Below are 72,089 nucleotides of genomic sequence, written 5' to 3'. Positions count from 1 at the left end.
CAAATTATGGTTATCAAATTACCGTACCGCAAAATACCGAAACCGAACTTAAAATACCGAACCATACTGAATTAATTTGGTATGGTAATGGTATAGTATTTTTAAATACCGTACCGCAAAATACCGAAATCGAACTTAAAAATACCGAACCATACCAAATTAATGGTATAGTATTTTTAAATACCGAAAACCAAAATTACCAAACCGAAGTGTCAAATACCGTACCATTCCCACCCCTAAGTGCAACCACCCATTCAAAAATAGTGATTATGAGTTCGGGTTCAACCAAAGTCGGAGTAGGATTTCACACTTCGGGGAAGGGTACTGACAGGGAGCGGTGGATTTGATCCGTGTGAATCATAAGAAACCGATGCAGCTATCCCCTGTCGAAATCATCCTCAGAGTCTATAAGGCCTCGAGCCCCACGAGCGTACAAATGAACTATGCCACCCCGTATCACTCGGGGAACATAGATGTGGATTAAGTGGTCAAGGGTAAAAGAAACCCTGGCTATGTTGGCCAAGATCTCAATGCAGTACACGAGCCTCCAAATTTGCGGAGCAATTTGCCCAAGACAAACACGGTATCGACGGCAAAAGTCCTCTATAACTTGAGGAACAGGAAGAGAAAACCCAATAACAAAAGGGTAAGTATAGACCAATGAATAACCAATAATGTGATGATTGATTCTTGCCCCCTAATTAACGGGGATAACATCGATATCCGTACCCAAGTTACAATAATTCCAAACTATAGGAACAGTGGCAGCATCAATGTAGGATTCAAATTTTTCAACAGACTCAAGGTGGTGAGAAGCCTTGCGGTCGTTCTCATATTTGAAACCAGCGAGGAGAATGTCAGCAGCAAGGAGCTCTAGTTCCTCCTCGGGCCTGGAAGCTCCTGCCGCAGATAATGGTGGAGAACGTGGCGGCGACGAAGAATGGGTCGTACTTTGCGTTGGCAATGAAATGGAAGTCATTGTTGAAAAGGGTTTTTGGAAGCAAGCAATTACAAAGGAGGGTTCTTAAAGTTTAGGACTTAGGGTTCTTTTTTAGAGTGCATGGCAAAATATGATATGTGGGCCTTATATAACGAAAAAGTGGTAAATTGAAATGTTTAAAGTTCTGACAAGCGGTGGTTTTCCAAGACTGATTAGGCGGCGTGGTTATAATGAAGCATCAGTATCGGGCAGAGTACAGGATTGATGGAATGTCTTCTCAAAGTTGGCAAGGTATGAACTGCTCAGCCTCATTTGGATCTATTTCCCAGAGTCAATACTTTCCTCCGAAAAATGGAGGGACTATCTGTATACGGTAAATACCGGGGTCTAAGTTCTCAACCCAACGGCTGAAGGTTCAGAGCAAAAACGAGGGGCAATAGGTCATTATGAGTTCGACTAGTCAAATAGGAACGTTCCGGACTCAGTCATTCGGACGCAGCAAGGTCTGAAGAGTTATGTTTCAAGTTGACAACAGTCCGAGAAATATGGCCCGTTGCGAATTTCTCTCCATACGGCGCGCCACACAGCTACTGAGCCCGAGATTCAAGGAATCATTACCCCTATGATTGATTTAGTTACTACGGAAAACACAAATACTTGTACTATAAATAGGGAGGTAAACGACATCTCATTTTTTTCTACTTTCTTCGGCATACTTATATGAAAAACCCCAATTCTTAATGTAGCGGGTCGATATTTTTTTCGATTCGTATTTGCACTTGCCTCATTTAAAAAGGAAAGTGTTCTGGGAAAGTACGGTTGTCAATCGTATAGGGAAAAAGAAAAAATATACCTCTACGTAATGGTACTCTAAATGGATAATATTTTAGAGTCGCCACCTAATTTTTAGGAAATTAGGAAAACCGATTCGAAAAGGGTTCATTTAAAATGGTTAAATTTTAAAAGAATCCTAATCTAACCAAAGTATGGGTAGGGGTTCTGGTGATCCCCTGGGGAAGGTGTTAGGCACCCTGGTATTAAGGATCCGTAAAATATGATTGACCTACGGGTTCTAATAGTATGCCTTTGTAGATATAAATTGCTTGTGATAAAAACAGTTTTTGTTTCATATTTCCGCAAATAGAAATTAGTCATTCATGCCAAAAACACTCGTTTTCAAGAAACAAAAATTGTAGAGTTTTGCCCGAAATTGGGCTTTTTCAGATTTCGGACTAGAACACCTAGGTTAAAATCCAAAGGCATTAACCCAAGTAGAACACTACGTAGCCCACCCGAGTTTAGAAAAAGGGTTTTTAGCAAGAAAAAAAATTATTTTTAAGTACAGAAAATAGTTTTTATAGGCATACTAATATACTCCATAGGTTTGCCATATTTTTAGAACTTTTATCCAATTCTTGGTTTTAATCTTTACAAAAAGTCTTAAAGTTAACTCATTAGCTTTTTTTTAATAGTCAAAACAGTTCACCCAAAATAATAATCCAAGTTTACAAAACATCTTTTTCAACTCAAGTTTCAAATCAATCATAGTAGTCCTAAGGTTTGCCTATAAGTTCAAAATCATATCAAAGGTATCCAAAATCCTCAAACTCATCCACAATCCTAAATTTGCCTAAACGGTTTTTTTTTTTTTTTTTTTTTTTTTTTTTTTTTTTGAAAATCAATTTTAGCAACTCTTAGGCGTGATAATCTCATTCAAGGTTCCAATTTATATACAAGCATACATATATATAATCAAGTAAATAATATAAAGAGTAGGGAATTGGGCCGACCAAGCCCAATAGAAAAATGCATAAATAAATACTTCCGCTCCAAATTATGCTCCAATGCCTTAGTCCTTCCATGACAAGAGTTGACTCGATCTAGAAATGTTAGTGGGCCTCGAAAGATCCACAAACAAATTGGGGAGGTGTACAAAACATTAGTAATAGGCCGAGGTCAATTATTTAATTTACAAAGCCAAAAAAATGAATTACAATACTTTTAAACCAAGCCCATAATTATCATACTTATAAATAAAAGGACAATTTATGCATAAGGCCCAATAGTTGCTATGAATTAGTAACAAACTCACAAGAACTAAGGTTTTTTTTTTTTTTTTTTTTTTATATATATCATAAGCTAACAAGAATGAATAAATCACACAAAACCTATCAACACAATGTCAAAATTCTTACTTAAGCTACTATTTTTCTTATTTTTATCAATTTTAATTAACCTAAAATCATTTAATATTGTCAAAAATAGTAATAAATCCACAAGTTACTCACTTAATCATGTAAACAAAGTTAGACTAGCACATAGTCCTTTTCAACTACACAAGCATCATAAATAACATATAATCATAACTTAAAATGAAATAAGGGATGGAATCTCTTTTTTTTTTTTTTTTAATCGATTTAACTAACTTAAAATCACTTAACATTGTCTAAATCAAACGTCTAATTTATTTTCATTTTTTCAAATAGTAATAAATCCATAGGATACTGACTTAATCATGTAAACAAAGTTAAGCTAGCATCTAATCTTTTTCAACTACACAAGCATCATAAACAATATATAATCATAACTCAAAATGAAATAAATGATGGAATTTTTCCTTATTTTTATCAATTTAACTAACCTAAAATCACTTAATATTGTCTAAATCAGACTTCTAAATTTTTTCATTTTTTCAAATGGTATCAAATTCACATAATATCCACTTAATCATCAAGCAAGACTAAGCTAGCAAAGAATTATTTTTAACTAACACAAGTATCATAATAAATACATAATCATAACTAGAAATGAAATAAAGGATATCAATTTAACTAACCCAAAATCACTTAACATTGTCTAAATCAAACTTCTAATTTATTTTTATTTTATTTCAATGGTATCAAATTCACATAATGTCCACTTACTCATCAAACATGACTAAGCTAGCAAAGAATTATTTTTAACTAACACACGTATCATAATAAATATATAATCATAACTCGAAACGAAATAAAGGATAGAATGAGAGTTACCTTTTGATGGGGCAACCTAAAGATCAAAATGAGGATTGGTTCAATCTACTTGAAGCAACAAACGCTTCACAAATCTTTAAAACCCTTTTTCTTTTGAATTTTTTTTCTATTTTTCTATATGTATATCTTACATTTTGTAACTTTTCTTGCTAAGCTTTGAATATATAAATCAAACTTTAGCTTTTAGGATGCCAAATTTGAACTCTTTTTTTTCTTTCTTTTTTTTTTTTTCATTTTTTCCAAAAATAGAAAAAGAAGATTCCCTTTTTTCCCTAAAAAATGTCATCTCCCAAAAAAAAAAAAAAAACTCTTTTCTTAATGTCCATCCCTTCTATTTGTAGGCAAGCCAATTTAGAATTTCATGGACAAAAATAGGCCATGTGGCCATAGATTTTCCCCCCAAAATCCTTATTCAAATTTTCAAAATCATCCAACTAATCAATTAGAATTCTATGGGCAAAAATAGGCCACTTGGCCGTACTTTCCCCCCCAAAATCCTTATCCAAATTTAAAAATCATCCAACTAAGCATTTAGAATTTTATGGAAAAAATAGGCCACTTGGCCGTACTTTCCCCCCCAAAAATCCTTAACCAAATTTTCAAGATCATCCAACTAAGCATTTAGAAATCTATAGACAAAAATAGGCCACTTGGCCATACTTTTCCCCCTAAAAATCCTTATCCAAATTTTCAAGATCATCCAACTAAGTATTTAGAAATCTACGGACAAAAATAGGCCACTTGGCCGTACCCTCACCCCACCCCCCCGCCTCCCCCCCCCCCCCCAAAAAAAGACCTTATCCAAATAGTACCAACAAAGGTACAAATGGATAAAATCTTCTTCTTATTTTTTATAAAAATGTAGCATAGTTTTTATATAGTTTTAGGTTAATTAGTCCAATATGCCCCTTGTAAAATAATATTTGACGAAATAAAAATTATAATACGTCGTTTTAAAATACGAGCTTCAAACGAGCCCAATATTGATATACTTCCGAGCAATATTTAAAAATGTGAAAAGATGCAGTCAAAATGAGCCGTAATTCATATGTCATTTTCAATTAACAATTTTTCTGAGTTAGACGGAGCGAGATATGTATCTTCTTTTCAAATCACATTTGTGGAAGTAAATAACTTGTAATTTCTTGTAATTATTAATTTTTATGAAAATAATTAAACGTCAATTTTCGCAATTTTCTCGGGATTTTTAAATTTTTAAGGGCATCCTTACTCCGTCTTGGACTCAAAAAATTTGAAATTTAAAATACGCGTTTTATGAGGTGAAAATTAGGTGTCAATAGCTGCCCCTTCGAAGTTCGCGAATGGCAAGGCCATCCTTGAGCTGCAAATTTGACAAACCTAATTTTCACTGAATAAAAGATATTACAGTCTTCTTTTGCACAAAATTTTGAAAGTATGGCTGGACCCCAGTTTCTGAGCTTCCTACATATCTCAAGCTACGTGAGAATTCAGGCCATTTGTAATTCTAACTCTATGAGGACTATGAAAAATAAGAGTTTTCTTTAAACTACTTCGAAGTGTCTCGATATAATTATAGGAATATGGCCGATCCTCAAAATTTTGAGTAGCCTACATATCCCTAATTTTGGGAATCAGGCCAACTGTAGTTCGACTCGATAGCCCGAAAAGGAATATCCTTTTATGAGGAAATCCCTTTGACTCTTTGCAGTTGGGAATCCGAACCGGAGGCGATTTTTTGAAAAAGATTTATTAGTGTTGATGCTTGAAGTGATCTTCCAATCCTTGGTATAGAAAGCTTGACTCTCGTACACAATTTTTGACCGGTTGCCTAAGAAAAGTTCCACGTTTGCTCCGCATGTCTTGAGTCTGGCTCTTTGCTCCTATCTCGGTAGCTTTTAGCCATCTCCAAGTGCCGAGTCCTGCATGTTAGTGTTTTAAAGAATTTTATTGTAATTGTAACATCATACCTATGCTGCATCCTTGCCATTTGCTTTAAAGTTAACTCCGTCAGTTTTCGTCGGTTGTCCGGCTCTCGGTTAACGTTCATCCGTCTTTTCTTCTTTTCCTGTAAGTGTGTGCTTTTGTGCATGTATATTTTTTGAAATAATTTTGAATAATAATCACGATGCTTTAGTTGGCTCTTTTCTCGTTATTTTCAGATATTCTCATTTTTCAATGATAACTTTCGTTGGGATCTGGGTTGGGCTATACAGCATTTTGCAAAACCTTCACACCCCAGTTCGGTTGTCATTTTCGTAAGTAGGATGCTACTAATGAAAATCATATTTTCAAGTGCGGGGTCATTTTTGTTTCTTATGACATTTGTCACCCCTTAAAATTTGGATTCATATCATTTTCACACACTGCGATGACTGTCGTAAATCTGGTGTTGACTGCATCGTTATCCTCATACGAAGTCTGCGGTATGCCAGTTTGGGACTATATCACTTATAGTCAAAAATACCCAAATGTAGGCGCACGTATCGAGTGCGGACATCATATTCCTTTCATGATGACTACTAATCTCTATGTCCAGAATTACAATATTTAGTCAGAATATCCAAGTTAGCTATTGTATACTCAAGTGCAGAGCCTTTTCTCATGACTACCACTAATCCCTAAGCCAGATTATGTTAACTTGAAATAAACTGCAGTAGTGACCGCAAATCTTGATGTAGGAATCACATTTGTATCTCAACGATTGTGGACATCAACCTTGGAATTACGATACCTACTTTTTGGCTATACCTGAACGGCGACTCAGCCCCTTCGGCTCGTAGTCGTATCGTCCATATCGTCGTTTTGAATTTTGAATCTTTTTGTTTAAAGTCATCGTGTTTGTTTTAGTTGGTTAGCGTTTCACCTTAGTGACTGACGTTTCATTTTATCGGGCAGCGTTTCACGTCAGCGACTAGCATCCCATTTAGTCGGTTATCATTTCACCTTAGTGACTGGCGTTCCCGTTTTACCGGTTAGCGTTTCACTCGGTGACTAGCATCCCATTAGTCTTTTTAAGCAATAAATCTCATTTTCAGTCAAACATGCAGTAGAATCCCACTTTAGGGTATAAATAAATTGAGATACTGGTAACCATGTGTTTGACATGGTTTATGCCTCCTTTTCTTTCTCTGAAGCCTTTCTTAATTTTGCCTAAGTCTTTTTGAAGGTCGTGCTACCAGTACTTAAAGCAAATGATTAGTAGCTACGTTGTTGCTTGCCAGCGACCGTAGTCAAAACAATTCCTAAGAAAGAACTTGAAGAAAGGGTTAATGGCACATGCAAACCACCGAGCCTCCTTTGCTCGTTGTAGAAGGGTTAATGGCACATGCAAACCACCGATCCTCCTTTGCTCGTTGTAGAGGCAACCACACTTTCCATGTCTTTTTGTGGCGATCTTTGACGCACTTTGTAGGATCTCTGCTTTTCCCGAAGTGTTTGGTATTCCTTTTCAACAAATTGCTCCTATTTGCGGTCAAGGGAAGTCGTTAATGACTCGATGGTGACTTTCTGCATAACTTGAAGCAAAAAGGTGTTAAACTAGTCAAAAGAAACGACAATGTATTCATAATGGAGAAGAAGAGAGTTGAAAGTGTAGTCGTTTAGCTTTTTTCATTCGAGAGGCTTTATTTTGATTTTTCTTGTCGTTGTTGCTGATTTGATTTCCACTTTGATCCGTCATTTTTGGGCATGTCCTCGATGCTTGACTGCGTTACCTACAAAACCCTTATACTAAAGTTAGTAAGGTATGACAGATAAAGTTGTATATAAAACCGTTTGATGTGGTGACTCTTGTCTGGTTGATGCCTTTGATAGTATCATGCCGCTTGGCAACGACGTTATTCCGAGTCTGAAAAATAGAAATTTTGAGGTTTTCTCAAAATTTCTGCCCCAGTGTAGAAGTGTATTCGCGAATTCTTAAACTTGCAGTACCGAAAGAATTTTTTGAGATCCTCTCAAAAATTTTACCCCATTTAAAGCTGCGTCGGCAACCTTTCGTGCCGAGTTTTGAGGAAATTTTGAGATCACCTAAAAATATCTCAAAATTTCTACCCCAGTTTCTATATAGGGATATCTACAATTTTCGTTTGGTTCGACCAAACTTGAAAAACACCTATGTAATCCCACTTTGGGAATTATGTCATAAACATAATCGGTGGTAATGTTTTTATGATGTGATCTCGAATTTTCGAGACCAGCGTATCGTCCTATGACAACCCACTTTAGAGATAGGCAATGTCTACTTAAGAGGTAAGTGTCACGTTTTTAGAGCGGAAGACCCTGTTTGTCTCATTTTTAGGATGGACGACCCTGTTTGTCACATTTTTAGGGCGGACGATCTTGTTTGTCACTTTTTTTTTGGGCGAACAATCATGCTTTGTCACTAAGATAAGTTTGCTTCTATTCTACCATTTTTGTGTAGTTATAACCCCTCAGTTTTGATTTATAGTTATAACCTTCTTGGTATCGCTTGAGAACGGCTTTCTCGGCATTCTTCGTGGCCTTCTTGACTTCTTTGTCTTCATCTCGACCCCCGAGGACTGTGGTTCTCTGGGTTAGATGGTTGTTTTGCCCTTTTAGGCTCTTTTATGCTGTCTTTACGACACTATGTTTGTCTTATAGCCCTTCTTGATGGCATCACCCTTGTGGCACTTCGTCCATCTATAACTTCTTTTGCTTGATTTTGTTTATAACCTTTTTGGCTCAATTGTGTCGCCCTTGCGGCGTTTTGTCCTTTTATAGCCCCTTTGGCTCAATTGACTCATTCCTTTTGACGTTGAAGATGATCACTACTTTGTCGCTTCTTAATCTTAATCACTTGTACTTAAAGAAGATGATTAGTAGCTACGTGGTGGCTTTACCGGCGACTTTGGTCAAAATAATCTAAAAAGAACTTTTAGAGAGATATACGAAACCGTTGAGCAATTGTTTGTTGTTTATAGGAGTAAGCCTTTCTCTCTGTTGGCTTTCACGATCTTTGACCGTATTTTGTAGCCTGATGTGGAGCTCCTATTTTTTGGGAAGATTCGGCATTCGTCTTAAGCAAGTTGTCCCATTTTGGGGTCGACGGGAGTCATTGATAACTTGAAGTTGACTCTGCAAAACTTCAAAGCAAAGTCATTAGAGTAGTCAAAAGTAGTCTTTAGAAGAATTGAGAGAAAAGTTAGAGATGCCGCCGTTCGGCTTGGGTCACTAAATAGGCTTTTGATATTTTCGGCCGTCTTAGAAAACTTGATGTTCGTTTTGCCTGCTTGTGATGATTATGCTTAGGCGGGTGACATCGTTGATTCTTTAGTCTCAATGTGCCGGTAGTGTTGATACATGACCTCTGCGAGATTCAACTCTAGTTGTCAGTAAATCATAGTATTGTTAGGATAAGGATAACGCAAAGGTTAGCGATGAAGTAGTCTTGGCTTATGTGAAAATCTAGCCAGCGTCCTATAATGTCTTGATTCTTGAGTTCAACTTCTCATAATGTCATCACCCTGCATACAAAGAAAGATTCTTAGTTTGGGAGACTGATTCGTCTTGGCCCCACTGTCATGATGCTCCTTCTGTTCTGGTTTGCAAACTCGTCCGATCCCGTGATGAGGCCTTGTGGAATTTTTGAGGACCTCCTTAAAAATTCTGCCCAGTGTAGAAGTCCGTTTTGATCTTGTTGTACTAAAAGAATTTTTTCGAGGATCTCAAAATTCTGCCCCAGTTTCCATGTGGGGTTATCTTTATATTTCTCTCGCTAAGGCATCTCTGAGGTTTCTTAGGTTTTATCGGGAATTTTGTTTGGAACGACCGAGCTCGAAAGAGCGCCTACGTATCCCATTTCGGGTATCAGGTTGAAACGTAGTTCGACATAAATATATTGGATTTTTATTGGTGTGACCGAACTCGAAAGAGCGCCTACGTGTCTCGAATGGGAATCAGGTCATAACGTAGTTCATAATACATAATTTGGATTTTTTGGGTTAAAGAGACCCAGCTTGGAAAAGCGCCTACGTATCCCCTTATAAGAATATGGAATCAGGTCCTCGCGTAGTTCGTACATAAGGTGGTTTTCTAATGCAATTATAAGCAAAGAAATATGATTACAAGAGAAGAAAAGGAAAACACTAAAAATGTGAGATTTTCTGCAGCGTCTGAGTTAATGTTTGTATGCTTCGTTGGGCTATCAGTTTGGAAGAATCATCTTGTCATCGATTAATTCATGGATCTTACGTTTGAGAATTATGCATTGCTTAGTGTCGTGACCAACCGCGCCTGAGTGATAGGCGCAACTTTGATCGCCTCGGTAGGATTTCACTGTTGTGTTTCCCGGCTTTCCTTTGATAGGGCGGAGTATTCCTGCTGCATTCAGACTTTCATAAAGCTTAGTCTGGGGTCCTCCTACTGGCACAGAAACTCTAGGAGCATATGTAGTAATGATAGCAAAAACGTCCTTCTCTTGCTTTCCCGATACTCCTAAAACATTGGTAACTTGGCGTGATTTTCCGGACTCGAGAGCCTCTTCAATAACTTTTCCCAATTTGACCAATTCAACAAATGGCCGACCTACCAAGACCAACATTTTTTCAAAATAATCTGGCTTTTGAACTTAATGAAAGCAGTAGTTAGCTCATCTTCACTCATCGGCAGTTGTACCTTTGCAGCTTCTGCTCTCCATCGGACAGCGTATTTATAGAAACTCTCCATGGATTTCTGTTTTAACTTCTCGAGGTAATATCGATTGAAGACCGTGACATTGAGTTTAAATCTTTTCATGAACAAATCAACCATGTTCTTCCCAAGTACTCCATTGGCGTAGATCTTGTGTGGTCAACCACTCTAAAGCTTCCCCTGTCAAGCTTTGGTTGAACAACCTCATCAGCAAGGCTTCATTCCCTCCAGCACTGACTAATTGGTTGCAATAGGGTCTCAGGTGGGCTTTGGGGTTTCCTGAACCGTTGAAATGGTCAAACTTGGGGATCTTGAAACCTTTAGGCAAACCCAACTCGGGATAGATGCACAGATCAGTGTACCTTAGTCCTTCTTTCTTTTGAGGCCCCTGTTCTAATTCTACTATCTTTTTTCCGACCTCCTTCCCTATCTTTTCTATCTTGTCCTCAAAGACCTTGAAAGTAGGTTGTGCAGGGTGGGTCATTGGTGTTCTTATTGCCGAAGAAGTTTGATAAGTGTTTGGGTTGGGATTGTAAGTGGAGGTGGAGTAGACTGGTGGTATTTGGAAAACTGGGCCGGGATTTGCAGAGTCTCTCCCACTGCTGGTGGAGTGCTTTGACTAGGAGTGAGTTTGGTAGGTTGCCAGCTTTGTGTGTGTGTTTGGGAAATGTTCAAAGAATTGGTAAGTTCACCTGGGAATGAGCGGAGACCTTCTAGTCTCTACGCCGTGGTGGCATCTTTTCACTCTCTTAATCGCCGGCTTCTTCTTCTAGCTCGCCAACCAGATTACGAAAGCATAGTGACTACATTCTCAACGGTACGGGATTGTCCACATTTGGTATTGTTGAGTCGTCAACCAAAGGACCCCTTGTTACATTTTGTCTTCTCGGGTGTATCACCATACGTTGTTTCGTCGTTATCGATTTGCAGACGCGCGGTGGCTTTCGATCCTACGAAAGAGTAGGGCCGCTTGATTGCTAATCACGAATCGGCCTCTCCTTTGATAGAAAAATAACTTAATGTGTAACGTGTCACTTCTCTATTGATCAAAACAAATAAGACATAACATTTGTTTTGCTCGAAACGTAGTAGCATGTGCCAGAAAAGTCTGATCCGAATACTTTTTGACCCGATGGGACAGGACTTTGCCTATGACTAACTCCGGACGCGACAAGGAACCTTTAAAAGGGATAATGAAGTTTTGAGGATGACGTGGTCAACAAGCATTGGATGATGACCCGACCGTTTTTGGGATAACTTGGAGTGTCTGGACTTTGAAAGGGTAAAGTGTGACCCTAATGACCTTTTAGGTGCAGTAAAAAAAAAAGATTTTTGAAACAAAGTGGTTAACTGTAATTTGCGATGGCTGGACTATTTATCTTAAAACTTTAGAGGTTGCGAGGACCGGGAGGTGCGGCTTGAGTGTAAAAAATGTGCTTTTGGAAATGACGTGGTAGAACGATGTTTTAGATTTTTAGAAAGCTTGGCTTTTGACGCGGTGTTTCGAGATTTTACTTTGGGGTGAGTTTTGACGACATTCTAAGATTTTGGAAACTGAACTATGGACTATGCATGTTTGAAGGAAAACAAATGTCTTTGATATGAGTAAATCAAAATAGGTACGGTAAAGCAGCATATAGCACGTGAGTACGTAAACAATATATATCATGTAATCAATATATTAACAAAAGTAAACTATCGTTTGAAGGATGCAGTACAGCTAAGATATCTCCATTTGCCCCATTATATAACATCGATAAATATCGAACGAGGATACATATAGGGAATGGGGTATATAGAATATCAAATACTTCGATAGGTACAACTCCTAAACTAGAAAGTAAAAACTCAAAGCCAAGGGCAAACGGTTCATATAACGGCATGCACATCCTTCAATTTTTCACATAGTTGGATGCGGGTCGTCTTCCTGTCCGATTCAGGTAGGTCTGAGATACCCAAACCGGTCTATAGTCAACATGCGCTATTTCAGTAAGGATTTGGCTTCGCTCTACGCTAATTATTCTAAAGTGATTTTTTAAGCGAATGACACAGGTTACCCAAGTGGATAGGCTGGGGGTGGGCTCTCTAAGGCTGTGGGATGACCGCATGCCCATTCGACCTTAGAGACCTCCAAAGAATATTGCGAAATTTTTTTTTAGTGAAGGTAGGACCGCAGCTCATCCCGCGTCGTCACCCTTAGAAAAAAATATACAATAAATGCCAGGAGTGACGGAGTATGCATACATGAATGACAGTTATAATTTGCGAAAATTTAAATACATAAATAATTTATATCACTTAAACAATTTATATCATACAAACACACAAATTATTGGAACCCTAATGGTTAGAACCTTAAATTATCCCCAACGGAGTCGCCATCCGTTTAGGGGTTCAATATTTTTTTCGATTCGCGTTTGCACTTGCCTCATTTAAAAAGGAAAGTGTCCCGGGAAAGTACGGTTGTCAATCGTACCGGGAAAAAGAAAAAAATATACCTTTACGTGATGGTACTCTAAATGGATAATGTTTTAGAGTCGCCACCTAATTTTTAGGAAATTAGAAAAATCGATTCGAAAAGGGTTCATTTAAAACGGTTAAATTTTAAAAGAATCCTAATCTAACCAAAGTATGGGTGTTGTCTCTCGTGATCTCTGTGGAAGGTGTTAGGCACCCCAGATAAGGATCCGTAAAATACGTTGACCTACGGTTCTAATAGTATGCCTTTGTAAATATAAATTGCTTGTGATAAAAACAGTTTTTGTTTCATATTTCCGCAATTAGAAATTAATCATTCATGCCAAAAAACACTCCTTTTCAAGAAACGAAAATGATAGAGTTTTGCTCAAAATTTGGCGTTTCGGATTTCGGACTAGAACACCTAGGTTAAAACCCGAAGGCGTTAATCCAACGTAAGCCCACCCGAGTTTAGAAAAAGGGTTTTTAGAAAAAAAATGTTTTTAAATATAGAAAATAATTTTTGAAAATAGTTTTTATAGGCATACTAATATACTCCATAGGTTAGCCATATTTTTAGAACTTTTATCCAATTCTTGATTTTAATCTTTACAAAAAGTCTCAAAGTTAACTCATTAGCTTTTTTTAATAGTCAAAACAGTTTACCCAAAATGATAATCCAAGTTTACAAAACATCTTTTCCATCTCAAGTTTTAAATCAATCATAGTAGTCCTAAAGTTTGCATATAAGTTTAAAATCATATCAAAGGTATCCAAAATCCTCAAAATCATCCACAATCCTAAATTTGCCTAAACGGTTTTTTTTTTTAATTTTTTTTTTTGAAAATCATCTTTAGCAACTCTTAGGCGTGATAATCTCATTCACGGTTCCAATTTATATACAAGTATACATATATATAATCAAGTAAATAATATAAAGAGTAGGGAATTGAGCCGACCAAGCCCTATGTAAAAAATGCATAAATAAATATTTCTGCTCCAAATTATTTCCAACGTCTTAGTCCTTTCATGATGGGCGTCGACTAGATCTAGAAATGTTAGTGGGCCTCGAAAGATCCACCAACAAATTGGGGAGGTCACAAAAGATAGGTGTACAAAACATTAGTAATAGGCCGAGGTCAATTATTTAATTTACAAAGACAAAAATATGAATTACAATACTTTTAAACCAAGCCCATAATCATCATACTTATAAATAAAAGGACAATTTATGCAAAATGCCCAATAATTACTATGAATTAGTAACAAACTCACAAGAACTAAGGTTTTATATATATATATATATATATCAAAAGCTAATAAGAATGAATAAATCACACTAAACCTATCAACACAATATCAAAATTCTAACTTAAGCTACTATTTTTCTTATTTTTTATCAATTTTAGTTAACCTAAAATCACTTAACATTGTCAAAAATAGTAATAAATCCATAAGATACTCACTTAATCATGTAAACAAAGATAGGCTAGCACATAATCTTTTTTAACTACACAAGCATCATAAATAACATCTAATAAAAAATTAAAATGAAATAAGGGATGGAATCCCTTTTTCTTCTTTTTATCGATTTAACTAACCTAAAATCACTTAACATTGTCTAAATCAAACTTCTAATTTATTTTCATTTTTTCAAATAGTAATAAATTCATAGGATACTCACTTAATCATGTAAATAAAGTTAGGCTAGCACCTAATCCTTTTCAACTACACAAGCATCATAAACAATATATAATCATAACTTAAAATGAAATAAAGGATGGAATTTTTTATTTTTATTTTTATCAATTTAACTAACCTAAAATCACTTAATATTGTCTAAATCAAACTTCTATTTTTTTTTCATTTTTTCAAATGATATCAAATTCACATAATATCCACTTAATCATCAAGCAAGACTAAGCTAGCAAAGAATTATTTTTAACTAACACAAGTATCATAATAAATATATGATTATAACTAGAAATGAAATAAAAGATATCAATTTAACTAACCCAAAATCAGTTAACATTGTCTAAATCAAACTTCTAATTTATTTTCATTTTTTTTTCAATGGTATCAAATTCACATAATATCCACTTACTCATCAAACAATACTAAGCTAGCAAAGAATTATTTTTAGCTAACACACGTATCATAATAAATATATAATATATGGGGAATGGAATAAAGTGATAGAATGAGAGTTACCTTTTGACGCAACCTAAAACATCAAAATGAATCGGTTCAATCGCCTTTGGCTTTTTCAAACACTTCACAAGTCTTTAAACCCCTTTTTCTTTTGAATTTTTTTCCTATTTTTCTATAAGTATATCTTATATTTTGTATTTTTTGTTGCTAAGCTTTGAATATATAAATCAAACTTTAGCTTTTAGGATGCCAAATTTTAACTTTTTCTTTTTCTCTTTCGTTTTCTCTCTCTCTCTCTCTCTCTCTCTCTCTCTCTCTCTCTCTCTCTCTCTCTCTCTCTCTTTTTTCCAAAAATAGAAAAAGAAGATTCCCTTTTTTTTTCCCTCAAAAATGTGACCTCCCAAAAAAAAAAAATCACTCCAAAAAAAAAACTCCTCTTTTCTTAATGTCCATCCCTTCTATTTGTAGGTAAGCTAATTTAGAATTCCATGGATAAAAATAGGCCATGTGGCCATAGCTTTTCCTCCCAAAATCCTTATTCAAATTTTCAAAAATCATCCAACTAAACAATTAGAATTTTATGGACAAAAATAAGTCACTTGGCCGTACTTTTCCCCCCAAAATCCTTATCCAAATTTTCAAGATCATCCAACTAAGCATTTAGAATTCTATGGACAAAAATAGGCCACTTGGCCGTACTTTCCCTGCAAAAATCCTTATCCAAATTTTCAAGATCAGTCAACTAAGCATTTAGAATTCTATGGACAAAAATAGGCCACTTGGCCGTACTTTCCGCGCAAAAATCCTTATCCAAATTTTCAAGATCATCCAACTAAGCATTTAGAAAGCTACGGATAAAAATAGGCTACTTGGCCGTACTCCCCCCCCCCCCCCCCCAAGACCTTATCCAAATAGTACCAACAAAGGTACAAATGGATAAAATCCCCTTCTTATTTTTTATAAAAATGTAGCATAGTTTTTATATAGTTTTAGGTTAATTAGTCTAATACGCCCTTCGTAAAATAATATTTTGACAAAATAAAAATTATAATACGTCGTTTTAAAATATGAGCTTCAAAACGAGCCCAATATTGATATACTTCCGAACAATATTTAAAAATGTGAAAAAATGCGGTCAAAATGAGCCGTAATTCATACATCATTTTTAATTAACAATTTTTCCGAGTTAGATGGAGCGAGATATGTATCTTCTTTTCAAATCACATTTTTGAAAGTAAATACTTGTAATTTCTTGTAATTTTTAATTTTTATGGAAATAATAATTAAACGTCAATTTTCACAATTTTCTCTGGATTTTTAAATTTTTAATTTTTAAAGGGCATCCTTACTCCGTCTTAGACTTGGGAAATTTGAAATTTAAAATACGCGTTTTATGAGGTGAAAATTAGGTGTCAACACATATTCTATACAGTAATGATACATTTTATATACTAAAGTAACCATCATCGAAAACTTAACAAGCTAAAATATATCAACTACAAACTAATAAAATTAGTAAGTATACATTAATTATACATTTATTAAACATAAATTCTATGTTAATTATACATTTATTATGCACATATTATACAATAATGATACAGTTTCGATTCATATGATACATTTTATATACATATACAATAGTGATACATATTCTATACAACAATGATACAGTTACTATATTTATACGTATGATATATTTTTTTATACGTATGATACACTTTCTATACAAGAATGATACAGTTTATACATTGTATATGTATGATACATTGTCTAGACGTATGATACACTTTCTATATAAGAATGATATAGTTTATACATAAATTATACAACAATGATACATTATCTATACTTATGTATGGAATATGTATAATATGTGAATCATTAGTGTATAATCAATGTATAACTAATGTATAATATATGTATTATTAGTGAGTATACGTTGATGATACATTTATTATACACAAATTACACAACACACAAGGTTATGATACATTTTCTATAGATATATGCTAGGAATACATATTCTATACAACAATGATATGTTTTTTACGTATGATACATTTTCTATACATAGTTGATCTTTAGTGGCTTTTACGAATATAAAAAAGAGATCTTTAGTGGCGACTTTATAGTCCTCTTTTTTTTTTTTTTTTTGCAATGACTTTAGTACATTTTAAAGTCACCACAAAATAGTCATTTTACGGCCACACTGTTTTGTTTGGAGAAACATCGTCATCTGATGGGAATAGTTTGGGCCAGATGGTCCTTTATGTCCTTTTCCCAAAGTTTAATCCATGTTTACAAGGTTGCCCATGGAACTGAGAGTTTGTGTAAAGTTTCCTTGGGGCCCACATTTTGAAAAACGCTTGAAAACTAAACAGGCAATTCGCAAGAATGCACTTATTTTGGGGTGGTCTTTAATTTTTCATTAAATTGGTGGTCTTTAACTTTTGCCCTTCGCTAGAACCCTTTAATTTCGGGTTCGAACCCCCGCTCAGTCAAAAATTTAAAAAAAAATCGCAAGGCAGAGTTTGAATTCGCAAGGTAGAGACTTGCCTACAAAACTCTGCCTTCAGGCAGAATTTTGCTACCTTCGGGTAGAGCTTCGCCTTCAGGCATGCTAAAACTCTACCTTAAGACCTAGCTTTACTATAAAATTTTATCTTGAGAAATTGTCTTTTTCTTTTTACTAAGTCAGGATTCGAACCCCAAACCTCATAGTATTAGGTGAAAGGGCCAAAAATTTAAGACAACCAATTTGAGGGGAAAAAATTAAAGAACAGTGCATTTGAAAGGCACTCCGCACAAATAATTGAAACGAAACTGTTTGTGTGGGGCCCATTTTTGTACCCATCTGTTGGAAATTGCGGCTATTTGTGAGTTGTGGGCCAGACTCTAACTACCAAACTATGAGGAAGTAATAGTTGAGAACATTGTACCCATTTTAAGTAATTAAATCAAATGTTTCATTTTTTATTCATGATGTACAAGTGACTACAGCAATAAATAGGCAAAATATCTAAAATGCCCTTCAAGCAGCTAGTTAAGACTGAGGATGGCTTTGGTAATTCTTAAACCGGGCTGGGTTTTTCTAGAAATTTGAAGTAAAGTACAACCTAAAAACATGGCTGTAAAATTTAGTATATGCAGAATATAAGTGAAAACCCAAAAATACCCCTAACTCTAGGTAAACTGGGAGCACAACTCTCCCTTCTCTATAGGTAGTAATAGTAATTTTGCCGAAAACTGTTTGGCCTTCTTTCAGGGAACTAAAAAGCTTAGCCCACTCATAATGCATTTCTACAGGACCGAATTTGACATTTCGCCTTGAATGGAAGGCCCAGTTACTGCTTATTGTTTGGTCCTATTGTTTAAAACAAAACAGATCTTTCTGCATGACACAATCAATTCGTGCTACATTTTTTTATGCAACAAGTCAATTTTCTAAACATGTGTCAACTAAATGTGTACTATATTTGCTACCTGGATAACTAAACTTAAAAAGCTTAGAGAACCGGATCTCTAAAATAAGCCAATGTAGAAAGGAGTTGATGCGTTGATGATCTTATTCAATTTTCAGTATAACGGAGCACTATTTGTTACACTGGAAGTCTATATTATTATATTACCTAAATTATAATTACAGTAAACGTCTAACATGTTGAAATTTGATCATGTAGAGTGGTAATCCTTTACCTTTTGAATGTCATAAGTTAAATCAATTTATTGCAAATACCAATATTTCTAGAGTGCCAATATAGATTGTAAGTGTTATTTAATTTTGGTCTAATCTTAATCATAAGAAGCCTACTCTTCTTCCCTTACAAATGCCAATGAAATAAAGCATCGGACGGTAAGCAGACTTGGGGTCAGCGAAAATCCTACAACAATTTACAGTGCACGTAATAGCTACTCCCTCCGTCCCAAAAAGATTGACACTTTTCGCTTTTGCAGTCAGATGAGTTGTTCTTTGACCGCAATTTCTTCATATGTTTTTTAAATATTTTAAATTATTAATTATGGTGACTTGTAGTACTTTTTACGTAGTTTCCAAATATATAAACTTTATTTCTAAAAGATTAAAGATTCAATGTTCAAACACACTGTCAAAATTAAAAAGTTTGACTCTCGATCAATTTTTTTGGGACAGAGTGAGTAAGTTCTACTTAATAGAGCTAGCAAGAAGAGAAAACATGCATCCATTTTATCTACGTACTCTTCGTTCTTTGCATGACATTATAAAGCATCACTTTAAAGTAGTATTACTTTCCTTTAGAGGCACTATGACATGAGTGCGGTGATGAGACAATCAGTGTTTTAAAAGGCAGTTTCGGGACTCGTCTAGGGGCGGGGCACATGCAAAACGCATCAGGACTTACGTGTGAGGCTTACGCCCTAAGCGCCCGATTGTACACCTTAAACACGCCTAACGCCCAACGCTCAAGACTCGCCTAAGAGTTCTTCCACAAATTATGTGTCAAATTCCCAGTTAACATTATTTACCCTCATAATTCATTATTAAATGAATGACGCTTAATAGTTTGCTTCATCTATAGAAATAAGACGATCGAGAATAACTCAAAAAACAAACCGTAGTATTGCATATTTAGTATATGAGAACACTGCGAGGGAGAACATCACTTAACATTTCTTTTGAAAATATATAGCCGAATTTTACATCTTCACTTGGCATTAGTCTTCACGTTTTTTTCATGTGTCTCAAAAATATCATAGTTTATTATTTTGCTATTTGAAAGTAATTTTATTATTAATCATGAAGGAGTGATGTTTTAATTATAATTTGATAAAGCTTATTGACTATTTTTTTTTAGGGAGGTAAATTGCATAGTATATATATGATAGTAGTATGCTTTAGAAACTGTAATTCTTTTATTGTTTGAAAGTTAAGGAGTTAAAAATGGTTTGTATCTCATAATAACTTTTAAATCATTGCAATTATTTATACTTGTAAAATCGTGCTAGAAGTTTTGCTTTTCTATGAGTTTCTTTAATCATGTTATTAATTTTTTAAAACTATTTATATATATTTTATAATTTTTGTGTCGTTAGTATTTTAATATATTATAAATTAAAAATTTAAAGATTCATGGGGTTTACGCCCCGTGCCTCGAGGCGTACACCTCGCCCCGTACTAAGTAAAACGCCCTGCCTCACGCCCCTGCCGTTTCAAACACCGGAGACAATTTCCAAAAAGTTGAAACACTACAAATGATCATCCAAAAGGAGTAAATAAAACCTGCAAAATGAAAATCAAAACAGGTGATCGAATCGATCTACTAGCTAGATCATAGAAAACTTAAGTCCTCATCAATTGTGCTTTTTCACATAATGGTGCAACATTCTGGATTCGGGTCTCTAACTTCAAAAACTTGGTATTGAGATAGACCAAGGTAACCATGGGATTGCGGCAGCTGAGCCACAGGCGTAGCTGAAGGCACGGGCCTTGCGTTAGAAGTTGTTGCGACGTTGTTGTTGCCAACAACAACGGCCCATTACTTCCTTGGGCCGATGCGTGGCCCAATTTCCTCCTGAGGCAGTTGGTAAGAATTGTTGCGTCCATCGGCTCTCTTACCACTTCTAATTCGTAATTTCCAACTCCACCTCCCTTCATAGCTGCTGAAACTACCCCTGAGTAAAAGAATACCAATAATTTCAAGGGTGTTAAATGAACGAGTTAGACTGAATTTGGTTAGGTATTCAAAATGGGCTGAATCGATAAATGAATGAGTTATAAACTCGCCTAGATACTTGAACTGAGATAGGCTTAATGAGTCGTAACCAGTGGCGGAGCGACCTTGAATCAAGGGGCTGGAAAATTTCATTGTGCAAATAGATTTTTTTTAAAAAATGTATATATACTATATATGTTAAATTCTCTTGCGTTTTCGCGTGTTTACTTCTTTATTTTTTTACTCTTCTTAGTGAACATCATGGCTCCATAACTGATTGTAGCCAATCCACCCTAGTATAACCAGGTTATAATTTCTTTATTTGCTTTCTTATACAACAACTTATTTAGTTACCAAACAAAACTAATAAACTTTCTTTTCTCTATTATGACTATATTTAATATATTAAAATAATATTTTGCCAAGGTTTCGGTCTATTTGAGCTATATATCTGTCTCAATTCAGCCTAACTTTTAGATGATAAGTTAACTTGGATAGAGCCAAATTGACCCGTCATGAAAATATACTCAGTCTAACCCATCTAAACTTGGATGAGTTGGATTTGTCATAATTTCACGGCTAATTTTACTCCCTCCAATGCTTAAGACCAATCATAATAATGAGACGTTCCATAAGATTTTGATTTAAATCATTAAAATCAAGAAACTGGGAGGAGACAAGAAGTACCTGGTTGAGAAACAGCTATCTTGAGGGCTTTGTTCCCAGATTTCTGATCATTCCCATCTATGTATAATCTGACAACTACCCTTTGCTGTCCAGTTTATGAATTTATGTCAGCAATCTCAACTCAAACTAATACCACAAATATAAGAAGTAATGCAAGATATATACTACTATAGAGTTAAAGCTCAGATTAAGATTATATTTAAAAACTAAGACATGCATATTCTCATTTCTACTAGTACTCTTGATGGAAAACTTGGTTTGCAATATAGTAATTCAGTAGGGAAATAGTGGAGAATGAGTACTAAATTTCGAGTATCTATAGTTGGTCATATAAGCACGGAAAGAGCACGAATTAAAGATAAAAGAACACCCATCCACCGCCCTCATCTAGAGAAAATGACGAAAATGTGCCCCAATGTTTGAGTAACAAAAAAATCACCGAAAATATTCCTAACATAGAAAAACTGAAGAAATTCGGAGCTATGACCTAATTTCGCAAGACAAAGTTACATAGAAACTCTAAATTGTCCATTCGGTAGAAATCAAGTTATTCGACATAACTTCATTTCTACAGAACTAATGCTAGACAAGGAAGAACTTATGCCGAACAAGGAAAAATTTCTATAAACCTATGCCAAGTGAATTAGTTACTACACAACTTATGCCGGATAACTTCATTTCTACATAACTATGTTGGACAAGGCATAGTTTCTATGTAACTTTGCCCGACAAAGCATAGTTTGTATGAAACTTTGCCTTGCGATTTTTTTTTTCTTTACTTTGCTGGGGATCGAACCCAGAATCTTAGGTTTCGTAGACCAGCAAAAATAAGGATACTTTGGCCATAATTTTCATTAACTTAGAAATAGGGCCAAAAATTAAAGACCAACGATTTGAAGGAAAAAAAAAATTAAAGGCCAGTCCGTATGAAGGACAATCCGTGCAAAAAATTGGTCGAGTGCCCCATCAGGGCCCAATGTTGCTGGACCCTAATCAACACCATTTTCGATATCCGGTGTCTACATTGGGGCCCCGATTAATTAATGTTCACGTACCATAAAACCATTTAAGGGGAAGTGTTCTCTAACAAGATTTTTTTTAATATTCATAGATCGAATCCGAGACCTCTAATTAAGAATACATAGATCCCATCCATCCTGGCCACCACAACCCTTGTTGGTCACGAGAATGGATGTAGTCCTAAACCAAGTTAGAACTCGTGTTAATAATGTTCTTCCACGAAACTAGATTAATGTACTTTCTTGGTTGCTTTAATAAAATTTTATCTTGCATAATAAAAAATTTAAAAAAGAAAAACTTTTGGGTCCCAGAAAGTTATAAAGTCAATTTTCCTTTTAATTTAATTTATAGATAATTAGTCTTCTTCCATGCAATCCCCAGAAATAAAAAGTCATCACAGCTGCAAGTGAGAATTGAGAATTAATGTAGCCGCAATACAGAGAAAATGTCTTCTAGAGGTGGAAAACTAAAATAACTCGCTAAATTACAATAAGCTTCTTTCTAATTTCCTAAAAAACATTTTGCTAGATGAGTAATGACAAAGTATTAAATCCTTCTTAAGCTTATTCTGATTCTTTTTTCTTTTTCTTTTCTTTTCTTTTTTAACTTTAAAAAAAGGGAATTAAGCAATAAGGGAGGTTTGTTATTTATTTAAAAAATGGAAGGGCTCACATGTAATCAGAGGCGGATCTAGTATTTGAACTCTAGGGGTTTAACCTTTTAAATCTTTTAGCATTGAACCATTATATTTTTAAAGTTATGGGTTTATATCTACTATTTATTGTAATTTTAGTAAATTTTTACATATAAATTTATATCCCGTATAGAAAGTTTGGGTTCAATTGAACCCCAATTTATAGTGCTCCATCCGCTTCTGCATGTAATAATTTCTAGGCCATTGCACATAAATATGTTTTAACCAAGTAGTTTCTTTTATGTCAAATATTCTAGAGAAGTGTTTAGACGGGAAAATATATAATGTTGCTTTTTTGTGTGTGTGTTTTATCGATCAAGTCAATAACGACCAGTTCTATTAATTTTATAAACTATATGATATGCAGCATCTTTGAAATTATTGGGAGATCGTAGAGAAATACGTATCAATGTAGCTGTCTGAGACTGATGCCGATTTTAAAAGGACGGTGGCTAGTTGATAATAATTTCAGCAGAATTAACAAAATATCTAGTGATGGCCATTACAAATACAAAAAACAAATTAAAAATAAATTAAAAATAAATAAAAATAAATAAAAGGGTCCAAAATCGATAATTTATCGGATTGTTAATTTACTGTATTTGTACATATTTGCAAGTCATTTGGTGCTTGTGATTAAGCGACGTACGTCCAAAAGAAACCTTAATCTAGTTATCCGTGGGCTTTCGGTGTATGCAAAATAAAATGAGTTTGAGTTATATACAACATCGGTATAAGAAATTTATGATACTATTAGATTATTTGAAAAATATTTATATATAAGCATCCTTAAAAAGTGAGATTTAAAATCTTAAAGATGTAGAATTTCATTTGCTTCTTTGTGTGTCTATTTTTTTATATTTTAACTCTTTTAGTGTAAATCTTGATTCTGCCAGTGACTGCAACTGCTATGCTATCAGTGAATTTTATCTTGTATTAACATGTTAGCTATTATATTTACTAGATTACTAATTAACGTTTATCAAGAGATATATCTATAATTAGATAAAGAGTTATTTGATTGGCATAAATATATTTTCCACAGCAGTGGAAACAACATAGTTAATGAACTGCCTTTTGATCTCCTCAATCGACATAAAGCAATTCGATATGTGTGGTTTACAAGAGAAATATGTAAACTCTCTCCAATACAAATCTATATCTATAGAGTCCGGAGCCAAAATGGTATAAAAATACACGGTATAAACTAAAAGGGGGCGGCCAAAAATTTATATACCAAAAGGGGTACTTTTTTTTTTTTCTAATCGATTCCTTGAAACCGAAAAAAAAAAATTTTTTTTACTAAAACGTGGATCCCTCCACGTTTTACGTTTCATTAATTTTTTCCGCACAGTTTTACAAATAGTTTGTAAGACGTTGCCTCTATTTAAATCATATTCGGCTATGTTTTTAATAAAAAAATTTATTGATTTTTTTAATTTTTAAAGCATATAGTTAATTTTAGTGAATAACTCAAATAAATATTTTAACACATGCAATAATAAAATATGTGTTATATATGCGAACGTAAATAAAAAATAAAATATAAGTTAAATAAACGTCACACATTAACTTATTAATAAATGTTAAATTACATGATAACTATTAAACGGCACAAGACATGTTTTATTTTTTAAGATTTTGATTTAAACGTGTAATTTTTTAATCAAGACATAACTTTATTTTGAATATAAATCTAAGTCTAAAAAATATAAGGTGAAAAACTAGTTGTAAAGTGGTCAAACTTTAGATGGTCATAACTTTGCGCTCGGACATCCGTTTTACGCGTTTTTTTTTTGAACTTGCGTATTTTTTCGAGATCTATGCGGACAAACTGCCGCAAGGCGGTTTGGCCGAGCCGATTTTTAAAAAAACACCTTTTATCCCATTCAATTTCAATTTTCCCCCAAATTGGCCTGAAATTTTCAGTTTTAGTTACTTATAAGATGATGATATGCAATAGATTTCAATGTAAAAATTCCGGGGTAATGTAGCTGTGAATGTCAATTTCACTTCTGCGATTTTAATTTTTGAAAATAAAGCTGACTAATTTTCTCGACATATAAAGTTGACTAAAATAACCTTACAGTCAAACACTAAGTTTTTTCAAACAAATTTAATTATTGAAATTAACTATATGCTTTAAAAATTAAAAAAATCAATAATTTTTTATTTATTAAAAACACAGCCGAATATGATTTAAATAGAGACAACGTCTTACAAACTATTTGTAAAACCGTGCGGAAAAAATTAATGAAACGTAAAACGTGGAGGGATCCACGTTTTACAAATATATTTTGTAAAACGTGGATCCCTCCACGTTTTAGTAAAAAAAAATTTTTTTTTTTTTTCTGTTTCAAGGAATCTGACAGATTAAAAAAAAAAAAAGTTGGGGTATAACGTGGGCTGATCCACGTTATACCCCTTTTGGTATATAAATTTTTGGCCGCCCCCTTTTAGTTTATACCGTGTATTTTTATACCCTTTTGGCTCCGGACTCTATATCTATCTATATCTATAATAAAGCTAAGCATAGATAATGTGATGTAGCACCTCCCTATGGCCTGAAGTATATTTATCTTTTTTTTCATTTTTTTGAATTTTTTCTCATTTTAAAATTCATTTATTATATAATAAATAATCAAAAACTCACTCTCTTAATTCTATTAATTATACCTCTTAATTCTCTTAATGCCACCTTTTCCACTTCTCTCAACTGTTGAAAATGTTTAAGAAATTTCCACGCACTTACTAGCAAAAATGAATGCACATTCCTCATTCCGAAAGCAAGAGGGATAATTAGCATTTATTTGCCTATAATTAGCATTTATTCATGTATATAACTCTGCTAGCTTTCTTACTTCGCCTTGGGCTCTCTTTAGCATGTTTGTCAAAATGGCCGGTCCAGGTAATTTCTTTAGCCAGGTAACATTTCTCTCTCTCTCTCTCGATCGATTGATCTCTCTCGATATAATTTCTTTTCTCGTAACTTTTTGTCTCCTTCTTATGATATTTAATTAGTTGAAATGTTGGTCATGTTTTGTTTGATATTTACAAAACTACGAGGTGTAACATGGGGTAGGGTGGGGGGGGGGGGTGTGTTGAAAATAGTAAACTTAAATATTTAAGTGTCTAGATTCATATATGTCTTTTAGTTATACTAGGTGTATGATCTTTTGCATTATCTAGGTGACATTATAATATCAATGTGGTCAGATTTGCGTGTATGTGGGAATGTATTATAATAGGTGTGAGTTTAGGAGGCTCTATTGACGCCTATATAAGCCGTCTTTGTAATGTTATTATGTAAGAGTAGAGTTTTTAAAATGATATGAAGTGATATTAGTGTCAATCTCCCTCTTCTATCCACTTTGTGGCCTATGATATTATCAAGGGCTCACCTTATATTTCCAACAAGCGGTATTAGAGCGTTGGTTCGATTCTGAAAGTTGTGAAGGTAAAATTTTGGCAATCTCCATTGAAGGCGTGCCTCCAGGTTTGATGACCTGTTGAGAGGCCTGCTATTTAATTTGCATAAAAAGGAGTGAATTCTTCGAGTTTGTGAGAGAAGAACAACCCGTCTAAAAGGTGTTGGTCTTGAAGGACTTCATCCGTCTAAAAGGTGTTGGTCTTGAAGGACTTCACAAGATAAGAAGAGAAGACAAGAGAAGTCTTGTGTGAATTTGTGTTTGCTACAACCAAAAGTAGAAGATGGTGGAAAATGAATTGCCAATAGTTGTGGATGCGTATACAAAGAGGATGCTGAAAATGAAGTTGAAATTGTCAAGAAAGATTGAAGAATATGAAAAGACATTTAAGTTTAAGGGGAAATTTTGAAAATAGTAAACTTAAATATTTAAGTGTCTAGATTCATATATGTCTTTTAGTTATACTAGGTGCATGATCTTTTGTATTATCTAGGTGACTTTATAATATCAATGTGGTCAGATTAAAGTGTGTGTGTGTGAATGTATTTAATATGTGTGAGTTTAGGAGACTCTATTGATACCTATATAAGCCGTCTTTGTAATGTTGTTATGCAAGAGTGGAGTTTTTAATATGATATGAAGTGAGATTAAGGTCGATCTCCCTCTACCATCCTCTTTATGCCCTGTGATATGATCAAGGCCCATCATATATTTCCAACAGGGTAGTGTGTTAGGCCGTGAGTAGGGGGTGGTTGGAGGTAGGTGGGTGGTGGGGGTGGATAGTGGTCGAGGTGGTGGGGGTTAAGGTAGTGTTAGTGATGAGGGGGGTAGGGTTGGGTGGTGGTAGGGAGTGGTGGTGTGGTGGGTGGGGGTGATAAGAGGTGGGGGTGGGGTAGAGGCGGGGGTAAAAATTATCCATAAAAAGTACCTCTTTAATGATATTAAGACTTTGTTCAAGATCTTAATGATTAAGACCTATTAAGACCCAATAACTGCTTAGATCTTAATGTAAACAAATGCACTTAATGGCTTAAGGTCTGATCCTTAGATTCAGACATCCATTAGGTGCAAACAAACTAGGCCTAAGTCTTAATATTATTAAGAGATATTTTTGTGTGGATAGCTTTTTACATCACTTTGTCCACAACCATCAGTCACCATCACTAACCACCTTTGTCATCACAACACCATCACTATCGCTGTCAACCACTACTATTAGGCGCTACCACACCTATCACCTTCATCATTATAATTATATTCACTGCCGCCACGATCGTCCCTACCGCACCACCACCACAACAGTCAATCCCCACTACCAACCACCTCCATCATCACAACTAGCACCGTCGCCAACTATCACTAACACCATCGTCAATCACCCCACCATCGTCAATCACCACACATTCTTCCGTCACTACCACCAACTATTAGGTGCAATTTCTCTTGCCTAATAATCGCCTTTTATTTTTCAAATTACATTAGGATTATTTTCATGAAAAGTTTACACTATCACAACTATAATAAATGTATAACTCGCTAAAATCTCATTTTTAATGTGATAATCCTTTACACTTTTGTATGTCATAAGTAAAATCAATTTATTGTAAACAACTATATTTCTAGAGTGCCAATTTGGATAGTTAGCTACTTATTGTAAGTGTTGCTTTTTGTCTGACCTTTATCACAAGAAGCCTACTCTTCTGCCCTTACAAATGCCTATGAAATAGAGCATCAGATGGTTATGAGCAGACTTGGCATCAGCGAAAATCTTACCACAATTTACAGTGCACATAATGCTTGCGCTTGTCTAGTAGGAGTACAAATATGGCTTCAAGATAATACAAACTCCCTATTTGTTCCGTGAAACTATAGCTTTACCACAACAGTATCACTATGAGATATATAAGAACAGAAGCATTTCAAACAAGAAACGGGGAAATCTTCATGCATGCTTTAGTATATTTATGCTTATCCGATAGTGTATAAAAATTGTGCATTCACCGCGCACAAAAGTTTTACTCATAAATAAATAAATTCTACCTATCTACACAGTGTGGCTTCTAAGATCTATACTTAAGAGAACTAGCAAGATGAGAAAAGTATGCATCCATTTTATTGACGTACTCTTCGTTCTTGGCAAGATATTATAAAGCATCACTTTAAAGTATACTAGCATTTCCTTTAGCGGTACTATGACAGTACGGTTACAAGACAATTTCCAAAAAGTTGAACACAATACGTACAAATGATCATCCAAAAAGGAACAAATAAAACTTGCAAAATAAAAATCAAAACAGGTGACCGATCGATCGATCGATCGATCTACTAGATAGATGATTGAAACTTGAGTACTCCTCATCTGCTGTGCTGTTTCAGTATCAATAGCCCCGATATACATACCGTTTTATTTCATGCTATATAATCCAAGTAACTAATTCACATAATGTTGCTACATTATGTGAATTCGGTCTATAGCTTCCAAAAGTTGGTATTGAGGCATGCTAGGGTAACTATGGGTTTCCGGCGGAGCTAAAGGTTGGGGCTCTGCGTCAGAACTTGGGCCTGTGTTGGGCCTGTTGCCGGCGTTGTTGTTGCCAGCAGCAACAGGCCCAACTCTTAGCAGCTGGGCCTGGCCCAATTTCTTCTTGAGGCAGTTGGTAAGAACTACTGCGTCAAGCTCTCCCACAACTTCTAATTTGTAATTGTCCACTCCACCTCCCAGCATAGTTGCTGATTGCACCCCTGGGTAAAAGGCCACCAATGAATATAGCAGTGTAAAATGAGCGAGTTGGATTGTATTCGGATAATTACTCAAAATGAGCTAAATTAATAAATGTATGAGTCATATATTCGTTTAGACACTTAGTCAAGATGGATTAAACAGGGGGTCATAGCTAGTGGCGGAACCACCTTGAGCCAGAGTATTGTTGAAAAATTACATTGCATAAGTACGTAAAATATCTATTAATTTATGTTAAATTTCGACCCCTTGCTTTTTCGTGTGTTTACTTTTTGTATGTTTTTAACTTTCTTTAGTGAAATTTTCTGGCCCCGCCGCTGATTGTAGCCAATCCAACCTACGCTAGCCGAGTTTTAAATTCTTTGTTTGCTTTCTTGTAATTTATTTAGTTACCAAACAAAACTAATAATTTTTTGTTCTTTATTATAACTATATGCAACATGTCAAACAATTTTTTTAAATTTCTTATGGGAACTATATATTTAACTCAATTTAGCGTAACTCTTAAATGAGTTAGAATGGATATCCAAATTGACAGAGTTAACATGGATATCCAAATTGACATGTCATGAAAATATACTCAGACAAATTAATCCGTTTAAACTTGGACGGGTTGACCTGTCATGAATATGTGCTCAGCATAACTCGTCTAAACTTGGACATGTTGGATTATTTTCACAGCTAATTTTGCTACTAATGCATAAGACCAAACTTAATAACGAGTTCTCCGCAAGATTTTGATTGAATCATTAAAATCAAGAAACTGGGAGGAGACAAGAGGTACCTGGTTGAGAAACAGCTATCTTGAAGGTCTTGGTTCGATATTTCTGATCATTCGCATTTATGCACAATTTGATCCTTTTGCTGTCCAATTTTTAAATATAATATGTCAGCAATCAAAACTCAACCAATACCACAAATATAAGTAATGCATGATATATATGTGTGTATATATATATATATATAGATCTAAAAAATTGGGTTACGATTATATTTAAAATTTAAGACATGCCTACTCTCATTTTTACTAGTACTCTTGATGGAAAGCTTGGTTTGCAATATATAGTAATTTAGTGGGGAAATAGTGGAGAATGAGTACTAAATTCGAGTATTTATAGTTAGTATGCACGGAAAGAATTCGTATTGAATACAAAACTTAATTCAGTCATCCACGGTTCCCCATATAGAGAAATGACGAAAATTGTCCCTGATTTTGAGTACGTTCAAAGTAGTCTCTTAAAAATATATTCCTGAGTAGTTTGAGTCTTTTAAATTTGTGACCGTCATCACGTTTAGTTTCAACATATTTTAACAAGAAGCTTTGTCAGGAGTGGAATTGTTTAAAAAAAAAAGATTTAACAAAATAAATCTCAAAAACGTCTCGTCAAATTCTAATAAAAAACTGCATTAAACACCAAAAACGTGCCTAATAGCAAATGTTGCATCTCAAAAAACCTACATCCAACTCTAAAACAAGACACACAAAAAAAATAGCATAAACTGCAAAACTATACCTCCAAATGTGATTTCCAACTAAATTAATTTTTTTTACAGTTCTCATAAATTCAGACTTGGTATGTTAGATATTTGACGGAGACAAAAAATGCTCAATTTTAACAAACTTATCTGACAAAAGCTGCTTGTGTATATATTTATGGGACTACTTTAAACCTAACACCAAAATTAGGAGACCGTTTTTGTTATTTCCCCCGCCCCCACCCCCCCCCGGGCCCCCCATACACACGTCATTAATGTGACCTCATCATTTTTACGTGTCCGTCCTAAAAGTCAAGTGAGTAAGAATACATTTTTGCATGCTGCTAGTCAAAGTGAAAATGATGGAGATTATTCGCCATATTTTCCCAATGCTACCGAGAGGCCCAGTGACCCCCATAGGGCCCAATCCCAATGGACCCGATTCACCACCATATTCATTCGTTCACAAGAATGTTGATGGTTTTAGTCGTCTTTGACGTGGGTCAAGCATGATGAAGTCTCGGATTCAACATCCAAATAAAACATTAAGTGATTTCTTTTCATATATTTCAGCCTTTGTGGATATAATTACCTGATACCTGTTGCTAGTACAGTATTAAAAAATCACTATTTTCCCCCACTGAAAAATGTTCAGTGACTATTTCCCACTGAATGTCAGTGATAAAAACCTAAATAGTAGTGTTTCACATATAAAAATCATGAATTTTCCCACCGTTTCAATGAGAACGTGTTTTCCACCATGCGCTTTTCTAGTGAGATCGTAGAGAATGTATCAATGTAGCTTTCAAATTAAAGACAGCTGCCTGTTTTAAAGGGACGGTAGAGAGTTGAGAATAATTTCTGAAGAATTAACAAAATAACTAGTTGACAATTTTTTTTTAAAAAATGGGGATCCTCCTGCTCCGCATAATATAACCGGTAAAAGTATCTGAGGGTGTAAAAATTTCTTACACCAACGGTTTATATGTAATTTAAATTCTTTATTTGTATAGATATTATATGTTGAATCAATTGGGGAACTCGTGTGTTTATTTTTATATTTTTTCTCTCTATAGTGAAATTTTTTTATTGCGTTGATTGCTGCTGTTATCTGTAATAGCATGTTAGTTATTATAGCATGTAATGAATTATTTGATTGCTTAAAAATATTTTGCTGTATTGCAAACAAGTAACAACTTAGTTAACTAACTGGATTTTGATCTTTTTAATCGTCATAAAGCAATCCGATATGTGTTGTTTAGAAGAGAACTAAGTAAACTTTCTCCAATCTATATATATATATATATAAAGCTGGGACATAGGCTTAGTGACATGGCATGCTTTGACAGCCAGCAATCCTATTTATCTATTTTCCTAAAATTTTGCCTTTTAACCTTTTATTTAAGTGCTCTAAAAAAAAAAAAAAAATCTCCAAAAGTCACGACCATTTAATTTCTTTCGGTTTGTATTTAACCCTTCCCTATTACAGCTAATCCTCACATTACGCCTCTTTTGTTGGAAAAAAATTATGGTTACGCCTCTTTCCCTTCTCGGTATTTTTCCGCCCATTAATCACAATCCATGAAGTTAAACTTTCAACATAGTTGAAAGACAAAACAGACAGAAAAGACACCAAACAAAAGGAGGAAAGAAGGAAAACTATCTTTGTGAACAGTCATTATCAACTCGTGAGTTACATTGTCTTATTTTTGTCAATTTACGGTGCTATCATCTCCACATATTTATAGCAAATATGTGATTCTAATCGGCCTAAAAGTGAATACAATTTCACATTATCACATTTTTCTTCGTTTTAACAATGCATGCTTATATGAATAAAAAATAATGATGCAGGTACATATACGTGATGTTCAACTTGTGGTGACTATTACACTAAAAGATGTTGACATAATTTGCCAAAACCTACTTTTGCATTGTTGTAAAAGAAAAACAAAAAAACTACTTTCAGATCAATGATTATCGGCTAAAAAAATTACTCCATATATTTACTGACAGAATAATTTGTTTGTGGGATGCTGGTTTATGTTCAGTTTATAGGAAATTAGCATGCTATACTTTAATGGATTGGAACATTCATTTTTGCAGAAAAGAAAGAAGATAGTAAGACATAATAACGAAACATTGTTAGTTTAAATTTAAGTAGAAAAATAGAATTAATATATACTAAGGAAAATACAAAAAGAAAAAGACAAGTAGTAGATATCAGGGAATTTGATCACATCAATGAAGATTTCATTTATTTGATTTTTTGCTTTGTTTCATTTCATTTCTTTTTTTCTATTTATATCGCTCATTTTAAGTGTTCTAAATTGTTGTTTGAGAGAAATGAAAATAATAATATTATGAAACAGAATTATAAAACAACTTACATTTTAAGAAACAAAATACTAAGAAAATAAATTTTAGAGGAAGGGAAAAATCTGACGCATCTTAAATTTGCATCCCCATAATTTAAGATTAATATTTTTTCTTTTTCATAATTCTTTTTAATTTTTTCCTTCTGTTTTAAATGAGTTATCTCATATTAAATTGACAAGTTTCTAACAGAAGTGAAATACTTCTAACAATTTCTTTCTAGGAACTTTATATAGAATGTTAGACGAATCATGAAACGATGTAAATTTATTAAATTTTGAATTGGTGATGAATCAAATTATGACATTGATGCTTTAACTATTGAATTTATTTTTTAAATCTGTGCGAAGCGCGGGTAGGTATACTAGTAGAGTATTAAGAACGGATAAATGCAGATGATCCCTTGTGGCGTCCAAATAGGAAATAGAATAACCCACCATATGCATAAGTTTCTTCCTTAAGGGTGTATTCAGTATGGAGAAAAATGTTTTCCAAGGAAATACTTTTCTGGATAATAAGTGAATTTCTACTTATTTTCACATGTTCGACTGAATAGTGGAAAATAAGTGAATTTCTTACTTATTTCTCATGTTTGGTTGGTCGGTAGAAAATATTTCTCGGAAAATACCATCCATGCCCAATCAACCCCACCAACCCCCACACTCACCCTACCCCACCACTCACCGCCACCCCCACACCCACCCCACCCCAAGCACACCCTCCATCCCCAACCAAATCCCACCAAACCACCACCCCCTAAAAACTTTATCTTCACCCACCCCTACCCCACACCACCATCCATCCTGCACTATCGCTCTATCCAGCCTTCCCACGCACCCACCCCCTCCCAAATTTTCTATTTCATATATTTTATTTGACTTTTATGAAAATGAGAAGTTTTTTCTTATCCCCCCCCCCCCCCCCCCAAACACCAAATTTAACCACGCAACTTTTCCACTTTTATAAATATTTTATAAGGGTAAAATTAAATATGAAGTAAAAAATTTGGTTTTGGGGTGGGAGGGGGGTGGTTAAGGGGGGCGGGCGGGAGGGAGGGGTGTAGAAAATCAAAAAAATATTTTTTTTTGAAAATTCTTTGAAAAATAATAATTTTTTGGAGAGGGTGTTGGGGTGGGGTGTTGAGTCCTGGAAAATCAAAATAATTTTTTTTTTTGAAGGGGATATCGTGTAGGTGGGTGGTGTGAAAAATTAAAAAAAATGAATTTAAAAACTTTTAACAATTTTTTTTGGGGGGTGGGGGTGGTGGAGTGGGATGGGGGTGGTGGAGGGGAAGCGGGGCGTGGGGTTGTGGAGTTATTGGGGTTTGGTGGTTGGGAGATGGGTTGGGTGGTGGTAGGTGGTTGGTGAAATGTCAATTGTAGACTTGTTTTTCCTACTTTGATTAGAGAAGTCATTTTTCTCATTTTTGAGGAATTTATTTTCCTAAAAAAAATATTTTTCAAAAATTTTATTACTAACATGAGAAAATTGAAAAATATTTCCTTCACACCGAACACACCCTAAGTAATGACCTTATATTCAATAAAAAATCTGAACGTCTCATTCAAATTGAAGTTTTGCATTGATTTCTTTGAATATTCTGCACTTCTATCCTTTTCAACCTAAATTACTTCTTTTCATCTTCAACCTAAAATACTAAATAAATGTTTTCCATTTTAGAACACTAGTTTTTGAAATAAACTTTACAAAAAAATTGAAAAAGAAAGAATAGTGTTTCAATACTAGGTTTAAGAAAATATTTTCGAGAATGTTTGTGATATTCCGTAAAAGAAAGAGTAGTGTTTTCGGCTTGGGCCTTCTTTTGGGGTGGTCTTTAAATGGAATTTTTACTCATTATAGCTTCTTTTAAGACCTAATTATTAATATTAACTACCCTTTTATTTAATCATATTCAGTAGCTAATTAAATTTTCTAAATTACAAATGGTAGCTATATCAAAAATACATACTCAAACACATATATATTTCTTTTTTCCCAATCACTACCCATTTCAGATTTTTCATTTCTCAAAACCCTAAAAAATCTCTCTCTCCTTCTCTTAACCACCACACCATGGCCGCGCCTCTCTCTCTTCTCCCTCTCCCTCTGAGCTCACCCCTCTCTCTCTCCGCCGCCCCTCTCTATCTTCTCCCTCACCCTCTGTGCTCACCTCTCTCTCTCTCTCTCTCTCTCTCTCTCTCTCTCTCTCTTTTCACTCTATCCGGTGAGGCGATGGCATAGATCTGGCCGTGTGTATTGTTGGTGGCAGCGACGATGGCACTGGTTTTGAGATAGCGACGGCGAAGATGACGTGGAGGTGGAGAAATTAGGGTTTTATTGGTGGTGGAAAGATTAGGGTTTTTTAGTGGTGGTGGTGTCCCAGATTTGGGTTTTTAGTGGTGGTGGTGTCTCAGATTAGGATTTTGGTGGTGGTGGAGAGTTAGGGTTTTTGGTGGTGGTAGTGTCTTAGATCTGACCGTGTGTATTTGTTAAAAGCCAAATACAAATACATTCAAAAATCTACATCTCACAAATTCACTATTTTTGAATGTATTGGTCTTTGTATTTTTTGAGTGTATTTTGTTAATAGCCAAACACACTGTTTTTGAATGTATTTGTCATGCATTTGAATTTTTTTGTCTTGTATCTAAATGTATTTGTTGAAATCCACTCAAATACACAAAAATTTGAATATATTTGGCTTCATATGTTGTTGGAATGTACACAGTGTATTTGAAATACATTAAAAAAAGCCATTGAAATACATCAAGAACAAAAAAAAAAATCAGTAAAATACATCAAAAAAAAATCAATGAAATACATCAAAGCAAAAAAAAAAAAAAAAAAAAAATCACTAAAATACATCAAAAAAATATATTAATATCTAATTTAATGGCTCCACCATTAAAGGCTAAAATCAAGGATCTTTTTTTTTTTTTTTAACCATGGTCTCATGTATTTGTTGGCAACAAATAAAACATACACTATTTTGTCAAAATGTAGCTACAAATGGTAATATTTAAAAGGGTAGCTATAAATGGTAGGAAGCTACAATAAGGTAGTCATTTAAGTAAGTTTGCCTCTTTAAATTTTGCCCCTCAAATTCTTTGGTCTTTAAGTTTTGTCCTTCGCCTAAAATTCATGGGTTCCGAGTTCGAACCCCCCGCTCAGTTAAATTTTTTTAAAAAAAATCGCAAGGCAGAGTTTGAATTTCGCTCTGCCCCCTCCGGCTTAACTAAAAGTTTGTCGGAGGGGACAGACTTTGCCTTGAGGCATATATTTTAGTTTTTTTTTTTTGCAAACTTTTAGTTATGCCTTAAGGAAAAGTTCCGCCTTATGGGGCATACTTTTAGTTATGTGTTATGAGGCACACTTTTAGCTAAGACATAACTAGAAGTATACCCCATAAAGAGAAACTTTTCCTTAAGGTATAACTAAAAGTTTGCCTTATAAGGCAAAGTCTATGCCTTAAGGAAAAGTTCTGGTTTATGGAGCATACTTTTGGTTATGCCTTAACTAAAAGTTTGCACCATAAGGCATAACTAAACTATGCCCTAAGGAAAAGTTCTGCCTTATAGGCAAGACTTTTAGTTATGTCGAATCCGGCATAACTTTAGTTTTTCCTTAAGGAGTGTATGCCGGATCCGGCATACACGCCCCCTAGTCTTGCCTTGCGAAATTATTTTTTTATTTTATGTCTGAGCGGGGGTTCGAACCCAGAACCTCAGGTATTCGCCTACCTTTTCAAGCGAACGGTAAAACTTAAAGACCACAAAAATGAGGGGCAAAATTTAAAAACCACAAATGTGAGTAGCAAAATTTAAAGACCACCACAAAAGAGGGGCAATCCACGCAAAAAAATGTTTCGGATTTTCCTTTGTTTGTTGGAAATAGTTGGGCCTTCCGTGGGCATAAATACCGAAAATCGAAAAATCGGACCGAACCGAATTAATTCGGTTCTTCGGTTTCGATTTTTAGGTTCTTCGATACAGTTACGGTTTTTTTTTTTTTTCTAAAAATTCGGTGTTCGGTTCGGTGCTCCGATTTTTTAGTATTCGGTTTAACAAAACTTTCGCAATATGAGTACAACTGAATAGGATCACAACTGTTTTCATCATCTTGCGAGTTGGAATACATATAGTACACAACTTTTGTCATTTTCCCCAAGTTTGAATATGGCTATGAGGTTGCGGAATGAAAAAAAAATAGTGTTGTCAATCGATCATAAACAATGAAATGGAACCGAGGAGTAGAATATAAAGAAGTCCATTAGTTAGCTTTGTTAGTCATTTTTATAGTTGAAATTATTTGTTTTCTTTTGAATTGTTCAAAAATGATAGTATTAACTCGTGGTGCAATAAGATAACTGTCACGCCCCAAAACCCACCATAGACGTGATCGGCATCCGACGTCATGAACAACATCGGAAGAACCTAAACGGCACAATAATAACACTTGAACCCGCTAGGTTCAACATTCGCCTCCAACACTTTATAAAATAAATGTAACATCAACTTCCTTTTTAATAATCTTTCCTTATTAAATTAAACAACGTTATAAGTAACTGCATATATCAGGATCACAATTATGAAATAAGATCAGCGAAAGTCTAATATAAGTAAATAGTCATAAACGTGGCAAACACCCATTAAGTCGTACGAGACTTTGACAATCTACCCACAATTCTGACAACTATCTATGGAGCTTCTAAGAGACACAACCATCATCTAACTTCGGGACGCAGCCCGAAAATCTAGAATAATAAATGAAACAGGAAGTGTCCCACGAACAAGGATGTGGGCTCACCAAATCAACAGCAGCAGCAAGTTCTCCTAAGCGTCGAGAGTATCACGAACCTGCTCTTCTCCGTTACCTAACATACCATAAAAAACAACAATGGTATGCCTGAGTACTTTCCTACTCAGTGAGTGCCTCGGGGACAACAAGTATTATAAAAATAAAATATAATAATACATAAAGAAATCAGTTCGAAAAGATAGTATAAAAACAGTCATTCCACTTTATGATTCTTAATATCATTTGTTAAACAGTTTACAAAGCCATTAATCAATATAAAAACTGGTATTCAGCATGTGTATCTCAATATGAATTATAAAAACCGATTACAAAGTCTTTTTTCAATTTACAACTTTCAATTATGCCTTTCAAATCAATTAAGATAGTCATCAACAATTCCATAAGAGAATAAGAATGTCACACATGCCAATACAGGCCCAAGAATCAAGCATACCGCGCATAGCGCACCACACCGAACATATAATTCTCGGTGGCTATCCTTCCTCCCGAATAGCTAGGCATAAATCACACCGGACTATGTAGTACGCGGTGGCTATCCTTCCTCCCGAATAGCTAGGCATAAATCACACCCCGGGTAGCGAACCCAGCGGTGGCCACTCTTCCTCCCGAATGGCTAGGCATAAATCACACCCTGGGTAGCGAACCCAGCGGTGGCCACTCTTCCTTCCGAATGGCTAGGCATTAATACACTAGGATCCATAGTGGATACTCTTCCTCCCGAATAGCAAGGCAAACACAACAACAAAGTCCATGGCATAGAAGCCGATTCACAATTTGTCTCAAAGTAGTCACACCATCAATAACATTAAAGTTCATTATGCCATATCGAAAGAATAAGTCATTCCAATCAATGTTTTGAAAACGTATAACTTCTTTACAAAAGATTTCCATGTCCCAATTCATCAATGAGAATGTCATTACGAAAATCCATAATTTCATAGATAATCATGAAAACGTTTCCACTTCTTTAAACAAGATCACTTTGTCATAGTTCCTTTGTAACGTCATCAATACCAACAATTAACCATCATCACTAAGCATCTCTCATAGAAGAAAACATTCATAATATCTTATACATATATAGGGTTTGTTACAATCTAGGTTTAATGTGGGCTTGTCCCCTCACGCACATTAACCATTAATCAAAACATGTAATAGATTTCAAGAGTATAAATCCAATTCATCATATCATTCAAAACATGCTTTTATAAAGAATCAATCTTTCAAGAGAGTTTGCAAAAGAGACATATAAATTACCTTTATATTCAAAAAGGATTTTATTTTTAAAGTGACATACAAATCACAACCAAAGAGTTCATAAAAACCGATCAAAAGAGTATGTTCAAAAGAGACATACAAATCACCTTTATAGTCAAAAATGATTTTTAAAAGAGAAATACCTTGATGTGTTAAACAAAGTTTAACAATTCACTTTCCTAATGAAGAACACCCAAACCCTAGCTTGAATCACTTTAGGAAGAATTATGCTGCAAACCCTTTGATTTGATCACAAGAATCATGGTAAGAATCATGGGTTTGATGTTAGAATAGATTAGTAATGTTAAGGGTGTTCTTACCTTTGATTTGAAAACTTGAGGGATGATTTTCGTGCTTAGGGTTTGGAAGGATGAAAAAAAAAAATGGGAACAAAATAAGACCATACCCATTTTAAACCCAATTTTTTGCCAGAAACGGAGAATATACGGCCTATAAAGTACGTCCCATACTTTGAAGTACGTCCCGTACTTGTAGCCCGTATTTAGGCTGCCAAGACCAGTGAAGAACGAAAGAAGTACGTCCAAAAGGACGTCCCGTACTTTAAAGTACGGCCCGTACTTTCTAGGCGTACTTTGGGCGAATTCTCCAGCTTTTGTGCCCTTCAGGAAAACGAACATAACTTTTTGTACATAGCTTTGTTCGGGCTGGGCGACCTACCTTTGGAAAGCTATTTCAAAGATATACAACTTTCATCAAGGAAGTTTTTCCAAATTCACAACACATTTTCATGAAAATCGCCCAGAAGACAGACCTATCAAAACTTAGGCGAAGTTAAGAGCCCTTAAGAACTCCAACTGTTGGTTTGACTTCAAAACGACCATCTTCCACCCGAATTCATCAAGAATGGATTCATGTAGGTATAATATCATCTTAACACTAGATTTTTACATATTCGCACCAAAGCCGAATTTACGGAGTGTTACAATTACATACCACAAACTCTAAGCCTGTGCAGAAATCACGTCATACAAGAATGAAAATGAGAAGTGAATGTAGCTCATTTGAATTAAGCTTTGGAACACAACTTAAAATATCTTTTTTTGAATTAAAAAACATTAAGTAACCTATTTTTAATACAAAAAACTAGCCCATTTTACAAGCAGAAAAATAGCCCATTAACTAGGCCCATGCCGATAAAACCAAGATAGAAAATTGAACCAAACCGAAACTTGAAAAAAACCGAACCGAATCGAAGTTCGGTTCCCACTTTCAAAAAATCGAAGAACTGAATCGAAATTTTAAAAAACCAAACTGAAGAATCGAACGTCCAATCCTACTTCCTACAGAGAATTATAATATGTTCGTTTAAACCGAACGGACCTCTTCCTAAAATTAGCATAGTTTGTTTTAGCCATAAAAGTGATTATTTCCTCGTTTGATATTAATATTGTCATTTAATTTGCTCTCACCTTTTAAATTGTTTTTGCACATATTCTACTTCAGATATGCGGTGTCTGAAATTAGGTTTAATAAAACTAAATTTCAGATGCAATGTCTGGAGTTTCACATAAGTGAAGTTCATACATTTCTACCAGAAGTTAAGTTGGCCTTCAGTCCTTTTGCCTTCAACTATTTTTGCTTGAATTTCAGTCATATGTACATGACTTTTGGACATAATTAGCTGAAGTCAGACAAAGATGACTTTATATATAACCAAAGTTCGAGCAAAAAATGTCTGAACGTCAATCACATATGGCTTGAACTTCATGTAAAATGGCTAAACTTCAGCCATGTGCCTGAAGCGAAGAAAAAAATGGTTGAACTTCAGTCATATAAAATTTCAAATAATGTATGTTTGAAATAATACATGTATAAAAAATCTAAAACATGGACATAAATTAATTGTCGAAATCAAATTCCTTTATCCATACAATCGGATGTATTTGGAGGTCCCGTTGACAAAGGCTCCAAAGGCCCAACGAGCCTATCCATAAGGGACCCTTTATTGGAATTTTCACTTGGCATAACTTCTTCTAAGAGGTAATTATTGATAATAACTCTCTTTTAATTTATTTATATTTAGTAGCTACATTGATTTTGTAAATTACCATTCATAGCTACACCAAAATACATAAAGTTGGAGTGGCTGAAATGGTTATTGGGCAAGGCTCTCACCCTACCTGCCCAGGTTCGAACTCGACCAACAACATTTCTTTTCTTACATATTTTCCTAAGCTTCTTCTCCTTGTATTTGAGCATTTGGCCTGAGTGTATTTCGTCATATGTATTTGGCCATATGAGATGGGTGTATTTGGCTTCATATACATTCAGATACAAGACAAGAAAAGCTCAAATACATATGACGAAAATATACTCAAAATACAAGGAGAAGAAGCAAATATGTAAGAAAAGTAAAAAAGTAATGTAATTAGCTAGATTCGATCCTGAGCGGGCAAGGGGAGAGTCTTGCCCAAATACACAAAATACACGCGAAATACACAGCTTTTATTTAAAAATAAGCTACGAATTGTAATTTGAAAAATTATAGGTACTAATGTTAAGATCCTCATACAAGGTAGTTATATCTGTAAGTTTGCCTTTTATGGGTAATCTACAGGACGTGACAAACTATTAGTATCTAATTATGTTTAGTAGATATAATTTGAATTAATTATTTCTCATAGTTAAAAGTTGTATTTGAATTATCTATCATAGCTATATTATATATTTAAAGTAGAATATTCTATTTTTATTTTGACTGAGAATTTTAGGGCTAGCTTTGAGATGTTGTTTTCCCACCGCCGCCCCCGGCCACCACGATTCACCGCCGGAGCTCCAGTGAAAATCGTTGCCAATAACGGCGTTTTAACCGCACCGCCGTCGTTTGCTCAGATCTGAACGCCGGCGTTCTAACCACAAATTCCGATGTATACTCTCATATCTGAATGCCGGCGTTAGGGACGTCGTTTCCACCGCTCTGCCGTCGCATGTGTAAACTGTTGGTTTACTAGTGTTCTGGGTCTGATTCATGAAATTTTTACTTCTTTTTGTTCAATCAAAGATCTTGCCCTTACATCTGTGATTGTATGATTGTCAGTGGTTGAAGATTGAAGCAATACTTACCTATTGCTTAGCAATTACAGTTTACAACTTTGTTAAACGAACAAGATGGAATTTCTAAGATAGAGCTCGGCTATTTTATTGGGCAGCCGCCGTCGTTCAGATTTAAGCTTCTTCCGGTCACGTTCCAATGATAAGTGCGGCGGGCGGAGGGATTGTATTTATTTGTTGTTTTTTAGGTTGTATTCAGTTTTTTAGCGTATTGGTTAATATTTTAGTGTATCTATTTTTTGTATTCAGTTTTTGAGTTTATTGGTTAATTTTTTAGTGTATCTATTTTTTTGTATTCATTATTTTAGTGTATATATTACAGCTGAATCTATTTTTTCGTATTTATGTTATTCGAATACAATCGAATTTAAAATATAATAAGTTGAATACAATTTTTTTTTTTTTTTTTTTGTATTTATATTGTTTGAATACAACCTATTTTTAAATACAATAAATTGAATACAATGTAAAAGCAGCTACCAATAAATACAAGTGAGTTGAATTAAGTTGACGTGAATACATCTGAGTTGAATAAAGCTAAAATGATTTTTGAATATATTTTTATTCGCTGTATTCATGAATACAGCGAGGCCGTTTTATGAATACAACGAAAAAAAGTAGCTATATTATGTAAATATTGAAACTTTAGCTATGATAAATTTTAAACCCCAAAATGTAGTCATTTATGTAAAAGTCCCCTTTTTTATATCTCATCGGTCCACTTGAGCTTGGCAACTAAAAGTTTGGATAACAAAATTTATCTCAAATTTAAATGTTTCTTTTGTTCATTTGATTGAATATGAAGTATAATATGGTAATTTTCAACTGATGTACTTATATACATAAGTAGTAGGACAGGAAAACTGTTAAAAGTAATTGTTCAAAAGTGTGACGAGAAAAACGTACCGTATCAAAATTTACATTTATACCAGTTAAATAAATTTGAAGTTTTGGACTTCTCTAGATGTTACGTGAACTAATATCTACTAGTTCAACGACCTCACTTGTTTTGAGACTTCACAAACCGTAAAAAGTATTACTCCCTCTGTCTCAAAAAAATTATCTGAGTTTGATTTTGCACGAAATTTAAGAAATAAAGGAAGACTTTTGAAATGAGTGATTCAAAATAAGTCTTAGATATTTGTGTGGGTGTAAATTATCTTATAAAGTTAAAATATTTCTAAATAAAGAAATGTACATAAGGAAAATCAGACAATCTTTTTAAAATGAAGGGAGTATGATAGTTTGAGACAGAACTCAGAAGTCAGAAGGTGCAAGTGATTATTATAACAGTAGTAATCAATCGTAAAATCAATTCCATTATTAGTTACATATAAGCTCTAAAGGTCCTTTTTTTTTGTGGGGTTAATATAGCCTAATTAGGCTTGTGTTACCTGTTACCTAATGAGTGATCACATAGTAAAAGCCGACATTTCTTCTACATCATGGCCTTAGCCCTTATCTTTGAATTTCGATCAATCAGTGAACGTCTTTTTTGTATGTTATGGATCATAGGCTAGCTATGACATAGCATATCTGGTGACCAAATTAAGAGTGAAATAAACTGCAGTTTTTATCATGTACCATACCTCACATTTCGGGTTACATACTACGTTAATTAATTGCAACTGTGATTTCTGTGAATCTGTGATGCATGTTATCTCTTAGCCAAAACTCGTTTATAGCCTCACTCTGATTTTCTAACGTGGCCAGCAATCATAATTCATAAATTTCATGATGAAGTGACACTGTTTGAAAACAGAGGCGGTCCAAATTTTGACCCTTATGGGTTCACAATTAATTATTTATAAACATTTTATGTATTTTGTACTACAAATAAAGGATATGAACAAAAGTCATTGGGTTCCTGTAAATCCACAACAAAGGGCTAAATCCGCCCCGTTTGAAAAGAACCGAAAGTATCCATCCTTTATTTGATTTCTCAACTGAAAATCATTAGCAAAGTTCCGGCTCGCAAATTGTGTTTCAGAGGATTTGCTTTGCCATAATATTTGTGCGGTTATAAGGCTTTTTGAAAATTATGGCTTTAAATATGTAGTAATATTTATATTTTCATAACGCTTTTGAAAATTGTAATTTTAAACATGCCATAATATTTATGTGATCATAAGGCTTTTGAAAATTGTGGTTCTAAATATGCCATAACATTTGTGCAGTCATAAGACTTGAAAATTATAGTTTTAAACATGCATGCCATAATACTTGCGCGGTCATAAGGCTTTTGAAAATTATAGTTAAACATGCCGTATCATTAAGAGTTAAGTAGGAAGTTTAAGTTAGATTTTTTTTTTTTTTCAAATTTAAAAAGGTGTAATTCTTTTTTGGAATGAATTAATAAGGAAACAATGTCATAAAATCGAATGGGTAAAAGTTTGTCTACACCGGGTGTTTACACTAAGCCAATGAATGCATTCCATATGTCGGAACACGCATAATTATCACTTAACCATAGTTGATTATTGTACATATTCACTTTGTAAATCACTTAACTGCGATAAGTTACATTAATTTGGTGTAAGCACCCGATGCGAATCAATGTTTACTGATGGAACGGAAGAAGTACTTCAAAGTAGCTTATTTTCTTCTTTTTCCATCTTCGAATTGATCGAGCAAAGTAGAAGAAAAGAATTCTTGCTTGTGTTCAGGGGCGGATCTACTTGGGGGCCAGGGTGTTCACCAGCAAAAAATTACAGTGTATATACAGGGTAAATTTTCTGTGTTTATGTGCATATATTAATATTTGAACACCCCCGGCAAAAAATGACAGTGTATATTTAGTTTTTTTTTTTTTTCGAACACCCTAAATGAAAATCCTAGATCCGCCACTGCTTGTGTCATAATTATTTTACATTTTAGGGTAAAACCCATCACATGAGTAGCCAGTAGAATGTATTGACAGAGTATAAAAACTGAATTGGACGGTGTATGTATTAAACAATGATCAAGTAAATATACGTATTAATCTACCATAACAAAGTGAGAAAGTTTATGCAAAAATTAAAATACATACGTCATGCTTTCTTGATTTGATTGATAATAATACGAGATATGTGTAGATATTTCTCCATACGAGAGGATAATAGCTTGGATATTTGAAACAAAATAAGGAAAGACCCTTTTTTTAATCTACATGCAAAAATGGAAAATCTTTACGACATGTTTGACTTGCCATACCATGCGGCAAGTGTTTTATGCAGCATATCACATGCTTTGTTTTCCTTCGTTCTATTTTAATTTCGTGGATAGATGCTTACATGCATATGACAGTTTTAATATCACATTGGCCGTATAGACAACCTATCATTTCGAGTAGGATATACGTTATTTAACTATCAGTATAAATATTTATACATTATCAGAATATAATGACGTGACGAACTTGTGATTTCAAATTAACAATTTTGAACTACTTTTGTCACTATTCAGAAGTTAATATATAGAAAATGCTGTTTTTGTCCTATTTGCGCCATACAATTTAATTTCCAATTAACGGGATTCATTTGAACACTTCCTCGATTCTTTCTCCGTCACGGTTAGTGTAATTTGACTTGTAATAACATGGAGTATTACTTACATATTATCTTTATTAAAGTACCAATTACAATGTTTATTATACATATTTAATTTATTAATAGTAATTACCTAATCATATAAATAATTTTTCTGATGTGATTCATGCATAGAACTTAAGTTCTTTCTAAGTATAGGAAATTAGTTATAAATCTAGAAAATGCTATCATCAAGTTGTTTAGGCGCATTGCAGTCCATGCATAAAGATAACACGTCATGAATAAAAAGAAAACGAATTAGCAAAGGAATTATTGTAAATCCACCGGCAAGCTATATGGCGTATTGAAGAATTAGATCAGTGAACATGGCATTGAATGTGTGCAGTGGAATGACTTGGGTCGTTTATTAATTCTTCATACTCTAAATATTATATATGTGATATACGCGGGGTGTCGTTTGGGATAATATATTCAGGTAACGTGGTAAGATACCTTAATATGTTGCTAATTAATTATATTTGACTAAGTTACAAGCCATTTATGTATTTAATATTACTAAAAATTCAGAAACATGGCCAGTTATGAAAGTTTTGGAGTTTGGTCAGAGGATCAAGTTACGTAGAGAATCCATACTAAAGGTATGTGGAGAATCCTAATTTGTCCTTGCGGGAGGAAGAAATATGGAAGGGGGATTACATGATTGTGGGTGAAATCAAGGGTGTGTCTGTTATAATGGAAGTCGTTTTTCAAGAAGAAAAAAAAAAGTAGTTTTAATTTCTATGGATCTTTTTCTCTCAAAAATGCTTTGTGGCCTTTAGTGGGTTCGTGGATTTTTTTCCTATATATACACACTAAAGGTTAATAATATTGGAGTATTAACAAATCAAAGAGTATTTTGATTAAATTTTTGAGTAATAGAGATTAATAATAATGTCTAAGTGTTAGTTGGAACAAGTAATATGAAATTACAAACGTTAATATAAATGTAAGAAAATGGACTTCTGCTTATATATGAGAGGAAAGGCATTTTCCTCTTTTGACGTAAAATGTTTTCCATGAAAAATAATTTATGGCTTACCAAATACCAGAAACTTTCTCATGATTTCTGAAAAATGATTTCGTCACACCAAATGTACCCCAAGTTTTAGCATTTTAATTCCATTACATTGGTAGGAAATACCACTATATCCACAATGAACTTACGACTATGGGTACAAATTAACATGTGTGTTTGTGCGTATATTTGTTTAGCTTGTATATATGCTTGCTGAGCCGAAAATAATAGCCACAAGGCAGAATTCCGCTGTTGTTTTCCAGGGCAAAACTGTATACTTGTAACTTGTCTATGAGTGTATCATTCATGGATGTGTCAACTTCAACAATTTTACTGTAAAATATGTGTTAGTATCTGTTTTTATTAGAAACATGGAAATAAGAGAGCAACATTTGGCCATCTTTCAGAATTAGTCAGAACAGTCACATCTCGAGAGAAAATTTCTGAAAATATTTTTCTTTCCTTTACCTTTGCAAACAACGTTTTATTGTACAGTGAAAATGAAAGCAAGAGAGTAGAAAAGATTTATCGAGCCTAACACTACAGGTCTACATTGAGGGTTGAAGTTCCATTCTGATGACATTACTTCGAAGAACAAGCTCAGTGGGCCAATTATAACCATGAAATTGAAGTTATATAAAATTGGTCCACAATCAACTTGTATATATCGAAGACGTACATCCTATTTTGACGATAGTTCAATTTTGATGATCCTAATTAAAGCATAGTAATGGTTAGCAACTTTTCTTCAATGTTATTGGGCCAAATTACGAAGTTTGATAACTTGAAGCCTCCTATCATTTCGGAATAGCTTTTAAATGTTAAACTACACGTCAAGAGATCAAGGGGCTCCGAGCTGAAGGTTGCCCAATAACGGAAGGTTAAGAAAGTTGGTGACCTGACAACAGAGGAATTGGCGAGTGGAGTTGATTTATCCGAATATATATATGATTTCATTTAATATTTTTAAGATCGGGTCTATATTAGGGGTCTAAGAGTTGAGTAAGTATATAATAATTTAGATATATAATATTTAAAATACAAAAGCTAAAAAATGAAATCAAAATTTAAGACCATTCGTTGCAATTTGCTCTAGTCTATACCTCGTCTGCAACATAGGATCATACAAGTTCAATAAAACTGATAGGATAGAATCAATTGAAATCTTAGCGCGATTCTGCTCATTATTACCGAGGATCCACACTGTGTGCAGCGGAGGGGATAACATTGCCGTTCTTGCTTAGGCTCAACCTTTATATATCGATTGACAAAAAATGTGTCTATAATGCTAAGTCTAGTTGCACATAAAAAATTATCGTAAAGTATGTTATATTAAAGCAAGCCATTGTGACAAATTGTGACCTCGGTTCGAGTAGCTATCACAAATTATGACGTAGGCTCAATTATGTGGACACTCCAGTCGAGCCCACTTTAAGTGAAGACTTCTACATAGGCCTGTGCACAAATCGGTTCAACCCGAATTTCCGAACCGAGGGGAATAACGATTTCGATTTGCTGTAAAATAGGCTCAAGCTTTATATATTATCAACCGAACCGATCCGAACAAAAATTTATATGCCACTAATGACTAATATGACTAATACTCTAATAGTCTAACTATATATGCGCTTAATACTTATAGTGAAGTAATATTTATTTATATTGCAAATGAATGTGTGCATGCACACCTTGCACTAAATATTGCCTTCTTGACAGCTAACTTCCCTTTTGGTCTTTCGTCTTTTCAGCGTTCTTCTCACAAGCCATCTTTGCCTTTTGGCCATTGCCTCCACCCATGGCTTTGTTTTTTCTTTGATCTTAGCCTGTACAAATCAGAGGTTTTTTTTTTTTTTTTTTTTTTTTTTGAGGAACCGAGTTATTATGCTTGTCTGCTCAAGATGTTTGGATTATGAATTTGGTATATGTAATGTGGTGTTGGCGGATTTGTATGCTTGCATAAGTTGTCAAGCTCTTGTTTTGCTATTTATATGCTATTATGCTTGCAAGTTTATGTTTTTTTTTTCTTAGTTAATGTCTTGGTTATAAGGCTGCAAATTTACGATCTCATTATTTTTTTGTTATGTTTACTCTATAACTGAAATGAAAATAGTTACTTGTTTAAATTTCGAACAAACCGAACAAATCAATTTATGTAACCGAACCGAAATAATAAAAAACGAATCGAATTGGACCTAGAATGGATCGAGTTTGGTTGAGAATTTTAGAAAATCGAAATTCAAAATTTCAACTCGATGATGGCCAAAACCGAACCGAACCATTTAATGTGCCTACTTCTACAAGTGCAATAGAGATCACCAACCGAAATAGTAAAAAAAATTCTTGACCACCCATTAACCCTTCCAAATAAATATCTCGCCTTCCTATAATGTATGGATAACTAAAAGCTTGTTTGGCCAAACTTTTGAGAGGCCAAAAGTGCTTATTTTCTTTTTTAAAAGTGCACATTACTCTTTCCGTCTCAATTTAAATGTTACACCTTGGAAATTTCGTGAAGTTTACGTTATGAGTGAACTAACACAAGCCTAAAGTGGACATGAAGCCTTCATAAGGTTAGGAAGGATATTTGATAATTTTAAGTATATACCTTAAGGTTTCGAAGTTATATGAAGCGGTGGAAGTAAGTTTGTTGGAGAAATGGGATTTGGAGTCATGTTTTGGAAACATTTCGTAGCGTTTGAGTTATACTGTCACGCCCGAAAACCCACCCTAGACGTGACCGGCATCCGACGTCATGAACAACATCGGAAGAACCTAAACAATGCAATAATAACACTTGAACCCGCCAGGTTCAACATTCGCCTCCAACAGTTTATAAAATAAATGTAACATCAAGTTCCTTTTTAATAATCTTTCCTTATTAAATTAAACAAAGTTATAAGTAACTGCATATATCAGGATCACAATTATGAAATAAGATCAGCGGAAGTCTAATATAAGTAAATAGTCATAAACGTGGCAAACACCCATTAAGTCATACGAGACTTTGACAATCTACCCACAATTCTGATAACTATCTATGGAGCTTCTAAGAGACACAACAATCATCTAACTTCGGGACGCAGCCCGAAAATCTAGAATAATAAATGAAACAGAAAGTGTCCTACGAACAAGGATGTGGGCTCACCAAATCAACAACAGCAGCAAGTTTTCCTAAGCGTCGAGAGAGTATCACGAACCTCGCTTCTTCTCTGTTACCTAACATACCATCAAAAACAACAATGGTATGCCTGAGTACTTTCGTACTCAGTGAGTGCCTCGGGGACAACAAGTATTATAAAAATAAAGTACAATAATACATAAAGAGATCAGTTCTGAAAAGATAGTATAAAAACAGTCATTCCACTTTATGATTCTTAATATCATTTGTTAAACAGTTTACAAAGCCATTAATCAATATAAAAAAAATGTATTCAACATGTGTATCTCAATAAGAATTATCAAAACCGATTATAAAGTCTTTTGTCAAGTTACAACTTTCAATTATGCCTTTCAAATTGATCATAATTGTCAACAACAGTTCCATGAGAGAATAAGAATATCACACATGCCAATACAGGCCCAAGAATCAATCACATCGAAGGGATGACCGTAGGGTTCCCTTGTCACAGCGCACCACACCGGAATATGAAATTCTCGGTGGCTATCCTTCCTCCCGAATAGCTAGGCATTAACCACACTCCCGGTAGCGAACCCGGTAGTGGCCACTCTTCCTCCCGAATGGCTAGGCAATTACCACACTAGGATCCATAGTGGCTACCCTTCCTCCCGAGTAGCTAGGCCAAACACAACAATAAAGTTCATAGCATAGAAGCCGATTCACAAATTGTCTCAAAGTAGTCACACCATCAATAACATTAAAGTTCATTATGCCATATCGAAAGAATAAGTCATTCCAATCAATGTTTTGAAAACGTACAACTTCTTTACAAAGATTTCCATGTCCCAATTCACCCATGAGAATTTCATTACCAACTCTTAACTAGCATTACTAAGCATCTCTCATAGAGGAAAACATTCATAATATCTTATACATATATAGGGTTTGTTACAATCTAGGTTTAATGTGGGTTTGTCCCCTCACACACATTAACCACCATTTAGACATGAATTAGAGTTCAAGAAACATGAAAAGATTACTTTTCCTTTCATTCATTAAAGAATCTTGAATAAAATTTATACTTCCAACAATAGTTTCAAAAGTGATTTTCATTCAAAATAAGTTTTCAAAAAAAGAGACATACAAATCACCTTTATAGTCAAAAAGGATTTTTAAAAGAGACATACCTTAATATGTTAAACAAAGTTTAACAATTCACTTTTCTAATGAAGAACACCCAAACCCTAGCTTGAATCACTTTGGGAAGAATTATGTTGCAAACCCTAGGTTTTGGTCACAAGAATCATGTTAAGAATCATGGGTTTGATGTTAGAATAGATTAGTAATGTTATGGATGTTCTTACCTTTGATTTGGAGACTTGGAGGAATGATTTTCGTCCTTAGGGTTGTTCAGAAAGTGAAGGAATAAACAAAACAAGTGTCTTATTTATACTTTTCTGGTGAAAATGGGCCAAAGGACGCCCCCGAAAGACGGACCGTCCTTCGTGTTACGGACCGTTCTTTGGACCGTCCTTTAGTGGAAATTTCTAGAGAGGTCTGGTTATTTTTGAGGCGTTATGGTGCCATGTTACGGCATGTAACACGTGTTACGGTCCGTAACGTCTCACCGTAACACAGGCAAATTTTCCAGTGAAGATAGACTTCAAGAAATGGGCATAACTTTTCATACGTAACTTTTCTTGGGTTGGGCAACCTACCGTTGGAAAGATATTTCAAAGATCTACAACTTTCATCAAGGAAGTTATTCCAAATTCGCAACACATTTTTATGAAAATCGCCCAGAAGACAGACCTACCAAAACTTAGGCGAATTTAAGAGCCCTTAAGAACTTCACTAGTTGGTTTGACTTCAAAACGACCATCTTCCACCCGAATTCATCAAGAATGGATTCATATAGATATAATATCATCTTAACACTAGATTTTTACATATTCACACCTAGTTCAAGTTTACGGGGTGTTACATATACATTGCTTAGCATTATATTGAGAGGGAGCTATAGATCCCATTAGATGGTTAATGAAGTTTTATACAAGTTCCAAGAAGGTTCCATAAGGATTGGAGGTCAAACGAATCAAAAAGAACGCGATTTCGCGAAATCGGAGAAATTGGGGCAGTATGCGGTCGCATACTGAGTATGCTGAGCCGTATACTGGCCGCCAACTCCCCATTTTGGGTGAACTCACTGGCCAACATCACCCCCAAGTGGTGGAGGGAGTATGCGGCCGCATACTCAGTATGCTAGGCCGCATACTCACCGCCAATTGGAGCAGGGTGCGAAATTGCCACCTTTTTAAATCCCCGAGAGACCTCAATTTCATTTCAACTTCCCACATTTATTTCCCCACACTTCTAGAGGCTTCTTAAGAGTTCTTGAAGGTTCTCTATCACTCCACACCTTTCCATACCATCAAGAGAGAAGATCAACATCAAAACTCAAAGGTAATCCATGGAAGGTGATAGTTCTTACTTTCTTTCAAAGTTGTGGTGAACTTGATCTTGGAGGGAGTTGAGCGAGGAGAAGTTCCTTGATTATAAGATTTTGCGAGCTTGGGAGGAAACGTTAGTAGTTAAGAAGACGTGAAGGTATGTAAGGCTAACCCTTTTCTTTCTAAAGGCATTATTCCATAGTTGTCAACCTACACATGATATCCACAATATTCCTATTCCTAGAAACACTAAAAGCCCATAATTTTCATGATTCTTATGATATGGCTGATAATGATCTTTGTGATGATAATGATGATGATTTCAATTCTAGAAATGCCAAAGCTTGAAGTTCTTAATGTTCTCATGATACTATTGAGTTGTCACATAATTATCGATTATACTCATTGTTGGTGATCCCATCTTATAATTAGTTGTTCTTCCAAGGTGGGATATGGCAATGATGATGATTCCATAATAGAAATCGGAGGCTTAGCGACCTCACGTCACTCCGATAGAGTGGTAACGTTTTATTTGGGCTCTCGTGCATGTTTTATATATATATATATATATTCTTACACCACACCATGCTATAGCCGGCCGAGCAGGCATATAGATGTACACACCATTGCAGTGGGCAGTTTATGATATCGTCCCGGACGCAGGGTATATGGATCGGGCTGTACGTTCCCATATATATATATATATATATATATATATATATACATACATGATAGTTTATTTTTCCAAAGCTAAGCATGCATGATATCCGCCTTGAGAGGCAATCAGATATACAAGTTATCTCTTTATCTCATGTTCCTCATATCTTTATTATGTTGTCGTTCATGCTTTACATACTCAGTACTTTGCTCGTACTGACGTCCTTTTTCTTGGGGACGCTGCGTTCATGCCTGCAAGTAGGGCAGGGACGGACCGGACTCCTAGGTGCTTCATCAGCGGATTCTCAGGAGCACTCCATTTGCTTCGAAGTTGCAGTCTATTAGTATTACTCTTTTGTGTACATGTTTGGGCATGACGGGGTCCTGTCCCGTCTTTATGATCTCTTGTACTCTATATAGAGGCTCGTAAACAGGTGTGCATAGTTAGATGTTTCATAACCATACCGGTTCATCTCATGTATGTTATTTTTGTAGCCTTGTGGGCTTGTTTATATGTATATATGGGGCTAAGAGGATGATAATCATATAGGTGAGCTTTTGTTTGAGAATTCATGCCCATGCAGATTATGCTAATTGTGAGTTAGATATGTGGTCCACCTGTTGACACCCGATTTTGTCCCGCCCTTTCTTCTAAAATATTTATTTGCAAATAGTTATGTATATTTTACCACAATTACTTGCTTTCTATTAATTTGGTCACTGTCCAACTATAGTCATCACCTATTATCGTTATTATTATTATTGTTAATATTGATATTTATTATTATCATTATTATCATTAATATTATATTATTTATTATTATTATTACTGTTATTCTTTTATTATGCTGCAAGCACTTAATCTTATAACTATTAATATTATTCTAATCGTCGTCTCAATGTTATTATTATTGTTACTATTACTATTATTATTGCTATTATTTTTCCATCATATGGCAAGCACTTAATATTATAATCGCGATAGTCGTTTTCAACATTTTGTTTTTCATCTTATGCAAGACGCATCGCATTTATTTTATACAATTAAACAATAACATTTATTTACTTTCAAACCTTAAAAATATTATCGCATCATATAGTTTTCACTACCACGTAATTACTAGTAATTATACTTGGCATTGCATAATTTGTTCATTTAAGCACTTATTAATGTGTAATTCATTAAGGGATGTTTAAATCCTTATTTGAAGCCACAAAATTGGAGAAAAAGGCTGCCCATTTTCGTGTGCCCAACCGAAAAGCCCATTCCATCCGCCCATATTCCGTGCATTATCGAGCCCAACCGTATCCGACCCGACCCACCTCTCTTTTTAATTTTATTAGGTATTCCTCCTCATTTCCACGCAGCCACCCACAAAGTGTCGTCTTCTTCCATCCATTTCCACAAAAGAAGCTCTTCCTTCTATCAAAATCCAAGGATATTGTCACGCCATTTCGGCAAGTCCGATACCCCTTTTCGTATCTCCTCATCTCCAAGGATGAGATGTTGCTTTCCCCTCTGTTTTCAACGATTTTAGTCCACGCAAAAAGCCAAAACGACTCTAAAATTTCTGATAAAAAATCGCCTTTTCAGAGCTGGGTTGATTTCAAACAGCTTTTAGTTTTCGTTTTGGAGCTAAAATTTTGAAATCCAAAACCCTAATCTGGTTCTATATATATCAAGTTTTCAGACCACTTTGAGAGGAGGGAAAAACGGCGAGGAAATCAGATACAAAAAAATAAAATAAAAAAAAGCTTTACCGCAGCCTTATAAAAAAAAAAGAGCAAAATATAGCCGAAAATTACTCTAATTTCATTTCTCGGGTCTGAAGCTTAGTTAATCCAAGCAGATCCGGGTTCGTTGTGTTCGAGCGTAGATCAAAGACCCCGCACCTGGGTCATTGGCAGCACTTGGAAAAGGTAGTCGTTCTACCTTTTAGCTGTTTTCTTTAATTTCTGATTTGTTTGTGTGTTCATTAGCTTAGTTTAGCTATGTATTAATAGGTTACTCACATGTTTGTGTTAGTTGATAGTTTAGACATGCTTAGTTATCTTAGTTTAACTATTCGCCTACACAAACATATTTATTTTATCCTGTTTTATTGCTGTTAATTAGTAGTAGTGTTAGCATAATTACCTGTTAGTTTAGTTCAATCATTTATGTGTTATGTGCGTGTTCACTTAGATTGTTTCGTTCTATTAGGTAAACGTGGTTTGGTGTGAGAGCATTTTGTAACTCAACCTAATCCTCGTTTCGTATGCTTATAGGCTCTAGTCGGGCCTCAAATCATGTCTAATCTTGTATTTTTTTGCTAACTGTGTTTTTTTTTAGTCCAGTTTAGTTTCTTTTCCAACTGAGCATGAGTTGAATCATTTTTTTTCTATGTCATAGGCATGCCTATAACGCTTGTTTAGTCTCAATAGTCTTAGATAAATACAACTTTGTTGTTGACTCAACTTGTGTGATAAGCATGTTCCTTTAAGCCTGTGTCGTGTTTTAAATTTACGATTATGACCACGAATGTATGCTTGCCCTGTTAAGAGTCAGTCGAGGTTCCATTTTACAGTAACATCCAAGTGTGGTTTCGAATCTTGGCTGCTAAATGAAGAATTAGTTTAAGTTCTTCTATATCATTGGCTTAATGGGTGATCTTGTTATCGGTCTTGTTAATCTGGAACCATGACGAATAATCCTCATAATAGGTAGGTGAAACCATAGGTAAAGATTAAGTATGTGAAATCTTGTTTGAATCATGTTGTTGACCCCGTTAAGTTGTTCACGGTCGAAACTGTTTCCCTACCCTATAATAGCTTATGCTTCCTGTTATTTGGCATTTTGAAGAATCGTGTTTGGGGGTTCGTTGAGCGAAATCATTGTATAGAAGGTCCTAGCGACCCCTGTGTCTTGTCCGAGATTAGGAAGTTCTGGTTTATTTGATCACACTATGGCCCTGTTGTTCACATGATTCAGAACTGCTCAACATGTTAATATGGTCAGCTTCCCCATGATTGGCTATTTTGTTGCTTGTTTATGCCTATTTCTAGCTAATGTGTATCGTGACTACTCAGCCAAATGTAAGCATACTATGCATCTGCTTACCCTGCTATCTGATTTAGACTAACGTATAAGTTGGAATGGGTATTTAAAGCGCGGCTAACTTATTTGAGTCGTGTTCAAGTTTACTTGTGACTTAGGGTGTTTGACGACGAAATGATTTACCCGTGACAGAATAAATACGTTAGGTTCCGGCTAAATAATCGAGAAGGTACGATCGACATGATAAGGTTTGGAACAGGACTAGTAAATTGAGTGACTTGGACTTGGGTAAAAGAAATAGTTCTCTTAGGACCTATCCACAAAGTTGCGATTGGAAGCATATATGTATTTGAAGTTAAGGTTAAGTCGCTTGGGCATTCAATGAAATAATCTAAGGATTTAGTTGTGCCAGTAGAAATCTCGTGGGAAATAGCTTAATCTAAATTATTAGACTCCGATGAAGGCACTATTTAAACAACACGTCAGCTCGCGTCCATTTCCAAGGTTATTTCTCACCGGCATACTTGGAGTTTCTCGTGTGCGGGATTCGATATTAGGACTAGGTTAGCAGGACGCTTCTTTCGGGCTATTTCTGTGGTCGGGCGGGTTGAGTACTGATTATATATGTCCATTTAATTTTCCTTGCCTCAGCTATCGAGAGCCTAATACTCAAATTTAGTTTTAGGAACAATCTGTTGGCTTAAGTGTTAGGCGAAATCTAGTCTAATAAATAGTTCAAAATCTGAGCGGGGCTTCGGACTAGGCCTTTAACTTTGCTGTTTGTCAACCGTCTCTGCTTCCCGAAACCATTCGCTCGAGTCTTTCTTTTAAAAGGCCGCCAGACGTGTCCGCATTTAGAAAATCATGGCGAGTTAAATGTTTATGTCTTGGTGTATAATTCAGTAGTAAAATATTTAACTTAGTTTTATTTGATTCCATGTTTTAAAAGTTATTGGTAGGTATGCGTATGAATTATTTTGAGACTGCTAGTTAATCATATTAATATTAATAGATCACTAATCCTTCTTTTTTCTTTCTTTCGCATAATATCCGGAGTTACGAGGAGTCCCAACTGGGACTCGTCTCCTCCCGCATCCGATGTTGGGCCGAAGCCCAACGAAACATGTTCATCGAGTCAGCCCATCAGCTGTGCAAAACAAAACAAAAAATTCTGGGCCAAAGCCCAATAGCGTGAACAGTTCTCAACAGTCTTAAAAATGGGCTGAGCCCGTTCCCAACAGCATCATTGATCACATGAGCCCATTTAATTTTATTTCAGCCTCTATTTTGTTTTATGTATTTAACTTGTATTATTTGACTAACCCTTTACTTTGTTTGTTTTCTTAGCTTAGATGAATTATAGGGACTTAATGTGATTAGTTTTAGAATGATGGGTAGTTAATCTAAGGAAACTAATAATTAATTCCACTTAAGTTACTTTCCTTCTATTTATGTTAAAACTATTTATAGCATCTATAATATTTATTTTTATTGGAATAATTAATTTTCAAAATAGCATGAATGTATATTTTGAGCTAAAAGGAATCATGACTCATTCTTGATATATTAGAAATTTAAAATGTCGTTAATGTGCGAATATGAACCCAAACATATCTTATATATAATTTTTTTAGAGATTTATCAAAATTATACATATTTTTTAAGCCGAACACAGTTGGATAAAATTAATAAAAGAGAGAAAGAAAACTCATGCCCTTTTCATCCTATCAAAATTGGTCTAAGCTTTTCTACATCGCAATATTGATAAAGTTCGCATTTACTAGAAAGCTATTATTATAGGCATATTATTATATTTTCTGCAAGTTTTCATTTCAATAGCATTATTATATTTTCATTAAAGGCTTTAGCCACGTTTTTTTAGGATTCATTTAGCCTTTAAAATCTTCTCTTGTGCAAGTCATTATATTTTCTACAAGTATTATGTTTAATAGCATTATATTTTTTTCCTTCAAAATCTTAACATATTTATGAATCTTATTTTAAAATAGCATTTAAAGCCTTCTTACATGCAAATCATTATATTTTGCAAGTCTCATTTTTAAATAACATTATTATTTAAAGTTTAGCAATATTTATAGTTTATTTTAAATAGCATTTGAAGTCTCTTTTGTGCAAATTATCCTACAAACCTTGTTTTAAATAGCATTTTATCTTGGCATATTTCTAAGTCTTATTTTAAACGGCGTTACTATAGTTTCCTTTAAAACTTTAATAACATTATAAGTCATTTTCTTAAAATTTAAGCATTACACCTTAGTTAATTAACCTAAGTTTGGCCGGATAACCGTAGTTACGGATCCTAGAGGATGCCTAACCCCTTCCCTTTAGGATAATTAGAACTCTTACCTAGAATTGAAATTTAAGCGTACCATTAACGTGGTTTAGTTAGCTTTACCTTAGTTAATACTTAGGTGCCCTAATTCACCTTAAAATCAATTAGGTAGCGACTCCTAAAATAAAGCAAAAATAGGAATCTCCAATATGTTGTACCTAATTTAGCCGGTCTAAATGGGGTATAACAGCTAGTTGTTGACACCCAATTTTGTCCCGCCTCTCCTCCGAATATATAGTTACACTCCTAATATTTTGGCAATTTAAGGAAATTAGTTATACTACAATTATCAGCTTTTATTAATATCCGCGTTTCACTACCCTATCGCAATTTCTTAATTATTATGATCATTACTATTGTTATTATTATTATTATTATTATTATTATTATTATTATTATTATTATTGTTATTATTGTTATTATTATTATTATTAAGTATTGTTATAATTCGCATTTTTATCATTTCGGCATTTTTATCGCCTTATGCACACGCATCGCATTTATTTTGCACAATTTAATAATAGCGTTTATTTACTATTGAACTATTAAAATACTATCGCACGACTATTTACGTCATATAATTTTACTTTTTATCCGAGCACCAATGATTACATACTTTTATATTAAATAATGTTTTGGCACCCGTTAATATATAATTAATTAAAGTAGGACTTTTACTTAAATTTAGAAGCCTACATTTTAATTCATCATCCCGCCATTCGAACCGACCCAGCCCAATCAATTATTTTCAGACCAGCCCCTATTGATTCGGTCCATTTACAATCAGCCCACGTTTTTAATTCATTTACCCGGTCCATTACCCGGACCCGACCCGACTCTCTCAAAACAAATGAAACCTTAGGGTTTATTCCTTTCTTCACCTCGCCCCCCACCCCATCGCTCTTTCTCTCTCTCTCTTTCTCTTTCAACCAAAATGGAAAAAAACACAAAGGCCTTTTCGTTTAATCCGTGTGCCATGCATGGCCGATTAAGGGTAAGAATTGATTAGCATGTCCTTTGCCCTTGGTGAATTCAACGGTTGAAGATTTTTATTTTGTTGTTTTCCCCTCCTCCGCCGGGTAACCGAAATCTTTTAATAGTGTTCGTCCACTTGTAGAATTGGAATCCATCTTTTATCTGTTCCATTTCATATTTTTCGTGACAAGCTTTAATGAATTTTCTCTGTTCTTCTCCCTTCTGATCAAAAAATCCGAACGTTTTGAACCTCAAAATCCCGCCCAATTTTCGTTTTAGGACCCCAGCAAACCCTAGAAATCCCCTATAAAGAATCCTTTCAGGAGGGAGTTAAAAAAGAGAGGAGACAAGTTTGAGCGGCCTGAAAATTCCCTAGAAAAAAAAAAAGTTCTTTTAGCCATCCCAAAATTCCCCTACAGAACACGAAATTTCTAGTCACCTAAATTCCTAAAAATATTAGTTTCTTTAGTAGTCATAGTATTAATTATATCGAGTCAAAAAATCTAAGTCATTTTTTTCCGTTTTTGCCCTTGGTCTCGTTTGGATTCGAGTGTATATGAATTCGGGATTCACTGTGATTCGAAGTAGATCAAGATTCGAGGTTTCACTACTGCGCACCCGCCATAAGGTAATTCTCCTTCTTTTTATTTCTCGCTTGCATTTTTTGTCGCTTTCCGTGTTATTTTAGTTTATTGTTCCATGATTCAAGTATGTTAGTTTTAGTTAAATTATTTTAATTCGATAGTATAAGTCTATTTCGTGTTAGTCTGTTTGTGTGTTTAAGCATGTTCATGTTTGATAATTTAGTGTAGTTTAAGTTAAGTATGTAAACAACTCTCCATGTCTCGCTTAATATCACCAAAGTTGCTCTTTAGTAGGTGTTTGTGTGTTCGTACATGTTGGTTATTTCCGCCTTATTTTGGGTGTTTTTATACTTTAGTAGCATTATGCATGCTAATGTTTTTTTTTGTTAATTCGGTTGCCGAGTTAGTGTTAATGGTATCTACATACGCATGTACGTGTTTGGCTTAATTGTCAGCTTAGCTACACAGTATCTCTATGGTTAGGTCTCGGTTCGATCTAGTTTATCCCTCGCTTTATTTGTATTTACGTATACATACGAATCATGTTAAATGTAGTATAACGAGCTCAGTCCTCTCGTATTTGCACTTGCAGCGTCCCATCTCTATGTTCGTTAAATGTACCGCGATACGAACGCCCAGTTGAACGCTCACGTAAGGAACTGTTGAGTCAACTAGGCTTATAACCGCTGTTTATGCATTAATCTAAATTCTTTTTTCGTTAATTTGAAACGCTTTCGCATACAAAGTTTGGGTAGTTGAGTCAAAATAATGACATGGTCAAGATATTGTTTACATGTTTTTAAGCCCGCTTTCCGTCTTTTTCATCCGGACACGTCATTTAATTTATATCGTGTTAGATGTAGTTTTAGTTTGTCGGAGGTGACGTTGACTTTAATTGGTTTGAATGTGGTTAAAATCGAATCACGTTGAAACCTTCTTTAACTCGAGTTGGAATTTGAAGACATAAAGATCACCCGTATTCTTTGAAAGTAAATTGCCTCTCCATATGATTCCCTACATGAAAGCATTCCTCAAAAACATTTATCAATCTTTTCAAATGGATAACTTAGGCTCAAGCCAGGGATTAGATGCCGTCTAGTCTTTAATGAATGCTAAAATGATTCTTTCGGGAAACAAATAAAATCAACTCGAAATGCTAATGATATTTTGCTATAGCTTTTTAGTATTATAAGACATTGATCGCGATGATATTTTGCTATAAATATTAGTGTTTTCGCCTTGTTAATATAAAGTATATGAACTGAAAAATGTGCCTCCTCGAATGCCATAAACGCTCCTCCCGATCCAAAAGAGGTGTTTTGTATATCACGTATCCGTCATGTTTAGACTTGGTATGTATTAGGTGGTTGCGTACACTTTCTTTTAAATTATGCATACGCTCATATGCGAAATACCGATTTAAATTCTTCAAATGTGTTGGATATTGTGAATATGCTTAGTCTATATCATGTAACATTTTCGTGTGATTGGCGATGTATTAGCAAGTCCCGGTATTGTTTGTCATCATATTTTCTTTTTTATTTGTGCATATTGTCATAAGTGTATTTCCGCTTAAAGTATGTATATAAATGTATATTATAAGTGTATTATGGTTAGCACATTGATAGGGAGGTTAGTTGGTCATTACAAGACTGCATCTCGAACCCTCCCTGTTAGCCACGCCCTCGGGATTCATGAAATTTCTTGAACTTGTGCAACATCGGGAAGACGGGGGGCAAAGCTTTCCGATATTAATCTTCTATACATCCTTATGAATGTGTATACATGAGGCCTACTTAAATATACACAGTATGTACATAGTCCACTGGTCTGTTTTGAATTTACATTATACATTGTTTAGCCTTATTTATTGATTACAAACATCATCCTTTTTTTTTCGTTTCTATGCATGACCACCGCGTACGAGTCTGAGGGACTCGTCTTCTTCCGCATTCGGTGTTGGGCTAAAAGCCCAACGTAATCTTCTCGAGTCATCCCCCATCAGCCCTTATCCGCAGCAAATATGAAAAAAAAAAAAAAAAAGATTTCTCACAAGCTCAACAAAGAAGAACAGATCGTTAGGAGCCCAAATGGGCTGATCCATTCAATTATAGTTCCTTTTCTATCCCCTCTACTTTATCGTTGTGTATTTTCTATTCGTATTGTACGACTAACACTTTACTTTGTTTGTTTTCTTAGCTTAGAGAATTCTAGCGGAATTAGTGGGATTAGTTAATGATAATGGGTAGTCAAAGTTGAATATGCTTTTGAAATAACGTATTTAAAGGTTTGATAATTTAACTTATTTTCATCGGATCAAGATTTCCTTTTAATTACTCTTTTACAAGTTTAAAATGGGTTGAGTAATCCAATTAAGAATTAAGTCCGATTTCAAAATTATTCATCTATTTCAAATTATAGCCTAAAGTTATTTTATAAGTTTTTTTTAGGTTCTAAGTTTATGGTTAATTTTATAGAAGCATTAAATGATCATTCTAGTAATGGCTATAGATGAGTGTTTTCTCAAATTTAACTTAAAAACTCACCTTTCAAACAAAGCCTAGGTTTTCATAAAAATGGTTATATTTTACTTTCCATATAACAATAAAAGAGCTAATTTGCTTATTGCCTTCTTGTCCTTATTTGATCACTTAATAAATTTGGGCCATTTAAATCAATTGATAATTAATCATTGAATTTTTTTTTAAGGCATATTGGTATGTTGACTAATCCAGCACATTTTCTAGTATAATGATAGCTAAAGTCTTTTCTATGAATTACTTCCTCATTTAATTTAAATAACAGCCTTATGTACTCTATTTTTAAAACCCTGATGATATTTACAAACTATTTTCCTAAATATTCAAAAATGTTATATTTGCATTTTTTTAGGCCTTAATTAATTAACCTAAGTTTGGCCGGTAAATCGTAGTTAGCGGATCCTAGAGGATGTCTAACCCCTTCCCTTTAGGATAATTAGAACCCTTACCTAGAATTGAAAATTAAGCAGATCATTAATGGAGGTTTAGTTAGGCTTTACCTTAGTTAATAATTAGGTGCCCTAATTCACCTTAAATCAATTAGGTGGCGACTCCTAAAAATAGAACAAAAAATAGGAATCTCCAATATGTTGTACCTAATTTAACCCGGTCTAAATGGGGTATAACACCACCGAGATACGATTATAAGAAGTATGTTAGGTGGTGCTCGGTAGGTTAGCTCTGGATACCCGTCATGGCCCTCCGGTTGGGTCATGTCATTAAATGACATTCTTTTCTTTTTAGTCAGTCCCAAAAAGAATGACACATTTCACAATTCAACTTTGTGAAATGATTTCTAGTCACACACCTTCATATAAAATGGGACGGAGGAAGTATTTTTTAAGAAGTGAGGTATTTGGCCAAACTTTTGTGAGAAAATAAGTGTTTCTAGGAGTAGCAAAAGTTGTTTGTCAGTGTAACACCCGAAATTTTTAAACTAATACTTGCATTTTCAATTGACCCTATCTTTATAGTAAGGATATATTTACTTCGCACTCCCTACGTGAATTTGAGGATATATGAAAATTTCGTACTTTAGATTGTGTTAATATTTACAAAGGGGTTTCATGGTGTTGCTATGCTTAACACTTATTATCATTTTAATAAATTTGTTATGAAATACCCTATATATATATATATATATATATATATATATATATATATATATATATATATATATATATATATATATATATATATATATATATATATATATAATGTTTTAGGCAGCAAACTTTTATATTAATCCAAAGATATTTAGTAAATTACTTTTGTGACATGAAGCACCTCTCATTTTTCATTTCTTCATGCCAAAGAAGCCCCAATTCTCTCTCCTTCTTATCATCAGAGATAATTCATCAAAACCATGAGATTCTTCCACCAAATCAACCAAAAAGACTTGTTCTTGTTGAACCACAAGCTACTCCTCCTTTTTGTGGTAAGTTACTAATCCCGTTTTTGAACTGATTAGCTGTTAGTATTTTGAGCTTGTATCCTTGTATAAAAATTAGTTTTAAGTGAGCCAAGATGATCTGGAAAGCTATTTTATAGCTCTACAATTTTTGTTCAGACTCAAAAACCTAATTTTGCTTGTATTTACTCGATAAGGGGTGATGAAGTACGGGCGATGTGTGCTACCCAGATTTCTGTTTTACAAACCCTTCATGTACTACTGTTAGTATTTTGAGCATATATTTTTGTAGAAAATTGATATTGGGGTGATTTAAATTTCTCCGGAAGCCCAAGACATATATCTACAACTTTCATTAATACCACGAAGTCTATTTTTGTTGTTTACCCCTTTGAAACCAAGCCACAATACAAGATAGTAGTACCGTCCAGAATTTCTGTTTTGCTAGTTTAGGGTGATTTTCACTTATATCTTGTTTAGTTTCGACGTGCTGAAACCATTTAGATATTTGATTGTGTATTTAAGGTATATATATACTCTTGTACAAGCTAAGGGAAATTGGCTAAGGAAGTCGACATATTTATTTGATCGTCGCTTTGGGGATTTATAACTTCTTGATGTTTGTTTGAGCATTAGAAGCATTAAAACTCCGAGGTTTGCACCTAAAATTGAACTTTTCTTTCAATTTCTTTTGTTTGAGATATTGTGAGAAGCTTGAATTTTGGTGAAATAGTATCGACTTTAAATTGTTGTCATATTGATTTTGTTGCTACTTTAATAGTTCACTTGCTTTGTTGGTTGAGAAAAGAATATCTTGAGACACTTCAATATGATAACGTTATTATTGAGGGTATAATTTTGTAATTGAGTTATGAGTATGTTAAAATCACATTGGTGTTATGTGAAGTATTTTTGGTAAGACGACTTAATTCGCCCACACATACGGATTGCTTGAGCATTATTGCATTCTTGTCGGGACATTGTCCTTCTTGTGATAGTGACTTTGTCACTTATATTGGCATGTCTCTTGAGATTATTCGGATCTTGTCCCATCTTGACTTTGGATTCACATTTCATCTTACTTATGGATCTTGGTCCATCTTAAGTATGAATGGGGAAGTCACTTTCAACATGATTCTTGATTCTCTTAATTATTGGGTGACGACCCTACTTGATTTGGGACTCCGGTCCTTCTTGTTATTCGATTATGCTTTGATGTGATTGCATGATGTATGTGTTGGGCGAAATTAACCAAATGGTGAACTTTCTTGGATTTGCTTTGGAAAGCTTCTTGATATTTGAGATTTTGAATATTGATATCTTGAACTATTTTAATATTTGATATTTTATTTTCTTGAAAGGATTGTACCTTCATTTAGTTCTTGATGGTGATTTTGACAAGCTTATTCCTAGAATTTATTTTTGTACTCCTTACATAGCATACTTTTTTATATGAAATGTTAGTTAAGTTTATGTGCTACTAACCTTTATGCTTAGCAACAGTTTGTTACTATCGTAGGTGTTGTTCCGAGGGAGACTTAAGGATGGCCATTTGAAGTAGACTATTTGGAGGCTTAGATGAAAATCACATTTGCATGAGCATGCTCATTTTGTATACTTTTGGGGACTTGTACGTGATCCATGTGATGCACTTAAATATGCATTTTTGAATGAAATTTGGGTCATGATGCTAATATTTTGTAACTTGATTTTCTTTGAATGACTTGACTATTTTGGGAGTGTCCATACCCAAGTCTTGTAATATTTTAAATTCAGTACTTATGTTGAACGTGGGAAACTTAACTAGTTTATATTTGAGATTGGGAGTTGAATTCATGATTGGTATGAGCCTTGAATGTTGTAGCATGAAAAATATTTCTCTACTACATGTTTGATGAATTCTAAAATGTTGATTTAACTCAAAAGAGGTATTGTCCATTTTTATGATCGGATATTTCTATTTTTTGTAGGTCCTACTATGTTGAGATGTTGTATTTTGAAACTTATTCACATGGGCCTATTTCCGCTATTAAATTATTGTATATATCTTTTTAAATAAATTTATTCTGAACGTTGTAAGTATGAAATTTGCTTGTGTTTCGTAAGTGGCATCAATTTTCAAAGGGGGTGCTACACTCAGAAGTTAAAATAAGTAGTTTTTCTCCTAAAACACTTTTAAGAAAATATACTAAGGAGTTGTTTGGACATGATTTGAAATCATGATATAAAATCAGAGATTTGAAATTATAATGATTTGAAGTTGAAATTTTGTTTGGACATACAATTTGAACTTCTTAAGTTGTATCTTTTCTCATTGACATAAAAACCCCATAAGTTGTGAAAACTATCAAATTTTTTCCAATTCTTATACAATATATCTTACCAAATAAGCAAATCATAGTTCATAACAAAATTAATAAGCTACTAGAAGGCCTTTCTAAAAAATACAACATCAATTGATTGAATTTTAGTTCAATAAAAAGGAAAATCGAACATGAGCAGAGGCGGATCCAGGACTTAAACTTTAGGGGTTCAACCTTTTAAGATTCTTAGTTGAACCCATTATATTTTAAAAGTTATGGGTTCATATCTACTATTTATTATAATTTTAATAAATTTTTGCACATAAATTTATGCTCCGCGTTGAAAGTCAGGGGTTCAATTGAACCCCCACCTTTAAGGTTACATACGCCCCTGAACATGAGTTTCAATGTAACTACTCTCTTATATAATTCTCTCACATGGTATGGACAATCTCTTAATATACTACCAACTTGCAGATCTTTTAATATTTGACATAAATGGTTGGTAAACATGGTTGGTAAATATATCTATCAACTTATGGATCTATTTTTACAAAATATAAACTTATGAGTCAAGATTTACATTTAAAAAATTTGAAATTATGATTTGGAATCCCATATCACATCTTTTTGGAGAATTTGGAATTTGAAATTATGAAGTTGAAGTTGAAATTTTATGCAAATTGCATAAACAAACATTGATTTGAAATCAAAATATGAAATTATAATTTCATATCGCATGGTCAAACGCCTACTAAGAAACACCTTTTAAAAATTGTCAAGCACACTAATTATTATTCAAAAGTATTTTTTTAATAATTGGTCAAACACAAATTGCTTATCATCAAAAGTATCTTTTTGAGAAGCACCTTTAAAAAAATTACTTTCTTAAAATAAGTTATTTTAAAAGATTCATCAAAACAAGCTATAATGGATTATGTGGGCCATGTTCCAATCAGTGGTGGACTTAAAAACACCGTAGAAAGGTGCCGCGGTTTAGTCAAATGTACATCTCTCAAAATTAGCTGCTGTTTTCACACTTTATTCTCTCTTCCATCTAACTGTTGAGTTGATTGGTCAGCATACACTACAGCGACAAAATACAATTGTTGCACCTTCCTGTTCGGATTTGCACCTTAAAACCCGCAGAAAATAAAGTCTATATATTTCTTTCACACTCAATAATAATTTGGTAGTAATAAGTCTTATTTCCTCCTATTTTCCTGCTATATTTTTTATTATGCGTAATGATAAGTCTATTAAGGTAAGGACACTGCTTAATTTTAACTATATAGAAACATGGGTTTAAACCCATGCTTTGTCGTCAGTCTCTAAAAAAAAAAGGGTGGGCCCCAATCTTCTTTAATGGTAGAAAATTTGTAAAAAAAAAAAAAAAAATTATCCAAATCAAAATTTGATAAAAAATAATAAGTATTGATTAGGTCCAATCTACATACATTAACAATAGAATATTTTACACCTTTAAATTAATCAAATTAAAATTTAAAGTATCAACTGATGCTTAAATATTGCTATTGTTTTGTCTCAAATAGAGGAAAATAGTTTCCTTTTAAACAAGTCTTCTCTTTTAAAAAGTATTAATAAATTTTTGCAAACTTTGTATTCATAGCAAACACTAATATAATAAAGTTTTGGATACGGAGCATAAATTACAATGTTATATTAATCGTGTTTTGAATATACAATATACATATATATATATATATATATGCATAAAAACAGTGCAAACTTATGTATGTTTATTAGCAATATAAAATATATATATATTATCACTACCCAAACACAACTACATACACATAGATACACTATAATCCAAAGTGTTGGGCGCACGGGCATACACCGGCGTGGAGAAGTAGGAGACAATTGGCAATTGCAACAGAAAAAAATAGGATATTTAAATAATGATAATAAGTTCAGAAAATGGTAAAGGTACGCTTAGAGAAAATGTAAAGAAGATAAGTTCGGAAAAAAAAAATAACGATTTAAATTGAACGCAAAAATTGCTAAAGAAGTCATAAAATCAAAAGATTTAAAACTTATACCATACGTCTAACACCAATAATGAGGAATAACATCAAGAAGGCGAAATATAAACGGTCTTCTATAATAGTAATAAATATATTAGAAGCATGAGTTGGGGGTGGTTTCGTCGTCCACCTCCAACTCATGTAAAAAAAAAAAAAAAAAAAAAAAAAGTGGACCTCATGTTAAAAAAATCAAGCAATATCAAAAAAAAATAAAAAAATGGACCCCATATTAAAAAAACAAGCAATATAAAAAATAAAAATAAAAAACGTGCATCCCATATTAAAAAATCAAACAATATTCATGTAATTCCCAAAGTATCCCCATTAAGTCAATAATGGTGGATTCATTGCTACATGCGTATCAACCCATTAGTGGGAGCAAATGAAATTATTGTACAGTAAAAAACGTGGACCCCATATTATTGCTTTTCTTTAAAAGGTTAAGTAGCCAAACTATACAATTTCCTTTCTTTTCTTATATTAGCCTGACATCTAATTTACATATTTAACTGTTGTATTTGCTATTCCGCCATGTCATTTATTTGTTATGTTTACTAAAATAAATATACTTAAAATATTTATATTTTAAAATAAGATAGAATTTAATTACTTTTTCATTTTTATTCTTACTCTAATAAATGTGAAAAGAGATTAATGTCGTAAAATAAAAAATAATATTAAATGGAGATCAAATAATAAATAAGGTAAATTAGTCAAATTCTAATTCTAATTGACGTTTCCTTAAAAAAACGTGCAAAAGACAACATGACAAGTAAAATGAGCTAAACCAAGAATATTCACCAAAATTTAAAAAATAGTAGTTCTTCGTTTAAAAAGAAAATTAAATTTCTACTTTGTTTCGTTTTAAACATGTAAAATTAATTTAATAATTTGAATTAGAATTATCCAAAACAAAATTTGATAAAAAATAATAAGTATTGTTTAGGTCCAATCTACATACATTAACAATAGAATATTTTACACCTTTAAATTAATCGAATTAAAATTCAAAGTATTAACTGATGCTTAAATATTGCTATTGCTTTGTCTCAAAAAGAGGAAAATAGTTTCTTTTTAAACAAGTCTTCTCTTTTAAAAAGTATTAATATATTTTTGCAAACTTTGTATTCGTAGCAAACACTAATATAATAAAGTTTTGGATTCGGAGCACAAACTACAATGTTATATTAATCGTGTTTTGAATATAATATATATATATATATATATATATATATATATATATATATATATATATATATATATATATATATATATGCATAAAAACAGTGCAAATTTATGTATGTTTATTACTAATATAAAGTATGTATATTATCACTACACAAATATAACTACATACACATAGATATACTATAATCTAAAGTGTTAGCCCGTGCGCACGAGCATACGCCATCTAGTCTTAAAAGAAGAGGCCAAGATTCTTGACATGGAATAAAATGATTCCCCGGAAACTGGATATGTATTGTAGTATGACAAATTGACAATTTATTATTACTTGATAAAAATATGGAGCAGAACCATAAGCATTGGACAGGACATACGGTTTTTTTTATACTTGTTCAATTTATGATGATATTTTGGTTCTTTGTTACTTTCCCTGGATAAAAAAAAGTGTTCACTTAGTACTTTTTTTCTTGAGTCAAAAAGAGTGTCCACTTAGCATATCAAGAAAGAATTAACCTTATTTTTCAGATTTGCCCCTATTAAGTGCTATGTGATCAAATCTCAATGCCTATTTAATTAGGGACAGTTTCGTCAAATTACCTTTTTTTTCTTTCTAGAAATTAGTATTTTCTTAAGGGGTGTGCAAATGGCTAAGTAGACACTCTTTTTGATCCGGAGGGAGTACTTGTCACGCCCCGAGCCATGGCCTGGGCGTAACACGGCACTCGGGCCTTGCTTGCATGTGTCCGAGCGAACCTCATGGCTTGCTTGTCAACATGGGCATCAAGACAATATAATCTATATGATGCAATTTAAATGAATCATGAAAATATAATTTGCGGAATAAAGTCTTGAAATTATCTCATAGCATGAAAATTCATGAAAACGTAATAGCACACGCAAACATGAAAGCATAACCGACTCGTGAACTAATATCTGTCTATGAAACCTCTAAAACATGTACGAATACTAACTACCGGGACATAGCCCCGGACTACCATAAACCGAATACTAATGCTAGACTCCATGTTGAACCCGAGAGGAGTGGGGTCACCAATAAGCGATAAGCGAGGTGATCCTCTCTTCGCGCGCAGTGTGTGCTCCTGAAAATCGGTATCTGCACCGTGAAGTGCGGGCCCCGGGCAAAAGGGACGTTTAGTACATGGTGAATAGTACTAGTATGTAAAACCTGCTGAAATGAAGAATATGGCACAACATAGGTATAGGACATGAACTGAAACTGAATGTAACTTGAACATGAGTATGAAACATGAGTAAAGTCTGAAAACGATAAATCAATGGAAATACATGTATATAAACTGCTTGTAACGTGGGGAATGCTATAGTATAACCGACAACATGATCCGGTACTTGCGTCTACCAGCAGAACACTCACACCTTGCCAGGGATATGAGATTTAAGTAATAATAAGCGTGTAAGGATCCAAACTGCATAATGAAGGTGTTGCCTCCTTGCTGACAACCCTTATCCTACGGTGGCTACGTAGTTTCAGGCTATTTGAGCCTTCTCGGTTAACTAAGCAAATCCCAAAAATATGAACATGATATAGTTGGCTAAGAAGCCCATGATTTTCGTGAAATAACTTGTAAATAACTTGTAATCATGATTTCACGAAATAACTTGTAACATGGTTTCATGAAATATCTTGTAATATGGTTTCATAAGATAACTTGTCATAGTATTGCAAACATGTTCTTGATTCATGAGTAATAACAATAGTTCGTAATTATATATATAATTGACTTGAAAACATGCTTGTAACTTACTACATAAAATCATAAAATTTCATATAAACATAATAAGAACACATGAGGAAGAATTCATGATTCATGGATTAAGCTAGGGTTCCTAATAACCGTAATGGAATATTAGGAATACAATAACGAATATAGATACAAAATTCATATACATAAATACATAACTATTGGCTACCAATATGTTGGGTTTAATGCCTTAGGGTTTGAACTTCATGGATATCAAGAAACGGAGCATGGGGAAGAACGTAGAGATTCCCACATGTGGATGGAAGTTCTACATACCTTAATTGCTCCAAAATCTTGAATTAAAGACTTGAATTTTGGAGAAGATTTCCTAAATCTTGATTCTTGAACCTTGGGATGGGTTTTCTTGAAAACCCTAGATTAGGAACAATGATTTCTTGCTTAGATTATTAGAATATATGTTAGAATTGAGTTGGAAAGGTTTGGATTGACTTACCTTGATGTTTTGGATTGTTGCTAGGGCTTGGAATTGTGAATAATGAAATAGAAGAACTCAAGGCTTGGATTTTTACAAAAGTGGAGCGGAGGTTATATGGACATATTATACGGTCCGTATAAAGTTATACGGTCCGTA

At 34.1% G+C, this 72,089-nt stretch overlaps 2 long non-coding RNA genes across 2 annotated transcripts; both read right to left on the bottom strand.

Annotated features, from left to right (window-relative positions):
- Window positions 1-28,883: 28,883 nt before the first annotated feature.
- On the bottom strand, window positions 28,884-30,370 carry LOC132036502 (uncharacterized). Its single transcript, XR_009409592.1, has 2 exons — window positions 30,257-30,370; window positions 28,884-29,474 (listed from the first exon to the last, which is right to left on the bottom strand). It is a non-coding gene; the product is annotated as an uncharacterized LOC132036502 (long non-coding RNA).
- A 7,575-nt stretch (window positions 30,371-37,945) lies between these two features.
- On the bottom strand, window positions 37,946-51,715 carry LOC132036501 (uncharacterized). The gene is made up of 2 exons (XR_009409591.1): window positions 51,361-51,715; window positions 37,946-38,197 (listed from the first exon to the last, which is right to left on the bottom strand). It is a non-coding gene; the product is annotated as an uncharacterized LOC132036501 (long non-coding RNA).
- Window positions 51,716-72,089: the final 20,374 nt, after the last annotated feature.

This window comes from Lycium ferocissimum, chromosome 11 (genome assembly GCF_029784015.1).
Source record: "Lycium ferocissimum isolate CSIRO_LF1 chromosome 11, AGI_CSIRO_Lferr_CH_V1, whole genome shotgun sequence".
Classification (NCBI taxonomy): Eukaryota; Viridiplantae; Streptophyta; class Magnoliopsida; order Solanales; family Solanaceae; genus Lycium; species Lycium ferocissimum.
Note: the sequence above shows the minus strand (reverse complement) of the source record. Positions and strands in the feature narration are given on the sequence as shown.